This window comes from Notamacropus eugenii, chromosome 5 (genome assembly GCF_028372415.1).
Source record: "Notamacropus eugenii isolate mMacEug1 chromosome 5, mMacEug1.pri_v2, whole genome shotgun sequence".
Classification (NCBI taxonomy): Eukaryota; Metazoa; Chordata; class Mammalia; order Diprotodontia; family Macropodidae; genus Notamacropus; species Notamacropus eugenii.
In genome coordinates, this window is record NC_092876.1 from 176,511,137 (window position 1) to 176,583,225 (window position 72,089).

A 72,089-nucleotide genomic window follows, 5' to 3' on the forward strand; every position below is an offset into this window, starting at 1 on the left:
ACTACATGTCATACTCTAAATAACAAACTTTTTCATCCATTTAGTTTTTATGTATGGATTATTAGACTAATTGGAATTGTAAAATATTTGCTTACTTAGAAGAACCAGTAATCTTCTGGGTCATAATATCATCAACAAACAGGAGTACTGGGAGAATCTTGCTATCTACAGAGAATCTACCTTCTACCTTGACTCTGTATAGACCATGATCCACACCAAGGACCAAAACTTCAAGCCAATCACTCTCAATGACCCTAAGTGATTTCCTGCAACAATGAAAACACCTGTGTTCTCATAGTTAAATTGAATAATTACAGATCTTGGAACACAATAATCTCTGAAAAATGAAAGTTTCATTTATCTGAATGGATAGTGGAAAGGCATATGGTAGGAACAAAGAATCTGAACTATATGTACCACGAGTTCAATGCACAAGAAATGGTGTAAGGGATATCACTGGGGAAAAGAGTAATTAGAAAAAGAAATGAGTGGAAGGACAACAGATGGGTAGCCACCTGCTGCGATGGCACTTACGAAATGTAAAAAAAAGACCTAGAGAAGACTTCAGACATATTAGGTGAATGTCAATAGAAGATCTGTAGAAGAACAAGGAAAAGAATCACACAGAATGAAAATGTATGAGTGGTTTGCAATCTGTACAGACAGAGAATATTGTACTGATGACATCACAAATCCACCCAAATATTTCTCTATACATACTATGTACATTTCTGCCTCCAGACCTTTACTATTCCTTTCACCTGCAATACCATTCCTGATTTCTTAAGCTTATTTATATGTATGAGACAGTGTGTTAGGCATTGTAAAGAGATGAGAGAGACAGAAAGACAAAGAAAGACAGACAGAGAGACAGAGACAGGGAGAGAGAAAGAGAGAGAGAGAGAGAGAGAGATGGAGGGAAACACAGAGAGACAGGGAGAGAAACACACAGACACACAGAGAATTGGATCCTAAGTTTTGAGCTGGAAGAAACTTCAGAGGTCATCTAGTCCAATCCCCTCATTTTATAAGCCCACCATTGCTCCTCTGAACCCAGCACCCGTTATTACTTCACCTATTTGGTCCTTCTTGTACTGTGTTGGAAAAAACACTTGACAGTGTCAAGAGGTCTGAGTTCTGGTGCTAATTCCATCACTTACTAGTTGACTAAATATGGGTGAGTCATTTAACCACTTCAATTTCAGTTTGTTCCTACTTAAAACCAAGTATCTGTACTGACTACTTTACAGTATTATTCTAAGGATTAAATGAAGGTGTCTAAAGTGGAGCATCATACAGGTAGAAAACACTATGTGATGAGAGGTTTTTCCCCCTAATTGCTGTTTTTATTGTAATGAGATTCTTGTACTTTTGCTTAATCTTTTATTTATTTTCTATCTTTCCAGGTCAATTATAAATTCCTAGCAGGCATAGACTGGATGCAATGGCAAGAGTATTGTTTTTGTAGTCAAAAGACCTGAGATCACATCTTGACATTACTGTCCTTTACCAGTATGACGTTGCACAAGTAACTTAAATTTTCTATGCCCATTAGAAAATGAAGGGTTGTGATTAGATGACCTTTAAAATCCCTTAGAGCTTGAAATCTAGGATTCTATTCTCTTTTTTTTAATCTGCTCATAATCCCTAGTCTAGTGTCTTGCAACTGGAGGTACTTAGCAAAAAAAAAAATTAAATTAATGAAACAATGTTTTCACCAAATCTAGGGTCTATTATCTGAACCTCAGCTTCCCAGAGGCTGTAGGGAAGGTGAGGCTTTCTTCCAACTAATCTGTACCTGTAAAGTGTCAGGGCAGCTAGGTGGTGCTGTGGATAGAGCAGGACTCAGAAGGACCTGAGTTCAAATCTCACAGACACTTGACACTCACTAGCTGTGTGACCTTGGACAAGTCACTTAACCCTAATTGCCTCATCCTGGGTCATGTCCAATCATCCTGATGAATATCTGGTCACTGGATTCAGATGCCTCTGGAGAAGAAGTGAGGCTAGTGACCTACACAGCCCTCCCTCACTCAAAACAAAGTCAAGTTCAAGTGATGTCATCATTTCTCCGATGGTATGATCTTCTTCAGCAACGAAGGAAAAACACACACACCTGTAAAGTGTCAAAGAAACACAATCATGGCTTGAAACAAATAGTGCTAAAAGGCTCAGGTTCCTCCAAAATGGAGGGCTGATCAGTTGACCCTTTAGCAATGGGTTAAAAAATACTCACCCCTCTAATTTTGTTTGACACTTAATAAAGACCCATTCCACTTGAATATGAAAATTCTTCAGATTAGTGGTAGCTTATAGGAAGTCCCACAAAGAGTATTCAGTGTAGGCATCTTATTCCACACATTTCACTTGGAACTCAGTCCCTGAACTCAAGCAGATTTCTTTAGATTCACCATGTAAAACCCTCCTAGATAGAAAGAGTAACCCTTTGCCTTCCAGAAGCAGAGTTGCACATGAGATTTAAATTATTGCTAGCCCAGTAGATGACCACAGACACCTGAGTGAAAAATACTGCCTTTACCTCACCTAAGGACAATAAAATTTAAACAGAGTATATGAGTTGAAGGAATAATATATATTCTGTAATGCAACTTGCCCCCCTACTCCGATTTGCCATCCAGGCCAAAATAGCCATCATTCTCAATTCTTCACTTGCCCTTACCTCTCATATCACTGAATCCTGGTGTTTCTTTTTTCTGAAATGCCTTATGTGTGATAGGACACATGACTTGGTCATCTTTGTGCCTTCCCAGGGCCTAGCACAGTGCTTGACAAAGAGAAGGTCCTGAAGCACTGCCTCCTACAAAAAGGATGCTTAGCACAGATTTGCTGATTAGCACTGAATAACCCAATCAACAAACCTTTGTTGATATATCAATACAATAGAATATAATTAATATTCATCATTGATTAATATTTACACATTATGCACTCCTCATTCATTGTGGGAGAAACACTTCAGCCTGGCATTTAAGAACCAGCATTCAATTAACAACTTTAGCAAAATTGTAAGACATAAAATAAACCTATATAAATCATTGGTATTTCTATATGGTAACAGCAGGAAGAGACAAAAAGAGAAATTTTATTTAAAATAACTGCAAATAATGTAAAATAATAAGGAGTCTGCCTGCCAAGACAAAGCCAGGGACAATTTGAACACAATTACAAAACACTCTTCACACAAATAAAAACAGATCTAAACAAATGGAGAATATTCATTGTTCATGAGTAGGAAAATTTAATTTAAGTTAATTTACTTGTTCAGTGCTATGCCAAACTACCAAAAATATTTTATAGAGCTAGAAAAAAATAAAAGCAAAATTCATCTGGAAGAACAAAAGGTCAATACCACCAGGGGTAGAAAATGAAGAAAGAAAATATATATGAAGGTGGCTTAGCAGTACAAGATCTCAAATTGTATTACAAAGTAGTAATCTCCAAAACAGTCTTGTTTTGGCTAATAAATAGAGTGGCGGATCAGTGGAATAGATAAGTTATACAATATAGTAGCAAAAGAACATGGTAATCTAGTGTTGGATAAGCCCAAAGATCTAAGTTTTGGGAGTAAGAATTCACCATTTGACAAAAATTGCTGAGAAAACTGGAAAACAGTTTGGAAGAAACAGACCAATATCTCACACCATATACCAAGATGAGGTCAAAATGGATAAATTATTTAAACATAAAGTGTGATATAAATAAATTAAAGTATCATGGAAGAATTTACCTGTCCAGCCCACAGATAACAGAAGAATTTATGACCAAAAAGGAAACAGAGAAAACCATGGGAAGTAAAACGCATAATTTTGATTACCTGAAATTAAAAATTTTTGCACAAACAAAATGAAAGCAGCCAAAATCAGAAGGAAAAAAGGAAACTGGGGTAAAAATTACAGCAAGTTTATCCGATAAAGGCCTCATTTCTCAAATATCTAGAGAACTGAATCAAATTGACAAAAATGTCATTCCCCATTTAAAGTGGTCAAGAGGATACCAACAGGCAGCTTTCAGTAGAAAAAAATCTAAATTATCAAAAGCCACATTTTTAAAAGATGTTTGAACGCACTATAGACCAGATAAATGAAAATTAAAACAACTTTGAGTTGCCTCTCAAATTGGCTAACATGACAGAAAAGGAAAATGACAAATGGTAGAGGTGATGTGAAAAAGTTGAGACACTAATGAACCATTAGCGGAGTTGGAAACTAGTTTAATCAAAACTAGCCTAATCAAAACTAGGTTCTTTTTCATGTATACCATGACAAGACAATTGTTGAGAATCCTTCAAGTTCTGAAATTCTGGAAAAATCAAACAAAACCCTGTACTTTCTTGGCTTTACACATGTGTGGAATATACTTAAGGGCTGGGGATACAGAGACAAAAATAAAACAATTTCTGTCCTGAGGGATCATCAGAGGAGATGATGATGATGATGATGATGATGATGATGATGATGATGATGATGATGATGATGATGATGGTGATGATGATATTTATACAGTGTTTTAAGGTTCACATGCTCTTTTAAAATATTATCTTATTTGATTCTTACAATACTCCAGAAAAATAGGTGTTATTATAATCCTAATTGTATAAAGTAGGAAACTGAGGCAAATAAGGGTAAGATGATTTGCACATGATCACGCAGCCAATTAAGAGTCTGAGGTCACATTTGAACTCAGGTCTTCCTGACACCAGATCTGATGCTTTATCAACCATACCACCTGCCTGACTAGAAAACACACACATAGTCAAGTCAGGGCAACAAGCATTTATTAAATACCTACTATTTGTAAGGCATTGTGCTAAGTACTAGAAATATAGAAAGGTTAAAACAGTTACTGCTTTCAAGAAGCTCATAATCTAATGGGGAAGATAACATGCAAAAAACTGAGTGTAAGCAAAATATACACAAAGTGAAGGTCATCTCAGAGAGTAGGAAAAGGTTGCTTTCAGAGGCTGAATTTAAGCTAGATGTGAAAGGATCCAGGAAAGCCAGGAGGCAGAGACCAGCAGAGAGAGAGATAGGGAAAATATCCTGAGCTGGAAGATGGAGATCCTTGTGCAAGGAACAGCAAGGACTGTGCGGTTGCTCAAAGGCAGACTATGTCAAGGAGAGTAAGGTGTAAAAACACTGGAAAGGTAGAAAGGTGCCAGGTTGTGAAATGCTTTAAAAGTCAAATAAGACTTTTTTATTTGATTGATCCTAGAGCTAATAGAGTTTACTGAATAGTGTGGTGACAGTCAGAGCTTCATTTAAAGAAGCACTTTTTGTCAGTTATGTGAAGGATGAACTGGATTGGGGAGAAGTTCTTTGCGATAGGCCAGGCATGAGGTGATGAGGGCCTCAACTAGGGTCATGGTAGTGTCAGGGGAGACAAGTGCCCCTATACAAGAGATGTTGTGAAGGTAGAATCCACAAGACTTCAAAATGGGACCAGAGATATGAGGGTATGGAAACTAAATGACCAAGAGAGCAGATTCCTTCCCAGTGGTGAAACAGGAAGTTAGAAAAAGGGAAGAGTGTGAGGAAAAAAAGATAATAAGTTCAGCTTGGGACACATCCACATCAAGATATTCAGAAGTCATAGATAAGTTCATGCAAGATATATGCAATATACATACAGCGATTTGGGGGAGGATCAGGAAGGGCTGCTAAAGGGGACAGGTAAGACTGAAGGCTCTTAAATTGAGCTTTGAAGGAAACTAGGAATCCTAATACCCCCCTTTGACACCCATCTGTGTGACCAAAGGCAAGCTCAATCCAACACTTATTAATGTTTACCTACTATATGCAAGACACATTAAATCACTTAACCTTTATATGCATCAGACTACCAACTCCCTAGGATCTATCTACTAAGGCAAAGATGGGCCTAGAGTTTAGACTACATATAATCTGCAATTAATCACACATGGTCTTATGATGTCTATTACATTTTCTTGAGTAGTTTTTTCAATCTTTGCATTTCTTCACTTTTCATGTGTTTGTGTATATCTCTCCAAATGACAGTCTATGTTCCTAAAAGTTAGGACCTGTGTACTCTATGGTCCTAGTCCCAGTGACTGGCATGCAACAGACACTAGCACACAAAAGATGCTTGTTTTGACTTGATGTAAAAGTAATCAATAATAATTCAGATGAAGCTTGTTCCCTCCGCATGTGAACCACATAGCCTTGGGTCCTAGAAGACTTCATCTCTGGTGTGCCCTAGAGAACCCCTTCAGTTATTGATCCGATCTTGCCACATCAAAGTGGAACATTAGCTGCAGTGCTGGCTCAAAGGTCAGAACACTACCTACATTTTTTCACCTCAAGCTCCCCTGGTTTCTAAGGCTTTCACCACCCCCTCCTTATTTCTAAGTAAGCACATTCCATTCTGTCATTTCTCTGGAAACAGCTTTCTATTGCATGTGTCACTCTTAAGGCCAGACCTCCCAAATGCGCCTCTATCACCTCACATCTCTAGGGCTCAGCAGAGAGATCCTTGGCATGGAAGTTGGAAGACCTGGATTTTTGTGCTGGTTCTGCCACTCTTGTTTCCTCATTTGTCAAATTGGAAGGGATCATTTCTGAAGTCCCTTCTAATATGAACAGGCCATGGGTCTCTGACTTTGTATGGCATGGTACTTGTTATCTCCTGACAGTTCTAGTCCACTGATCAGAGGGAAAAAGGGCACATTTTCCTCACATATGTGAGCCAGACCCTTCTTTTCCCTGCAGCTGCCAGGATCATCACTTTTATGGAGCCTAAACCCACATAAGGCCCTTTAATGCTAAAGTGTGTATGGGTCTTTCATGCTATGCCTAAGTAGAAATGAGCTTTTAAAAAGTACTATAAAAAATAAAATTAAAAAAAATACTTCCAGATGGAGGCAGTGCGGTCTGGTCCAGAAAGCTCTGACTCTGAATAATAATTAATAATAATAACAATGATGATGATGGTGATTATGATGGTTAACATTTATATAGGTTTAAAGTTTGCAAAGCACTTTACACCTATTTACCTCATTTTATCCTCACAACAACCCTGAGAGGTAGGAGTTATTTTTACCTCCATTTTGCAGAAGGAAAAATTAAGAGCAAGTGACTTGCTAAATGTCACATAGCTAATAAATGTCTGAGACAGCATTTGAACTCAGGTCTTCCTGACTCCAAGTCCAGCACTCAAACCACTCTGTTGTTGTGGTTGTTCCATCGTTTTGGTGGTGTCCAACTCTTTGTGACCCCATTTGGGGTTTTCTTGGCAAAAATCTTGAAGTGATTTGCCATTTCCTTCTCCAGTTCATGTCAAAAATGAGGAAACTGAGGTAAATAGGGTCATGCAGTTAGTAAGTGCCTGTACTACTTAGCTATCTCAGAGGACCTTATCTCAAATTCCATTTCTGACACTTACTATCTATGTGATGCTGGGCAAGTCACTTCAATCTCTCTGAGCCTCTGTTTTCTTATCTGTAAAATGAGGCAATCATCCCAAATGGTCTCTGAGGTCTCTTCCAACTCTAAATCCATGACCATAGAACAAGTCAATGGAGGATGCATGGATGTAGAACTATTGGGCCTGTTGAAATAGAGCTATGCTAATGGATCAATGGCAACAAAATTTCATGAGTTAGCCTTGTGTTTGACGTAAGTGATAAAGTGATGATAACTCACATTTATACAGCACTGTAAGTTAGGACTCATGTTCAGTATATAGAAGCAGACATCCATCTCCCCTTCTATATGGGTGAAGAAATGGAGGAATTGGGCGATTGGTGAGTTGGTCAGTATTGTATGTAATTTGCATGGTTGCATCCCATTTAGTGTGAAGTTATCCTGTCTTCTTAGATAGCAAGATTCCTATACTTAGCAAAGGCTCTGGTTTCCTGAAGGGTAGCTGGATAGAATGAGAAGACTGTCCTGAGGCTGAATAGGTATAACAGCTTAGATAAGTGAACTCACCCAGAAAGGTGGGCATGGATAAAGAGGGAAAGATGGTCTTTGGAGGCTCAGCTGGGAGAGATTTTTGCCTACATCTTGGCACTCCTAGGTTCCCAAGTATCATATAGTACCAGACCTCCCTCTAGACACCTCAGCTTTAGTTTTCTCCTCAGGTCTCTCTTATCCAGCAGGACTCCATAAGGATATCTAGCCCTCAACTTTGAACCTCTTCAGAACTATCTTTCTGGAAGAAATCCCACAAGACAGACTTTCTGCTTTTCAGACAGTTAACTCATCCATAACTCAATCAGCACTATTACACAAATGACCCCATGGTTCAGATGTGCTAATTCTTCCAGAGTATTTAGATTCTCACAAAGTATTTCTAGATATTTATATCTTAACCCAAGTAACGAATGGTAGCATCCTGGGCACTTTTAGGAGATGTTTTGGTGCAAATAAACCTGTTCCTCATTCTTCAAATTACACCACTGTCCCTCTCAAATCTCATGACTGTGTCCTGTAGAAGACCAGTCTTTGGTGCCTTGCTACCATTATCTGGGAAACTGAGGAAAGGGTAAAAGGAGGTGAGATGCTCAGTGCATAACAATAATTTAATGAATGTCTTTTCATTGATTCATTTCATTCATGTACACAAAGGGGAGTAGTCCAAGAACCTAGGATTTCTGACTTCCAGTTCTAAAGACTTCTCTAGCAATTACTCATTGACCCCTTCACTCCCTGAACTCTCATTCAGTCTAACTTTGGCCTTAGTATATACTCCCTTCATTTCAGTCAAGCGATCTTTCATGTGTACTCTTGGCTTTAACCAAACTTCCCGCCCACAGCTGACACTTATTTTATCTGTCTGAGCAGAATGGAAAAATAGATGAGTCAAATATGCCAGAATTTAATCTGTAGTTTAAAGAGAGTGTGGGTGTTTACAGAGCTAAGGAGAGAGTTTGCTATCTTTGCTTTGGATGACTTCTGGGGTGAAGCCATGTAATGCAGTTATGTCAAACTCATATAAAAGTAAGCCACTACACCATATATAAGGAAAATCACATATTAGCATCACCTATGCTCTATTGTAGACCAGCTAGGTAGCACAGTGGATAAAGCACTGACTCTGGAGTCAGAAATACTTATATCTACCTGAGTTCAAATCTTATCTCAGATATTTACTAGCTGTGGGTACCTGGGTAAATCCCTTTCCTCTATTTGCCTCAGTTCTTCCTCTCTAAAGAAGGATATGGCAAATCACTCCAGTATCCTTGTCAAGAAAACCCTGAATGGGGTCACAAAGAGTTGGATAAGACTGAAATGATACAACAATATTCTATTGTATTTTTATTTATTCTGTTAAATATTTCCTAATTATTTTAATCTGTTCCAGCCTGCACTCAGGACCTCTGATGTAACATATGATGCTAGTTAGCCTCAGTGTTTATGCTTGAAGGAACCTTATTGATTCCAAAACTGTATTCATGAGCATCCCAGAAAAGATAAGTGACTTCTTAAGACTACAAAGTTGGGAACATCAGTGATGAAATGAATAATTCTACACATGTATACAGTACTCTTGGTTTATAGGAGAAGTCATTTGTAAGGAAGCTGGCAGCAGCTTGGTACCATGGCAAGAGCACTGGTATTTCAGAATCCTTGGCTTCATATCCCTCTTCTGCTGCTTATTACCCATGTGCCCTGAGATAAATCATTTAACTTCTTTCAGTTTCCTCTTCTGTAAAATAAAGAGGTTGGACTGAATCACTTTTAAGGTCCCTTTTAAATCTGATCCATGATTTATAAATAGACAAAAGAGGATGACCTAGCTAAAACCAGCTAAAGAAGATAGTAATAACAAGCATTAAGAGAAGTTGACAGCTTCCCTGACTGCTAGAGATCACTCTATTTCTGATTAGAAGCCTTATCTCTCTACTTGGTAGAAGGTCTCCTATCAAGACAGTTATTAAGTCTATTTCTTTCTGAGTGTCATCAGGATCTCTGGAGAGTATTTTCATTCAGGGTGTCCTTTCTTTTTTGTGAGAATTTTCATATAAATGTTCCCATTGTTGGGGCTTCAGACATAGGAAAGTGCTAAGGGAAGGAAGAAATCAGCAAATTTGACAGCCATCTGACCAGCTTCCTCAGACCCAGGTGCCCAAGCTTTCTTTTCAAGGACAAGATCCCTGACCCCATCCCACCCCAGTTCAGTGTTTAAGTGAAAAAGGTTGACATATCAGTCCAGACATATGAATGATGCTCCAGTGTAAGCCTGGGCCCTGAGCCAGAAATGGGCTTGATGTGTAGACGGCAGCTTTGTCTGAAGGGTGCTGGACTGGACTGATAACAGGACCGGAAACCCATCAGAGACACCCAACTGCATACCTCTGGGCCTCATCAAAATTACCTGCCAAGGAGGCACTGCCCCAGACCTGCACCTTGTCAGCCTCTGTTGTAATAGAAAACAGCTGCTTTGGCAAGGAAGTGAAGGAGGCAGAAGAGAAAGGGGCTGGAGGAGGGGAATCATTCATAATTTTCTCTGCCTGTGCTAAGTTGTAAGAGTTGTAGGCACGGAGGAGGGGAGGTTCTCTCCATTGAGCCTGTGGCTTTGAGATTCACCCTTTTCTAATGTGTTCCTCAGGATGTCACACCTTGTCGAATATGCCTTAGAAGTCATTTTACCTCGACTGGCTTAATCTATTTGTTTATTGAAAACTCAGGCCACCTCTGCTTGGAATGACCTCAGGCCAAAAGAATAGAATGGCAGAGGTGATGAAGAAAGAACTCCACTCTGCAGTGAAAGGGGGATGATTCAAGATCTCCTGAAGAAAGCAGGCAGAGAACTCTCACCAGGGCTATGGGATCACCAACCATGTGACTTTATTTGCTAGAACTTAAAAGCTTCTAGACAGTTTCTAAACGTTTTCTGTGTCATCTGCTGGCCTTCACAGATCATCAGTAGTTTCTGCAAAACTCCCAAAAAAATCCCATGTAATTTCTTATTCTGACCTGCAATATATTGAAACTGAGAAAGGGAAAGTCATGATGTGGAAAGAATAAATGTAGATTCTTTACAGATGCTTGTTGATTGATTGATGATAATGCTGTATCAAGGTATTCCTGTAGTGAATTGAACCCCACATGACCAATGCTTCCCTGCAAGAAGTGCCAAGAACACCTTTGTATTCATTTAAGGTAATTCTTAGTGTTTTCAACAGGCTATAGAATCACAGAATGGAAGGGCGATAAGGACCCTTTCAAGTTCAACCCCTTCATTTTTCGGATGAAGAAACAGAAGTAAAGTGCTTTATTCAAGATCTCACAGAGTCAAAGATAGAAGAATCATAGATTTTGAGCTGAAAAGAACTCAGAGGCCACTCAATCCAATCCCTACCCAAATTATATACTAGAACCCTAGCTCATCAGAATTGTGGTGCAGGGCTTTTTCTACTATATAGCATAAAGACTATGGTACTGGCATGTCTGACACAAGAAAGATATGGTGCATTGTCTGGCTTAAGCAATACAAGTTTGATTGACTCGGATAGCAAAAGGATAATGTTTTGAAGTAAACTAGATTGGAATAAAAATAAAACCAGAAATAAAAATAAAAGATACATTTTGAACTCTTGCTAATGTTGCTGAAAGAGAAATTACTGCTAAACTCAAAGTGAAATAATATGTATTTAGGGCAAAACCTATATAACTATGGCAGTGTTAATGATCTCTGTGATTATCCTCTTTTCCTTCAGTGACTGGCACTTATTAAACACCTAATAAATGCATTTTTATTCATCTATTCATTCAGCAGTCCTGCAGTATTTGTTGTATAGATAATATTGCCTTTCTTCTTTGGACAAAGAATGTACCATCTAAAAGTGATATATAGAATCATAGTTTCCTATTTGACATTCCAATATTTGGTCAAATGGACAGATGGACAGGTAGATTAACAGGCAGATGGAGGGTGCACAGATGAATGCATGGAAGAAGGGGAGGGGGGAGAGGGAGAGAGAGAGACAGAGAGAGAGAGGGAGAAAGACAGAAAGAGAGAGAGAGACAGAGAGAGAGAGAGAAAGAGAGAAAGACAGACAGAAACAGAGAGAGAGAGACAGAGACAGAGAGAGACAGAATCAGAGACAGAGAGAGAGAGAGAAAGAGAGAAAGACAGAGACACAGAGAGAGAGACAGAGAGGGAGAGAGAGACAGAGAGAGAACACTTTTAAGTGCTTAGCATGTGCTAGGAATTATGTTAATCATTGGGGATACAAAAACAAGAACTTACATTCTACTGGGATAAGACGACACATAGAGAGTTGTTGGAAAAGTAGAAGCTAAGGATAGGAGAAAGGAAATGATAGGAAGGCCTTGGCTCTAGCAATATTTGGCTTATCTGTTGGGGTGGGGGACCAGGGATAGAGTAAAAGTTTCTAGTAGGAGATGATGACGAGAATAATGGTCAAAGTCTAAACACCAGAACAAGGATTAAGTCCAGAGATATTCAGTTCATTTTTACTATTCAGCCATTTATCAGCATCTTGTCATGTGATTTTGAGAGTTCCTATCAGACTGTCCTTATTAGATGCATTAGCAAATTGGTATTAAATGTGAATCTGCTATCTGAAGATATTTCAGCTCATTGGTCTAATGGAGCTTCAGGTTTGATATGTAAGCTTTTTATTAAGGGTATTCTACAGAGACAAGAAGCTGACCCTGGGCTTTATGCATTTTCTTTATTTTTCTTCTTAATAAAATTTTCAGAACTGCATTCTTTCCCTATCACAGGTTCCTGCCTAATTAAGAAAATGAGAAAAAAATAAAATCTTTGTTACAAACATGTATAGTCAAGGAAAATGAACTACTGTATTGGCCATATTCAAAACAAAATGTGTGCCTATAGTAAGAGTACTTCATCTTTCTGTCAGGAGGCAGTGAGTATGCCTCATCTTGGGTCCTCTGGAATTGTGGTCAGTAATTATGTTGATCCATCTTCCAATGAATTTTATCTTTGTAAAATTGCAATTATTGTATAAATTTTTCTCCCAATTCTGCTTTTTATTCTCCATTAGTTCATACAAGCCTTCCTAGGTTTCTCTTAAACCATTCCTTAATCATTTCTTATAGCATAATGGTATTCCATCACAGACCTATGCCACAACTTATTCATCCATTCTTCAATTTATGGGCACCCCACCTCCTAGTTTCCAATTCTTTGCCACCACAAAAAGATCTGGTACAAATATTTTAGTCTTTTTATTCTCTCTTTGATCTCTTTGGTGGATAAACCTTGTAACAGCATTGCTAGGTCAAAGAGTTTGCATAGTTTAATAGTTTTGGGGCCATAGTTCCAAATTGCTTTTCAGAATGGCTAGAATATTCCACAGCTCTATCCATACTTCATTAATATACTTGCTTCCAGACAACCCTTCCAGCATTTTTAATTTTTTTGTCAACTTTAAAGATGAGAGTGGAGTTCAGGGAAGCTAATAATTATACAATATACCAAGAAGTTGCAAAACAAAACCAAAAAGACTAAAATAAACATAGAAGATAATGTGAAACATCTCATTGGAAAAGCAACTGACCTGGAAAATAGATCCAGGAGAGACAATTTAAAAATTATGAGACTACCTGAAAGTCATGATCAAAAAAAGAGCCTAGACATTATCTTTCATGAAATTATCAAGGAAAACTTCCCTGATATTCTAGAACCAAAGAGCAAAATAAATATTGAAAGAATCCACTCATCACATCCTGAAAGAGACCCTAAAAGAGAAACTCCTAGGAATAATGTGACCAAATTTCAGAGTTCCCAGGTAAAGGAGAAAATATTGCAAGCAACTAGAAAGAAACACTTCAAGTATTGTGAAAATACAATCAAGATAACACAGAATCTTGCAACTTCTGCATTAAGGGATCAAAGGATTTGGAATATGATGTTCCAGAAGTCAAAGGAACTAGGATTAAAATCGAATCACCTACCCAGTAAAACTGAGTACATCAAGGGAAAAAAATGGTCATTCAAAGATATAGAGGAGTTTCAAACATTCATGATGAAAAGACTAAAACTGAATAGAAAATTTGACTTTCAAACACAGGAATCAAGAGAAGCATGAAAAGGTAAACAGGAAAGAGAAATCATAAAGGACTTTCTAAAACTGAACTGTTGACACTCCTATGTAGAAAGATAATATTTGTAACTCTTGAGACTTTTCTCGGTATTTGGGTAGGTGGAGGGATTATACACGCAAACACGCACGCACACACATACACACACACACACACACACACACATAGAGAATACAGGTTGAGTTTAATCAGAAAAGAGGATATACATAAAAAATTAAATTAAATTGAAGGGTGAGAGGAAAATATTAGGAGGAGAAAGGGAGAAATGGAATGGAGCAGGCTGTCACTCATAAAAAAGATAATAAAAATCTTTAGCAAAGGAGGAGAAAAGGGAGGAGGTGAGGGCAAAAGTGAAGCTTACTCTCTTCACATATGGCTTAAGAAGGTAATAACGAACTCACTAAATTTGGTATGAAAATCTATCTTGCACTACAGGAAAGTAGGGGAGGAGGCAACAAGTGGGGTGATGGGGACGATAGAACTAAAGGCAAAAGGGAAAAGGGAGTAACTAGAAGTAAACACTTTTGGGAAGGGACAAGATCAAATGAGAGAATAGGAAAAAAGAGGGGGGACAGGGTAGGATGGAGGGCAATATAGTTAGTCTTACACATCATGACTATTATGGAAATATTTGCAAAATAACACATATATAGCCTGTACTGAATTGCTTACCTTCTCAGTGGGGAGGGGTGGGGAGGGAGGGAGAGAAGTTAGAATTCAAAGTATTAGAAACAAATGTTGAGAATTGTTATTGCATATAACTGGGAAATAAGAAATACAGGTAATGGGGCATAGAAATTTATCTTGCCCTACAAGAAAAGAGAGAAGATGGGGACAAGGGAAGGGTGGGGTGTGATAGAAGGGAGGGCACATTGAGGGAAGGGGTAATCAGAATACAAGGTGTTATGAGATGGGGGAGGGGAGAGATGGGGAGAAAAATTGGAACTCAAAATTTTGTGGAAATGAATGTCAAAATCTAAAAATAAATAAATATAACTATCAAAAAAAGGAAAAAATACTAGTTAGTTTCTAGTTTTATTTACTAATGTAATGTTTGGTTGATTGGTTTCTTTCAATTTTATTATACTTTAATATTCAAAATTTTATTGCAGGTTTTAATTGGAGATTTTAATTTATTGGTTTTCTAGTTTTGTTTAATTGTATGCTCAATTCATTGATTTGTTCTTTCTCTGTTTCACTGATAAAAGTATTTAGAGATATAAATTTTCCCAAAAGTACTGCTTTGGCTTCATAATTTGGTATATTGTCTCGTTGTTATTCTCTTTATTGAAATAATTGATGGTCTCTATTATTTGTTCTTTGACTCACTCATGCTTTAAAATTGTTATTAATTTTTAATTTTTTAATTAATTAAAATTAATTTTAATTAATTTTAATTAATAAAAATTAAATTTTAACATTTATTTCAAAGGCCCATTATTTAATATAACTTTATTGCACCAAGTCATGTAGAAGATATAGTTAACGTTTTTGTTTTTCTGCATGTTTGTGAATATTGGTACCCTAATACATCATTAATTTTGGGGAAGGTACTATACACAACTCAAAAATATGTATACTATTTTTTATTCCCATTACATTGTCTCTGGAGGTTATCTGAAATTTTCTTCAGGCCTCTAATTTTTAAAAATGAGTTAGCTTGTTTTTTTTTTAAATAGTCTGGGAAGGATAAACTTAGATCAGTTACTATAGTAAATAGTTTATAGTAAATCTATTCATCCCTATAAGTAATTTAGTTTTTCCTTTAAAAAATTAAATGCTATGTCATTATTGTATGTAAGGCTATGCATTATTGTACGTATTGTTTAGTATTGATAATATTCCATATTTTTCTTGATAATTTCCATCAAAATACAACTTTTCTATATCTTTTGACCAAGTCTGTTTTTTGTATTGCCTTTCCTGAGATCCTGATTGTTCTGTTGTTGTTTTTTTTACTTCAACAGAAGCAATAATAGATATTTGCTTCAGCCCAGTATTTTAACTCAGTGTTTATTTTTTTGTTTCAAAAGTATTCCTTACAAAAAACATAGAGCTAGATTCTGGTTTCTAGTCAATTCTGTTACCCTCTTCCACTTTATGGATGATTTCATCCCATTCAGATTAACAGTTGTGATTGTTAATCATGTATTTTCCTTCATTTTATTCTCTTGTATTTTCTTTCTTCTTGTTTGCTTACCATTCTTTAAAAATTTGGTTTGCTTCTAATTACTTTCTTTCTTTATCAGCCCTACTACTCATTTTTCACCTTTCCCTTAAACCTTTCTTTCCTGTTTTTCTATTGAGTAAAATGTATTGTCATACTCAAATGTGTGTGTATGTGTGTATGTGTGTGTATGTGAATTCGTATCTCCTCTGATCAGTTCAGATGACAGTGAAGTTTAAGTGTCTCCTATTCCCTTCTACCCCTTCCTTCTTGTTTCTATAGTTTTCACACTTGCATGTCAAAATTATATGATCGAATTCAACCCAAATTTCTACCTTTCCTTCCTCTTCTTCTCCCTTTCTTTCTCTTTCCTTCCTATCCCTCTACCCCTTTTCTATTCTTCATTTAAAATCATCAGTACATAACAGAACAATTCCAAGACCTTCTGTTTAGACTCTCCTCTATGACTTGTAATAACGATAAGAGTTCTAAGCAGATGCATCTATCATCTACCCATATTAAAGGGTAAATAGTTTTCCTTGTTTAGTCCCTCATAAATGTTTACATTTTTATGATTCTCTTGATTCCTATGTTTATATTTAAAATTTTCTACTTAGCTCTCTTTTTTAATCAATCCTCTATTTCATCCTCCATGTGTCCTCTATTAAAGACACATTTTCTCCCTCTAGGATTATATTTAGCTCTGCTGGGTAACTTATTTTAGATTGTAAGCCTAGAACTTTTACCTTTATAAATATCCTGTCTCAATGATATTTCTTAATTGTAGGATGATCCTGACAGTGGTTCATCAGCACTTGAATTATTTCTGTCCAAATTCTTTAGATACTTTTTAAAACTCATATAATCTGGATTTTGGCTATAATATTTCTAGGAGTTTTCATTTTGTGGTTTGTTTTAGGAGGTGACTGGTGGATTCTTTCTATGTTTAATTTCTGGTTCTAAGTTGCCTGGGCAGTTTTCTTGAATGTTCTTGAATTATGATGCCTAGGCTTACTTTTCGTTTATAGATTCCATTAAGTCCAATTATTCCTAAATTTTATTTCCTTGATCTGTTTTCCAGATGAGTTATTTTTATGACACATCTGATATTTTTCTTCTATTTTTTTCAATTTTTTAAACATTTCTTATTGTTTCATTCATTCATTCAATAACCTTCATTTGGTCAACCATAATTTTCAGATAAATTTTCATCCTTGAGTAATGTTTTGTAGCTCTTGTTCCAAGCTTTAAATCCTTTTTTCAAATTTTTTTCCACAATGATCTCTTTTCCCTATTTTTTCTCTAGGGCTCTCATTTGGTTTTTTAAATCATTTCAGCTTTCAAAAAAAGAAAACTCTTGCTTCAGTTCTTCTAGAAATTCTCTTTGGATTTGTGCATTGACTGTGTTTTTCTTTGTGGCTTTGCCTGTAGATGTTTTAGAATCATCTGCTTTCTTCCGAGTTTGTGTCTTGGACTTTCTACTCACCAAAATAACTCTTTTTGGTGGTATTCTTTGTTTGCTCATTCTTTCATCCTACTTTTTTACTTTGGACTTTATCTTAGGGCTGGGTTCCCTATACTTCTTAGAACTTGTCCTTGTGTCCCCCAACAGCTTTCTTGGGATATTAAGTATTACATACTATTTCAAGATCTCAGAGACAAGTCAAGATCTGGACCCTTAAGGTTTCAGTGCTTCCAAAATGGTTCTTTCTGAGGCAAAGTTTAATGACTACTTCCCTGTTCTAAGCTCAGCAAGTTCCAGATCTGGGTTTCAGTCTGGGAAACATTCCTGTTTCTGTCTGGAAGTCTTAGCAGATTGCTGCTGGACACAACAATTATCAATCCACTGTGAAACTCTTCAGGTTCAACATGGCAGAATGGATTATTCCTATTAAGTCTGGGGGTCTTGTTTTAGTTATTCTAAAATTTTCAGATGAGGTTTCTGAACTACACTAGTACATTTTGCTTCTGAACTTTTTTCCCTTGTTTAGCACACAACCTAGGTCCCTTCACTGTTGTTTACTCTGGAACAACACCCCTGTGTGTAAGTCATTTTTTTAGTTTGCCAGAGATCTATGATCTGAACTGGATATTATGTGATACAGCTGCCAGTAGACACCTATTCATGCATCCCACATGAGACTGAGGTGATCTGAGCAGATTCTGGTAACTCTTCTTTACCATGGGAATAGCTTAAATTCTCTTTCAGTTCCTGGACTTTGGAATGCTTCATGCAGGATGCTCCTGGACAGACTCTGTTCTCAATTTCCACAGACCTATTTTTCTTTCTCCCTATGTTGACCAAGCCTGGAAAAATGACCTAATGTGATTTTTTTCATGGATTCCCCAATTAGAACTTGACAGATTTCTGAAGAGTTGTGTTGGAGGAGCCAGGCAATATTTCTTTCTGCTACTCTGCCATCTTTATTTCCGAAACAGCCTTTCCACTATGAATAGGGAATATCAACAGAACTTAAATAAAACTTCTGGGAATATAATGACTTTGCCACAAGAAGGTGTGGCCATCTCTTCCTTTCAGAACTAAAAGAACATGGATGTGAAATACTATAAATAATTCCATTTTCAAAAAAAAAATGTATTAAATAGTTTTAATGAACTTTTCATTTTCCTTTGTTAAAGACATGATTCTCTGGGAGGGAGAGAGAAAGGATACTTGGGAAATACAAATAATAAAAAATGAAAAATATCAAAGATGAATGTTTAGAAAGACTTCAAATATCAGATACTGACCTTTGTGATCTGTATTTGTCAAAGATAATAGGCTATTGACACACATCATTACTTTAGCTCCATTCTATGCATAACCAGTTTTCCACAGTGAAAATCTATTTTTTTTTTAAATTAATCTCCTCCTAATGAAATACTGGACTCTGAATCATGTCACCTGGAGTTAGAGTGATGTTATGATAGCCGTTTCCCTTCTCTGGGCTCCAGTATTCTTATCTATAAAACAAGGATATTTGAACTAGATAATCTTACATATCATTCCTAATTCTGCAAATCTATTATTCAATGAATGTCACTGTGCAGTTTCCTGAGATAGTCTCTATAAAGTTCTTTGGAGGCTGGCACAAAGGAGGAAAGGAAATAAGCATTTATTAAGTGCCTACTATATGCCAGGCACTGTGCTGTGCTTTATAAATATTATCTCATCTAATTTTCAAAACAACCCTGAGAGGTAGGTGTTGTTATCCCCATTTTATAGTTGAGGAAACTGAGGACAAAGGTTAAGTAATCTGCCCAAAATCCCATGGGTAGTAAGTATCTGAGGCAAGATTTGAACTCAAATCTTTCTGACTCCAGACCCAGCAGTCTATCCACAGAGATACCTAATTGCCTCTAAACCAAGGGAATAGAGAATGCTAAGTACGCTGAATCCATATAATTAGTAATACAAAGAAGGTGTCATTCTGTTGGCACAGCATGCTAGGTGGTCCTGTGCCAGTGTTTCCCATGTCTCAAAATCGATTCCAAAATTCTTCAGACAGACCTTGTGTTTATGTATCACTTCTTCTGACCTCCATAACGGCACTTTCCTTGTGTGAGTTCTCTGCAAAATAGACTCATGGGGAAACATCTTTGTCATTTGACCAATGTGACCAGCACGCAGGAGGCATGCTTTCTCTGCAGTAGAATTTGACTGCTTGGTAGTTCAGGTAGAGAAAGGAACCCAGTGTCCAATACCTTGTCTTATTGGGTGATATTCAGAATGTTCCTAAGACAGTTCAAATGAAAGCAATTCAGTTTTGGAGCATGGCATGATATAATGTCCAGGTTTCATAAGAATGCAACAAAGAACTCAATACAACAACTGTAGATCTTCGGTTTGGTAGGCAGCCTAATACGTCTTCTTTCCTACACTTTCCTTTGGGGCCTCCCAAACACTGAATTAGCTCTGGCAATGCATGTGTCAGCCTGATCATCTATGTCCATATTCCTCGATAGGATACTGTCAAAGTATGTCAATTCATCAACAGCATTCAAAATTTCTCCATTTTCATAACCAGTGGTTCCATATATGGTGGTATTGGACTGGTTGGTGGAGAACTTATTTTTTTATTGATGTTAATAGTCAGGCCAAAATTAGTACAAGTGACAGATAATTGATCCACATTCTATTGCATCTCAGCCTCAGAGGCTGCGTTGAATGTACAATCATTTTTAAACAAAAATGTGTGTACAATTCTCCCTCCACTTTAGTTTTGGCTTGTAGCCTTTTCAAAGTTAAATAATTTGCCATAGGTGTGATAGCTGACCTTGATACCATTTTTATCCTATTTGAAGGCATCTGACAACATCACTGAAAGCATCATGCTAAAATCACAGGAGCAAACACACAGCCCTACTGCACTCCACTGGTTACTATGAAAGCAAGAGAGCGCTATCTATTATCCAGAATCCATGTAAGCATGCCATCATGGAACTGGTATATGATACTGATGAAGTTCTCTGGGCTACCAAATTTATAAACCCTCATGACTGACAGTATCAATGGCTTTGGTCAGATCAACAAACATTATGTACAGACCTCTATTTCACTCCTGGCATTTCTCCTAGAGTTGTCAAATAGCAAATACCATATTGACTATTCCTCAGCCTTTTCTGAAGCCATACTGGTTCTCAGATAGATGACCTGATTGGATGGATTCTTCCAGGTGAAGAATCAGCCTATTAAGGAATCGTGCAAGAATCTTGTCAGCAATGACTAAAACAGAGACCACCCTGTGATTGTCACAGGACTACTTGTTTCCTTTTCCTTTATAGAGATGGGTAATGGAGGCATCCTTGAACTCCTGAAGGATAACATTCTCTTGTCATATAATCCAGAAGATTTTATTCAACTTTTGTGTGAGCTGTGGATCTCCTGCCTTATAAATTTCAGGTAGAATAGAATCTGTACCAAGTGCTTGGCCACATAAGAGAAGCTTAATAGAATTCAAAACCTTTTCTTCAGTTAGAAGTTTGGATAGAGAGAGACTGATTTCAACCTGAGTTATACAGTCATTGGCTTCAGCATTGGTTGATGATGGTCTGTTGAGAACACTATGGAAGTGTTCAACTCGTCTCTTCAGGATCATGTCCTTATCACTCATCAATGTGGCTCCTTCAGCCCTGAGTAGGTGAAACGCATTATAGGTGTTTCATCCACAAATAGCCTTCAAGTAATCATGAAAGTACTTTGGGTTGTTACTATCAGTTTAAAGCTGAATTTCGTCTTCCTTCTTACTGAGCCAAAAATTCTACATCTTTATAAGTTTCACATGTGCTTTATTTTTGATGGAGTTAAACGCTGCCTTCTTAGAGACAGATGAACTATACTGCTGGCAAACCCTGTGGAGTTCTCATTTTTCCTTTAGTAACTTCTGAATTTCTCCATCATTTTCATCAAACCAATCCTGATTTTTGTGAGTGTTCTGGTCCAGATGAGTAAATGTGGTGCTGAACACCAAATACCTGAAAGCTGCCTGTTCCTTTTCTGCTCCAAACTATTGCCAATCATGTGTTGGCTTAGCTTTCTCTCCAAGTTACCAATGAACTCTTCATGCACAGAGAAGTTCTCTAATCTGTTAACTTTTAGTCTTCTGGTAGTTGTCCTACTTTGGGGCTGCTGCTTTTGTTGAACACAAATGTTTAGCTTGGAGAGAAGTCTATGATCTGTCTCTCCTCCTTACAATGACATAGTCTGTTAAATACAAATGTTTGCTTTGAGGGCACATTCATGAAGTTATGTAGCATTTAGGTAAAAAGAAGATAGTGTTGGTGATGTGTAGGTCATGAGACACATAAGTCTTCAGTAGCAAATGACCATTATTGTTGCTGTTTCCAATTCTATTCCTCCCAAGGACCCCCTGCCATGTCTACTGTGGTATTAAACTCATCCAGAATTACAAGCTTGTCCTCTTTTGGCACATTGATGATGAGGGTCTTCAAGTCTTCACAGATTTTTCTCTGACCTCATCAGGATTCTTCATGGTGGAAGCATACACCATGATAATGGTGATGTAATGCTTTCCTGTGAATAACAATTGCATTGTCATGAGCCTGTTGTTTACTCCTTTGGGTAGACAAACAAGCTTATTGACTAGACAAGTTTTGATTAAAAAACCTATGCCAGCTTCGTGGTGTTCCTCTTCACTGTAGCCACTCTAGAAAAAAAAAAAATGTGTATCCAGTTCCAGTTTTGGTAAGCTGGCCTTAATTTACCAGCCTTGTTTCACTCCAGACTGATTTTTGGATGTGGTGCTCTCACATTAAGAGCTGTTTGTTTTTCTGATCTTCTGATTTTTGTTTTCCATAAATGTGTGCACATTCTATGTACCATTGGTGAGTGGAATCATCTTTGCAAAAGTTTTTGTACATTTTTTCATGGCTTGACTGCAGAGTAGGATCTTTGCCTATTGTACTAAGCAGGCTAGGGTTATTAGATGAAACACACAATTTTAGGGCACCTTTTCTTTCCCCTTTCTCATGCCAGGAGGTGAGCAGGGCAGTCCTTAAAAAAGAATGCTCAGGTACCCAAGAGGGTGATCAATCCCACTGCAGCTTCAATGCAATGAGAAGTTGATCCTATCACTTGGGTTATCAGTGGCAGGGTGGTGACTACAGCTTCCAATGTGTCTGCACTTGCAGCATCATCACTTACCCTTCACCACAGGGTTTTGAGGTAAGTAAAAATGGTAATATGCCATTGATGACTTCTTTTCACTCATACAGAAATTGGATTTAAGTGAGGCAGGGTTGTGCAAAGTCATCAACCTTACTCTTTATTCCAGAGTCATCCAACTGCAGTAGCAAGGCAAAAGTCAAAATGACTAGTGATAGCTTGGCATGCAGTGGATGACCTTGGTATTTCTGATGTCTAACCAAGTTCTAAGTGCTCTACAACACCTGCTGTCACTGACTTCATGACCTGTTGGAACAAAGTGTTCACATCTGCCCAGTATCCCAGTTAAAGTCTTCACATGCTTGGGGTACACATAACCCTAACTCACCAATGGGTTTGAGGCCTATAAGTTACCCTCACCCTGGTTTAGCCCATTTGCCAAAATGGTTTTACCGTGGTATGACCTCTGCACATACTATAGATTCTTAAAGCCACAAGTAAGAGTTGGGTGGTTGGTGAACCTGATAAGGTGCTTGGTTGCTTGCGCTTGGACCCCAGTTTCAAGATCACATTTCTCCCTAACTTCAAAACACTATGTCTGACAGTTTTCTACCCAGCCCAAGGTCACTATGCTCAACAATTACTCATGAGTGGGCACCAGTAAGACAAACTATCTTTTCCCATTACTAGAACAAGCTGACCTCTGAAGAAATTCCCTTGTAAAAACAGGACTATGGTGTAACCTCACAATTATCATGAATTGAATCCCACAGTTACTGCATACAATCCAGAGGTCAAGCTATAGACATCAACTCTCAAAGCTATTTTGCTACAGACATAGTAGCCCAAAAACACGTCCCTTAGAAACTCCTGCCCCTGGTTTCTAGTAGTGAATAAGGCCTGTGACTAAGGTTGTATGTTATCACGTAATTAGCATATCAGCCAAATAATCTGCTACTTTTCCTATCTAAGCTTTAGCATCACTCCTGTTAAGTTACTAAAGTTCCTTAAGGAGTTCTGCCTGCCACATTAGTGTTACAATAATTCTTTGCCAACTTGACTTAAAGTTTGCTTGAATGCGAATTTATTCTAGATGACCTTCTCCTATATGTCAAATCCTTAAGGGGTCATTGAACCTCTCAAATCACATGAGATCTCCAAGGTAGATCCTGAAAGCCTACTGAATGTTGCGAACTATTGATAACTGAAACCTTTCAAGATATCTTGGGATTAATGGGCTGAATTGTTTTCTTAAGGACCATGCCTTAAACCAAAACCCTCTGGCTCTCACTGATTGGCCAAGATTAAGTCCCAGGTCAAACCTCACTTGGTCATTGTTTGCACTCTGATTGGCTCAGAGTGAATATAAATAGCAATTATACCTGTTTTGGCCAGAAATCCTGAGGGTCTTACCCTCTCAGACAGATTTTTTTTCCTCTTGAACTAGCAGAAAGAGGCCTTTCTCTGCTGAATTTCTTGCCTAGCCTTAATCACTAAATAGGTATTGCCTCAGTGAAACTGAGAACTGTTAAAGACCTTAGCTTAAAAAGGCCAAGATCTCCCATAGCATCCAGGGCCATGCCTAGTTGTCCTGATCTATATCTTGCCACTGGATCCAAATGCCTCCAGAGCAAAAGTAAGGTTAGTGACTCTGCACAGTACTCCATCACTTAGATCATCTGCATATCATGCCTCACCTCCCTGATGTCACAGTTCTCTTTGAGAATGAAGGACAAGCAACAACAATAACAACTGAATGTTGATTGCTCCAGATATACCAGGTTTTGAGACAGGCCCTGTCCCTGAAGAACTTACAGTTTAGATTGGAGTCAGGACAAGCAACATCAATTTGAAAAAACCAAACATTTATTAAACGCTTACTCCAGTGGGCTGCAAAGTGGCAGAACCAAGAACTTCTAATTGGCTGCCACCTTGGCCCCCGCAGACATGTTGTTGACTGAAAGAAAATTAAATTCGAAGTCAGAAGACCCAGGGCCAAATTGTGGCTCTGCCACTCACTACTTGACTTGTGATAAGACTCTCTTGACTTTAGTTGCCTTATCTAGAACAATCAATCAACAAGCATTTAAGCCAGAAGTTTAGACAAACACTAAAGATACCAGGAATGGAGCCAAAATATAAGAATATTGGAATAGTAGTGAGGGCCTAGGTTAAAAAGAGCTTTAAGTGCCAAATGGGGGATTGCATTTGATTCTAGAGGTAATGGAAAGGGAGACACTAGAGTTCACTGAATATGGGGATGACAAGATCAGATCTTCACTTTAGAAAAAGTCCCTTTGTCAAGAGGATGGATTGGAGTGGGGAGGGACTTGATCTATAGGGTCCTTTACAGACCAAAGGCTTATATTGTAGTTATATCATCCTTTGATCCTCCATTGCTTGGACTTTATATCTCACAGGCATCCTCCAAGATGAACGGTAGCCATCTCGATGCTTCTGAATGATTATAGCACTAGGCCAGGCTCAACAAAGTTGAGTAACAACACTAAATGGCAAATGAACTTTATTAATAATAATGCTCAGCCTTGGCACCATAGAACAGGTGATGAAACAGTATAGATACAAAGTGTAAGTACATATACCGAAGGTTTCATACCCTCTCAGATATAATCACTATTGCTTGTTTTTTTCTTAATTCTCCCATTCCTACTCCCCACTCTTTCTTATAAGGAAAGATTCAAAAGCAGAATATTTCAAGAAATGACTAAAAAATGTGGAGGGAGAAATTAATAAAACTTCAAAATTATGAGAGTGGCATTACAAGTACCATTATCTCTACTTTCCAAATGAAAAAACCAAGAAATAATAAAGTTTAGTAGCTTCCTCAAGGTCACATAATTAGTTAAGCAGAAGGGGACCAGATATTGAACTCTACTGGTCCCCAAATTCATTCACCTTGACTATACCAAATTTGCCTTAGATCTTTCCACCCCACTATCTCACAAAAGCTTTAGATTCCCCTCCCAAGGTCTTGATTGTTAATCTTGTGGCAGTTAGACTCTGACCAAATGATGTACCAATCTTCCCTTTCCAAAGGAAAGTATGAGTCCAGGAAAGTTTATTTTTTTGTCATCTTGGCTTCTGGTTTCATCAGTATCAGAAATAGCACCAATCATCTGATATGCAGCTGACAAGAGCATAGATCCATGCATGTGACTTGGAAGCATCCTCTTGCTACGCTGAATAAGCAAATTTTATGTGGCTGTGGAGAGATGTGTCTAGGGAAAAGGGGGACTATATGTATGCTGGAGAAAGATTATCTGTCTGTGGATTTAAGATAGCAAAATTGGAGCCCAGTTTTGAAGGGACATTTTATGCCAGGCTACATTCAGCAGACATGTAGTACTATCAACCTTGGGGAAATTAACAGGATCTCTAGGGCTTGGAAGCTAGTAATGGATACTGATTAGTCTCATGTTATGTGAAGAAATACAGATTCAAGGAAATAACAGCCCTGAAGAGAACAGTTCCAATTCATCAAACTAAACTGAGTAACTTCTCTTTTTCTTTGTGTCCTCTAAGAACCTAGTTTTGTATGATCAAGGGACACTGCCCTTGGTCCTTTTACTTTCAGCTATTTTGAGACAGCCTCAGCCCATTTTCTTACCTTTAAACTCCCTGAAGTGAAACAGTTTTGTTTTCACAAACAGGAGAGAAGATTGTTCATCCTACTCTTTGCCTCAGGGAAAGATGAAATGTGCAAGGTTTTGATAGGGGAGGCTGAGTTGATTGTTGATTTTCCCTTGGCAGTTTTCCTGAAGACACTTGTGACAGGCAAAAAAGAGGGGGATGGGGTAGGGGAAGGGAGGGTCCTTCACCAATGATCAATTTCTCTCACAGTTAATGGGATCTGGGGATGTTTCAGTTGGCATATATATACTACAGGTAGTCTATAAGCTGGAAAGCAGTGACTCTCTTACCTATCTTTAGATCTCCTCAACAAACATGGTGTTTTGTACATAGTCAATGCTTAATCAACATTTGCTGAATAAAAATAAATGAGAAAAAAAATCACTGAAATTTGCTAAATTCATTTCCTTTGAGAGTACACCCTCATGGGGTTTTTTTGGTTTGGAGGCATTTTATATGCTATTGTTATCATCATTCTTTTTCATATTCTAGAAAAAAATCACAGTGAAAGGGGAGGAAAAAACCCACAAAGTCAATACTGGTTATTAAAATATAGCATCATGTGTTTGCATTCTTAACTCATGATTGTTAAATCTGTTTGGGCAAGACTGACATTAGCAATAGCTTACATAACTTCTTTCAAAAGGCATAATTTATGTTGCTATGTCAATTTCACATTTCCTTAAACTGTGGTTGGAAATACTGAAATATATGCATTGGGAATTCATAAAACACTGTACTATTCACTAACATGTACTTGAAAATTTTAACTTCTCTATAGGAATCACTAGTTTCCCTAACTATTTGAAAACATGAAAACCTGGAGTCAGCAAGATTTGAATTTAAATCTCATCACTATAGCATGCGATATGGGTAGAGAATAATGGGTAAGTAGCAACTGATCTCAAGATAAAGATCTCAAGTTTCTTCATCTATAGGTTAGAGATGCTATTAATTACCTCACAAGATTGATGGAGATGGAAATGTGATAATGTATTAGAAGTACTATGTAAATGTCAGATGTATTTATCATTTTTAAAAGGAGAAATCCAAGTAATCTGTGGGTTCTCACCATTTATCTGGCTTCATTCATTTGACAAATGTTTATTGAGTCTCTATGATGAGCAAGGGAATGTACCAAGTTATATAGGGAGAAGAAAAAAGAATGACCAAAAGTAGCTAATAAGACAGAGGATACATCATGAATACTGCGCTGTCCTTGGAGTTAGGAAAACCTGTGTTCTAATCTAGCCTCAGACACTAATTATACCATATGAGGCAAGTCATTTAACCTCTCTGGGCCTCAGTTTCCTCACTCCCATCAGAATTGGTTCAAAGAGGTAAGAATACACACACACAATACGTGCATGTCTGTATATATGTGTGTGTATGTAATCACACACTTGGTCATAGAAATATATCCTACCCAATAGGGAAATAGGAAGAGAAGGAGATTAGAGATATAGGGTGAGATAATTACGAAGAAGGCAAATTTGGTCAGGAACAAGACAGACTTTTGAGGAGAGACAGGATAAAATGAAAGAGAGAAAGATAAACAGGAAAATGGATGAAGGAAAATGTGCAGCTAGTAATCATAAATGTGAACGTAAATGGGATGAGTGAACCCGTAAAATAGAAGCATATAGCAGAATGGATTGGAATCAGAATCCAACATGTTGTTTACAAGAGGCACACTTGAAATATAAAGACACATACAGAGTTGAAATGAAGGGCTGAAATAGAGTATATTATGCTTCAGCTGAAATTTTGAAAGGCAGGGCTAACAATATGATCTCAGACAAAGCAAAAGCAAAGTAGATCTTGTTTAAAAAGAAAATCAGGGAAATTACATTTTGCTAAAATGTATCAAAGACAATGAAGTAATATCAAAAGATTTTACAACAAATTTCTCTAATAGAGGTTTTGTTTCTCAAATCTTTAGGAAAGTGAGTCAAATTTATGAAAATAAGAGCCATTGCCCAGTTAATAAATAATCATAGGATATGAACAGGCACTTTTCAGAAAAAGCTGTCTATAGTCACATAAAAAATACTCTAAACTGCTACTGGTTAGAGAAAGGTGAATTAAAACAGCTCTGAGGTACAATCCCATACTGATCAGAAATGACAAATGCTGGAGGGGATGCGGGAAAATGGGTATATTAATGAATTTTTGGTAGAGTAGCACACTAGTCCAAACACTCTAGAAAACAATCCAAAACCATGTCCAAATTTCTATAATACTGTGCATACCCTTTGACTCTGCAATACCACTTCTAGGTCTGTATGCCAAAGATATCGAAGAAAAAATGCAAAGTACCTATATGTGCAAAAATATTTATAGCAGCTCTTTTTGTGGTGGCAAAGAACTGGAAATTTAGGGGATGTTCATCAATGAGGGAAATGGACAAAGAAGTTGTGGTATATGATTATGATGGAGTATAATTGTGCTATAAGAAATAAAGAGGGAATAGTGTCAAAAGTATAGCAAAATCTATATGAACTGATGCAAAGTGAAGAAAAAAGAACCAGATCATTGTGCAGAGTAATAACAATATTGTAATGATGATCAATTGTGAAAGGCTTGGTTGCTCTTATCAATACAATGATCCAAGGCAATTCCAAAATACTCATAATGAAAAAAATGCTATCCACCTCCAGAGAGAGAACTGATAAACTCTGAGTGCAAACTGAAGTATAATTTTCTTGCTTTATGCTTCTTGCTTTTTGGAAATATGGCTAGTGTGAAAATATGTTTTGCATGATTTCACATGTATAATTCATAACACACGGTTCATCTTCTCAGTAGTTGGGGGAGGAATGGGAGTGAGTGAGAGAATCTGCAACTCAAACTTTAAAAAAGAAAGGAATGCTAAGTAAATAATGAAGAAAAATAAAAAGGGATTGTTAGACTGAGGTCCTTGATGACCTTTCCATGACTAAATCTATGATCCAATATGTGCTTTTCTCTAAAAATGTCAAAGGATGTAAAAATACAATCTTAGATAAAGTTTGTATGTGCTTAGGCTTCCCGGACTAATTCCCTAACTCGCCAACCCAGTGTAGATATGTTTAAAATATTGGTTAAACACAGGCCTGATGTTTTACAGAGCAAGCAAAATGAAAGCTTAAACAATCCCATGGAAACCACAAATTTACAGGCGGAATGGACCCATTCAGCAGTGTTACAAACTCATCAAAATGTCTCAAACAATTTCCCACATGATGAAGGCTCAGGAAACCCTCAAATGGACTTTTCTGTAATGGTCTTTTACCTTTAAGTCTCAATCCTCATGTGTCTCAGGGGAAACTGTTTCTGATTAATTTACATTTATTTCAACAAAATGATGTTTGGTCAGAACAATTTACTCCCCCAGATGCTTTGATGAGTTTTGGGTTTGAGCCGTGTTTTCATAGATCAAGAAGTCCTGTTTAACCAAAATTCAATTGACTTGAACTCCAAAGGTGTCAGTCATGATGGAAATATTGAAATCAAAATGTCGGAAAGGCTTTTTCACTTGGCAAAATGAGTACAGCATAAAACAAGAAGGGGAAGGGCAGGCTGAGCAGAAGAAAAATAGGCTAATCGATCTGAAATCCCTGACACATGTGTACAGATTTGTCTGGAATCGTGACACACTTAGATTTTCACATCATGACACATCTGTGCCATGGACTTATTGCGCCTGTGCTTGTGGCATATACATATACTATGGCTCCATAACATGTGTGTACATGTACCATGCACTCATGACATGCGTGTACATGCAAATCTGGCCTCATGACCATATACCTGGACTCATAATGTATACATGCATGTATACATACATTGTAGCTTATTACACACTGCATTACACATAGTATGGATTTGCATGTCTGGATTTGTTCCTAGACTAAGGACCGATGTACACATATATATCTGAACTAATTCAGTCTGAACTTGTGACATGTATGTATTTACATGTTAGATCTATGTGTGACCTTGTGATACACATGTGTGTGTGCACTTGGACTCACATGTATATACACTTATGCCTAGATGTATTCTGTACTCATTACATGCATATATGTATAGATCTAGACATTTGTTTAGATGAGTTTACACACATAAACCTAGACTCATGACAGGTTCTATCTGTGCATCTAGATATATGTTTGGACACTACACACACACAGCTATACTAATGACTCACATGTTCATGTACTCCTGGACTCATGTGCATATATGTCTGGATTTATGATACATAAGAACATATTTGTCTAAATGTATGTTTGTATGCAAATATACAACCCTGAATTTATGACACCTGTGAACACATACATTTAGACTTATGACATGCATGTACATGTATGTTTTAACTTTATCTCCATGATTTCTGGCAAACCAGGGTTTTGGATCTCCTTCAAACGAGGGTTCCCCTATCTTCTTCATGACTTGCTCTAAAGTAGTTGCCAAAGAGTGTTCTTGAAGGGTAATTGGCATCACTGAAGGACCTAAGATCTACAATCTCTCCAACTCACAAAGCCATCTCCAGACTCAGGCATGTACATCTCAGAATCCATATTCCAGCACCCCAGATCAAGCAAAGAAATTCAAAGTAAAAGATACCTCCAGAATCTCAGGCTTCCGCTTGCATTATCTGAGCCCACTTTGTGTAGTCAGGTTGGGAACAACCAATATGCCGCCTAGGTAAAAAAGGGTCACTCCTCTGCCAGGGGAATTCCAGAAATTTTCCATCAAATTCATAGAATTACAAACAAGGGGTGAAAGAAGAGGAAACATATCTAGAGCTGGGGAGTGAGAAGGGAACAGCTCCACTGATTTTCTTCTGACTCAGTGGACAACAAGGAGTCATTTCCTCGTTCCCCATTTACCTGATTGCTGGGCTAACACACATAGTTGGCTAGAAGCAGGTGCGGATTCTGCCAATTCCCCGTTACACTTGCCAATAAGAATACTCTTTAGACTAAGAAATGACATATTTCAAATGATGAATAGGTAGCTGAAACTTCAGATTAGTGGGGAGCTAATAAAGAAAGCATCTAGCTGCCCTCAGGGAGGTCACTAAACATGACAAATATCTTCAACATGTGAATGGTTGCCCTGTAGGAGAGGATGGAGACTTAGTTTGTTTGGCAGTGAGTTCATATTACAGAGGCGTAATTTAAAGGAAGGTTTCTTTTATATAATGATTTATTTTACTATTTTTATTTATTTATATTTTATGTGTATTTATATTTGCTTTATATACAATATAATATAAAATATCCATAAGCCACAAATCTATTATGTACAACTCACTATTATTTTTAAATATATAAGGTTATCATGTAAATTTTCTTTTGTCTTTTCTTTTTTCCCTTTCTTCTTCCCTCCTCCCTGCCCTAGAGATGGCTACCAGTAGATACAAATATATGTATGTGTGTGTGTGTATATATGCACATATATATGTGCGTATGTAAAGATATATATACATATTTGTATGTGTATATATTTATTATATATATGTACACAATCATTCTTTACTTATTTCTATTGATCAGTTCTTTCTCAGGAGGCAGAGAGCATCTTCCTTCATATGCCCTTTGGAGTTAATTTAGAAATTTACGACAGTCACTGAAAGTCGCTCATAGAACAATGCTGCTATTGCTGTGAACAGTGTTCTCTTGGTTCTGCTCATTTTGCTCTACATTATTTCACACAAGTCTCTCCATGTATGTTAAGCTCACCAAGCTCATTTCTTACAGCACAATTGTATTCCACCAAGATCATACACCACAACTTGTTCAGCCATTCCTCAATTAACAGGCATCCCCACAACTTCCAGTTCTCTGCCAGCACAAAAAGAGCTGCTACGAGTATTTTAAAAGATATAGGTCCTTTTCCTTTTCCCTTAATCATCTTTGGAAATACACCTAGTAGTAGTATTGCTGGGTCAAAGGAAGGCTTCTTCACAATTAGACCTGTCCTAAAGTGGAATGGGCTACTTCATAAGGCTGTAAGTTCCTCATTTGCAAGACAGATACAAGAAAAGGCAAAGTGACAACTTGTCCATGTGACTGAAGAAGGGATTCTTGTATGGACAGAAATCAGGGATAAATGATTTCAGAAGGCCCTTCAAGCCCTGGGATTTCTGTGAACGGATGGGACAAGACGGGGACAAAGGGAAGACTTTGCATTGTGTATCAACAAAGATTTTGGAAACATGCTTATAGAATATGGTGGTAACAGGTGTGCATGGCAGTTCAAAGCTTTGGGAGGACTGGTGCCAGCTATATATGCATAATAAAGGCAGAATTTTAGAAGAAAGAGTTAAGGTAGAGACTGATTCTATAAAATAACATCCTGTCGGATTTATTTTTTTCTTTGCCTTAACCCTTCCCATAATTGACATGTGATACCAAAAAGAAAATAGAAAACTCAGTCTGGGATACAGACTTGGGGCAGACACATTTCCTCTGGTAAGCAGGAAGAAGAGTTGAAAAAATAGATTTAATCTTAGCCTGAGGATGCTCTTTTGGAGTTTCTTAGTATGCTGGCTTTTATGTTAGCTTCCCCAGACCCAAAGTGCAGAATGAAATATTGATGTGATGATGTGCTGGCATAACCTCCCATAATCACCTCATCATGTCCCCTATCCCCAACTCCTAGGGTGCCAGATTCTCTGAATGCTTGCCTGGGTGTGGGTCTTGGGCTGTTGGCAGTGGTAGCAGCATCTGAAGGAGGGAGTCAGGGGGAAAATGATCAGACCTTACAAATTTGCTTCTCCAGGTGCTGAGATGGAATTATGGAAAGCAACAACTCTTTGCCTTGCTTGCCATGCTCCTAAAGGGGTAGTTTTCTCAGAATTTTAAGTTATGTTGTGCCCCAACCCTCAGATTGTAGGCAGGTGAAATTTGGAATCATTGGAAGTGCAGGCCCAGCTTAGAGTGAGCTAGGGAGAATTCAGTCTGCTCTTAGATTTATTCCCCAAAAACTGCCCTAGATCTATTTTATGACCCTTGGAAATGACTGGGGTTTGTTTGTTTGTTTGTTTGTTTTTAGGGATTTTTTTTTTTTTTTTGCTGTTTTATGTAGAACTTTGTCTGTGGAAATGATTTAAAGATGTGGACTTGAGGGCCTCTTGACAGAGAAGTAATGTGGTATAGTGAAAACAGGACCAGATGTGGCTTTAGAATCTGGCCTCTGCTCTTAGTTACATGACCTTGGGCCTGTGACGTTTTTTCTCATGGCCTCAGTTTCCTTATCTGCAAAATAAGTGAGTTGATTTCTAGGTTCCATTCCAACTCTAGAACCCAGGATTTTCTTTCTTCATGCAGCCATATAATCAATCATGGGATCAGAGACCTAGAACTGGAAAGGACCTAAGAGGCCTTCTAGTTCAAACCCATTTTATAAACAAGAACAGTGAGGCTCAGAGGAGTTAAGAGACTGGCTAAAGATCGGGAGCAAGAGACAGAAATAAGTTTTGAGTCCAGGTCCTCTGATTCCTAAGCCAGTGGTCTTTACATGAAACCACAGTACTTCACACCCATGACAAGGGGAAATCAAATTGAACCCTTTCACACAGTTTTATCCAGATCTGGGTATTGTCAAATCTCTGATGAATCGGTCCAGGAAAATAAAAGTAGATTATCTCTGGTTCCCAGGGTGGAAAAGGTCCATGAGTTATTATTATCCAGACTATAGACTATACCAACCGCCGCCTCCTCCTCCACAGCAGACTCCATTTGGCATGCTCTGGCTGAGACAAAGCCCTTCTGAGAAGTAGCATGAAGGCTGTGCTGACTCTAGTGAGTTTGATTTATCAAGACTACTGGCATTTGCAAATGTATCTGGGCTGTTCCAGGAGAGGGATAGGGCAGCTCTATGTTCCTCTGCCTTTAATAATTTCCTAACTTGCCATTGGCTCTTAGAGGACATTATTTTCATGACACATACACTCCCTTCCAAATAATGGGAAATCTAGCTACAGGAGGGCCTAGGTGTGTTTAGGTCTCACACCCTGCTCTCCCCCACATTTTTCCCCCACTCCTCACCTCCTCAAGGACTTTTATTCTCTTACACAGACAATATATTGTAACAGACTCATGTTCTGTCTTCTTCCCTTGCTTGCTTCCTAACCTTGTCTGCCACCCCTCCTCCCCCACAAGCTTCTCCTCCAAACCTCCCTCTCCTTACTCCTCCCCCTCCTCCTGGTCCACTCCCATCTGTTTTCTGTTAGGACTTCATTTTCAGAATGCAGGCTGGTGGAATTTGGAGTTCAGACCCCCTCGAGTGATGAGAGTCCTGGGGCTGCTGAGGGTCCCTTCATGCAACCCCCGCCACCTCCCCCCTCCACACTCTCCCCATGCCCTATTCGCCCTTGTGCAATAACATGCTGGCTTTCACATCTGCTTTCAATTCCACGTTCATTTGACCAGCTCTGGGAAAATGGAAGCTTTCACTAGAGCTTGAGGTCTTAAAGAAACAGCATGAACACAAACAGCTACATTCGGTGGGCAAAAGAAGTTTTAAATATATCAGCTAAAGGCCTGGATCCTTCAGTCACCAAGCTGGGGCTCAAGCACTCAACGCCTTTCCTTCCATTGGGTTCGCATCTGGGGCGGCTGCCAGGGCAGAATCTCTTTCCTTCTGCTGGCTATGCCTTGCCCAGTTTTCATTCTTGGAAAATGCCTGAGCTCCCAGTCCTGAATCAACAGAGAGGAGGTTCCCAGACTTCTTTCTTGGTTTTCATCTCACTGTGTAACCATATCTGTGGGGGTTCTTTTGTCCAGTGTAACAAAAAAGACTTAGAAAGATTATTTGGCTGCTATTGTTTTACATGGCGGTTTATTACCAAAATACACAAAGTAGTTGAGAGTAGAGGGAGGGCCTTGTGTGTCATTCACCCAAAGCTGACTGCTGTTCTTGGGAAAAATAAAGGATGCTTTGCCTTTTGCCAGACCTGCTCTTTCTTGAGCAAAATGTGCTAAACAGATATTTGGGATATAGCTTCCATATCAATAGCTTTTAAGAGGAGGGCTGATTTCAAACAGCTTTGAAAATTATGGTGTTGGGCAGAATTTTCAGCTTCATCATAAACTCATGAACCCTCTTCTAAGCCCCTTCCAGTTCCTTTTTAGTAGTAAGTAAGGTATTTAGGGAAATATATTTGTTCTTTCAAGTCACTAGGGGACTATATTCTGCTCTGTGGTAGCATGAGAGTCAGAGTGTGGATGGCTCCAAGCCAGTCATCAATAGTACCAGAAAAATACTAATAATATCTTATTTAGCATTTTAAGTGCACAAAATTCTTTTCATGTATTATCTCGTTTGATCTTCACAAGAAATAATGAGAGGCAGTTGATGCAAGTATTGTCATCCCTGTTTTACAGCTAAGGAAACTGAGTCACATACAGATTAAGCAACTTACTCAAGGTATATAACTAGTTGGTGGCAAAATAAAGAGATCAGCCGGCTGCAAGCAAGTCCAGTATTGTTTCCTTCGCAAACACTAAAGAGTTGTGTCATAACATTAGTTTTTAGGACAGCAGCCATAGCCCAAGCAAAGGAGGCACTAGAAACTAGAAGGAAGACTCTGGGGCCTAGCTACCAAACTCATAACTAACACTGGGTAAATGGGACTTTGTTTCAGGGTGCAGACATCCAGAGAAGGCCGGTTCCTACTGAGAGGTAGAGGAAAATGGTGACTGCTTACCCTAAATTTCAGCTTAAAGTTTTCCATCACCCCAAGCATCCATTTACCATAATGGCTCTCAGCCATTCCCCCAAGGTCCCATCTCCTTGGTACCCCCTCTCAAGATTCAGTGCCCCACCTATAGGACTACTTCCTCTTCTGGGACAATTGAACCCTCTATTGGATTATCTTCTGGCCAGTTGCCACCTTCCCCTCTCACCCATCCCCATGCATACAAATACATGCACAAAATAAAACACTATTGCCTTAGTGGAAAATATTCCTAATTACCACCAAGGAGGATGAGACATCCAAAGGGGAGGAGAAGAAACAATTCTGCCATTTCAGCCTTAGGGCTTTCTCTTCTCCCCTGGCCTCTTTACAAAATATAGACTCAACTGAGATTTCTATTACTAAAATCTATGACTGCCACTGACTAGAAACAGAGTTTACACTGCCATCTTTTCCTTCTGCTCCCCCACTTTCTCCCCCATTTTATATTAATTTCAGAATACACTAAGCCTCTTTCTAGTCCTGAGATTTCTAGCACATCAAAGCTGAAAGGGATTTGGATTTTATAAGGTTAACCTAGAGATGTGTTCCTTCCCTAACAATCTCAATGTAAAAAGTTTGGCCTTCTGCAGGACTCAATTATATACCTATAGTTTAATTTGCAATCAGTTCTTCAAGTCTTCCACCTAAGCATAGGTCTCAGCACCAGATGAAAACCATAAATATCAGTGGGCACACTTGCAAATCCTTTGTCGAGCCTTGGGTGGGAGTTAGGGTTTGAATTATTAGCTCTTGCTTTTTTCTCTTTTAGGAAGTCACATATGGGTTCCTTGTTAGATGTTTCCTTATAATAACAGCTCATGTTTCCATATAGGTTTACATGAATTATCTCAGTTGAGCCCTGTGACATCCCTATGAGTAAGTATAAGTATTATTATTTTCATTTTTCATGTGAGGAAACTGAGGCTCACAGTTTGGCCACATGGTGAGTAGCCCATGTAAGATTTAAATCTAGGTGCTCTGATTTCCAGTCTAGTGCTCTTTTTACTTCCGAACTCCTTCCACATGAAAACACACATACACACACCCTTTTGTAAGTAGTTGTCATTCCTTCTTTTCAATCACTTTCTTGTGTCATATTTTCACTTTAGCTGTTTATGTATTGGTGGTAACAGAGTCCATCTTTTCACCTCACCACACCCTTAAATTTTATTGAAATGCTCCAAGGATTGATAACTTTAACAAGATGGGTGTTAACTGCTTCCATAGACACTGATCAAAGTCATTCTGTACTTTAGTGGACTGTCTTTTTGAACTGTTTTGGTGTGGCCAAAAAAGCTTTTCATCTGGTGAGCAAATTTCCATTGATAAGTCTCAGAAAATTCCTTGGACAAGCCTGATCCATCACCATACTCAAACTCAAAGCTGGGCAAATTCCACTTTTTCTAAACCATTGGGTATAATTTATAAGAGGTAGTACTTTGGTCAGTAAGTTTTTAGTAAACTTGTGCTAAATGCTAAATCCAGTACTAGATATTTGAAGAATTGAGGACCAAGGATTAGTATTATCTCAACTAATTTGCATAAAGGTGTAAAAAGAGTTCCAATTCCCAATATCTTTCATTCCTATAATCTACAGGTTGGTATCTTTGTATCATGGACTCCTTTGGCAGTATGGTTAAGCCTATGGACCTCTTCTCAGAAAAAAAAAAATATTTTGCAAATACATACAATAAAATCCAGGATTACAAAAGTCACAAAATACTTTTCAGATTACAAAGGAAAACGATTACATTGAAATATAGATTTTTTTTAAAGAGCTCACAGATTTAAGATTAAGGACCCTTGTGCTACGCTCCTTCCTTTAGCTATCTCATGGACCACCGGGAGAATATCTGAATATCCCCCACCCTGGTGTCTCAGGACTTCCCAGGAGGATGTATAAAGGACACATTAATCTTGCATAATGAAAAACTTAGGTTTGGAAGGGTGAAGTTCAAGATCACTAAACCAGGGAATGGTGAATATATATCCTATTTCCCAATATATCTCCTAGACCCTGAGGCCCCAGAGAGTGGAATGCTTATCTCCCACCATTATAGGTCAGGGCAGACAGATGGTTGCCATAGACATAGAATGAAGGAAAATGTATCTGTCTACCAGGGAATGCTTATAAAATAATTGGTATGGGTATTCTAGGGTTACTGTGAATTTATAAACTGTTTATTTTTGCAGTACTAATCACCAAAGCATGGGGAAGAGCTAATGCACTTGGGTTTGAGTGTTTATTCCTTCCAAAAGACTGAACCCGGAGGGCAGATCTCTATGGTCATCATCTCCTCTAAGATAACTTGCATTCCCTAGTATATCCCCAGTGACACAAGGCCATACTGTTATACCCCATTCCCTCTCAGTAATTCACTAAATGCAAGTAGAAAAGGCAATCCTAGCACAGAAGGCTTGGATAGGCCCTAGAGAAACACTTATAAGGAACCATCCAAAATGACTTCCATGAAATTGTTTGTAGGCATGTGGGGAAGCGAAATAACAGCTATTATACTATTACAAGCTATTGCTGTATGAAAGCTTAGTAAGACAGGTTTTATTTCCTTTTTTAAGGAGCATCCAAACTAAATTAATTCAATGGATTTTTTCATGCAATATAAACAATAGCTATTAATTTTTTCTTATTCTTTGTCCATGAAAGATGGAAAGAATAAAATTACATTTGGCAGAATTCCACATCATATTATTAAAAGGCTGGTTAGTGAGCATTTAGAAGGGGAAGTGGTGATCTCTTATGAGCTGGAATGTGTTCATTAAGAACAGACTGTGCTAATCTAATATAATTTCTTTTTTGAACAGTATTACTAGACAAGTAGAAAAGAAGAATGCCATTACCATAGGATCATAGATTGAGAACTGAAAGAGACAACTTGGAAGAGACATCTTCATTTCCTTCATTCCTTCATTTGTAGATGAGGCCCAGAGAATTAAAATAACCTGCCAAAATTCATAGAGGCAGTAAGTGACAAATTCTGGGATTGGAACTCAGATCATCTAACTCTAAATTCATTCTTTTCTTACTTAGTCATGCTGCTTCTATGGGAATATCTTAGATGGGGTGTGTGTGTGCTCGTCCTTCATTGCCAAAGAAGACCATGTCATCAGAGAAATAATGACATGACTTGTACTTGACTTTGTTTTGAGTAAGGGATGGCTGTGCAGGTCACCAGCCTCACTTTTCCTCCAGAGCCATCTGAATCTAGTGACCAAATATTCATCAGAATGACTGGAGATGACCAGGATGAGGCAATTGGGGTTAAGTGACTTGCCCAAGGTCACACATTTAGTGAGTTTCAAGTGTCTGAGGTGAGATGAACTCAGGTCCTCTTGACTACCTGCACCGGTGCTCTATCCACTGCATCACCTAGCTGCCCCATCTCAGGTGATATCTTTGTAGACACGAAGGGGAGCTATGAGTTAGACATAAAGTAGTTAGGTATATTAGAAGCAAGTTAAAAGACCAGAATTATAGTACCTCTTACATACCACAATTCTCAGTGGGAGGCACTGACAAGAGTAGAAAGTACACTCCCTTATTTCTGGAGGAAGTAGGAGGTAGACCAGAAGGATATAGATAACAACCCAACTGAACTCTTTCAACATTATCCAACTTTACAATAACTCCAAAATCAAAAAAATCTGCTTTGGAAGAACAGAGCCAAAAAGAGTCCAGAGTGAGACACTTTTCCAGTTTTAGATACTCAGCAGATGGGCATTAAAGGTCTGTGACAGTGGGGTGGAAGTCAGCCCTGAAGAGTGGTAGAAATAATGGTCTTGCCTTGAAGGTGGCCATGATAGCACTACCAGAAGCATCAGCAGCTCTGGAAGCTCTCAGCTCAAAGACAGTAAGGGGGTCAGATAACTGCTCAGAAAAAGATTATAGGAGATGCTTTGATGGCACTGGATGAAGTTGGTGCTGGTTGGTAACTCTCTTGTCCATAAGTAGTCCTGGGTCCCAGTTCCAGGGAAGAGATGAACAATTGTGACTGGTGAAAAGGGAGTAGTGGTCCTGGTAGCAGTTCCAAGGCAAAAAGGAGCACAAAAGCTTTTAGGTGCAGGAGAGCAGGGGGCCTGGTCAAAGTTCCAGGGTCAAAGGAGCAGGGACTCTTGTTGGACAAAAACCAGAGTACAAACCAAGAAAACTGTGACCATGTCTTTCTGCACATTATACCACCTTATTAGCACCAAAAAATTGCAAACCCACAGAAGCAGCACAAAAGAACCCAAAGTTTGAAACACTGCTTTCCCACCTTGAGGTGAGTAAAGTCTAATTTAACATAGAGTTCAAAGTCAAGAGATAGACTAGGAAAATGAGCAAACAAAACAAAAAGAACTTGATCATAAAAAAACTACTACAACATCAGGGAAGACCAAGACACAAACTCAGAAAAAGACAACAACGTGAAAATAGCTACAACTAAAGAAAAAAAATGATTAAACCAAAGCCTAACAAGAATTCCTGGAAGAGTTAAAGAAAGAGATAAGAGTGGCAATGGAGAATTTGGAAAAGAAATGAGTGACACCAAAAAAAAATATGAAAAGGAAATTAACAGTTTGAGAAAAGAGGCACAAAAATACTGAAAAAATTAACACCTTCAAAAGCAGAATTGGTTTAATAGTAAAAGAGACACAAAAATTCACTGAAGAAAAAACCTCTTTAAAAAGCAGAATTAAAAAACACATGGAAAAAAGAGGTACAAAGATCACTAATGAAAACGATACCTTAGAAATTGGAATTGGACAAGTGTAACCTAACGACTGTGTGAGATATCAAGAAACAATAACATAATGTCAAAAGAATGAACAATATAGAAAAAAATGTGAAATATGTCATCAGAAAAACAACTGACCTGGAAAAAAAAAGATTGAGGAGAGATAATTTAAGAATTATTGGACTACCTGAAAGCTAAATTTTAAAAAAAAAAAGAGTTTAGACATTATATATATATATATATATATATATATATATATATATATATATATAACAAGAAATTATCAAGGAAGACTCCTGATATCTTAGATCCCAAGAGCAAAATAGAAATTGAAAGAATCCACCAATCATCTCTCAAAAGAAATCACAAAATGAAAGCTCTCAGGAATATTACAGCCAAATTCCAGAGCTCCCAAGTCAAGGAGAAAATATTGTATACATCAAACAAGAAACAATTCAGATACTGATCACACAAGATTTAACAGCTTCCATATTAATGGAGCAAAAGGCTTGGAATTCCAGAAGTCAAGGGAGGCTCAGATTACAATCAAGAATAACCTGGGCACAGTCCTTCTGGGGGAAAATGGTATATTTAATGAAACAGAAAACTTCCAAGTATTCCTGTTGAAAAAGCCAGAGCTGCATAGAAGATTTGACTTTCAAGCACAGCATTCAAGAGAAGCATCACAAGATAAACATGAAAGAACACTCATCAGAGACTCAATAAAGTTAAACAGTTTATACTTTTATATGGGAAGATTAAACTAAAAACCTTAGTACTATTAAAGCACTTAGGAGTATACATAGACAGAGAGTGTGAGTGTAAACCAATTATCTTGGGATAATTTTCAGAAAAAAAATGACAGGATGAAGAAGAAGGATTTACCGTGAGAAGGGGGAAGGGAGAAGTAAAATGAGGAATTTCTTTTACATAAAAGAGGCTTGCAAGAAAGAGCTTTCATAGTGGAGGACAAAAGGAGGGGGTGGCAGACAATGTTTGGGCCTCATTCTAATCAAAATTGCCTCAAAGGGGGAAGAAGACATAGAAATCTTAGAAATAGGCAAAGGGGATATAACGTGGGTAAGGAGATGATAAAAGAAAGACAGTAGTGAGAAACAAAAACGACTTGAGGAAGAATAGGAAAAAAGAGACAGAGACGAATAAACAGATCCTTCTATCCTAAAAAAAAAAAATAGAATAAAATATGATGGAGGGAAATACAAATTAATCATAACTACAAGTATGAATGGGATAAGCGCACCCATAAAATGAAAACAGATAGCAAAAATGATTAGAAATCAGAATCCAACAATATGTTGTGTACAGGAAATATACCTGAAATTAAAAGACTCAGTTAAAGAGTTGGAGAAGAATCTATTGTGCTTCAGCCAAAGTAAAAAAGGCAGGAGGTAGCAATCATGAGCTCAGATAAAGTAAAAGCAAAAATAGACCGAATAAAAAAGATAAGCAGGGAAACTACATTTTGCTAAAAGGTACCATAGACAGTGGAGTAATGCAAAAACAAATTTACAGAAAAAAGCCTCGTTTCTCATATATATAGAGAACTGAATCAAATCTATAGAAATGAGAGCTATTCCATCAATAATAAATGGTCAAAGGATATAAACAAGCAGTTTTCAGAAAAAAGTCAAAGCTATTTAAAGTCATATGGGAAAAAATGCTCTAAATAAGTGAAAGGTAAATTAAAAAAAAACACTGAGATACCAGCTTATACCTGTCAGAGATGACAAATGCTGAATAGGATGAGGGGGAAATAGGTAGACTAATGAACTGCTGAGGGAGTATGAACTTCTCCAACCATTCTGGAGAACAATGTGCAACTATGCTCAAAGAGCTATAAAAATGATCCAATAACACCACTATTAAGTCTGTATCCCAAAGAAATCCAATTAAAAGGACCTATATGTACAACAATTTGTAAAGCAGTTCTTTTTGTGGTAGCAAAGAACTGGAAATCAAGAGGATGCTCATTAACGGGGGAACACCTGAATAAGTAGTCATATGACTATGATAAATAATGTGCTACAAGAAATGTTGAGAGGGGGATGGTTCAGGGGAAAAATATGGTAAGACCCATATGAACTGATGCAAAGAAAAGTGAGAACCTGGAATGACAAACAACTGTAAAAGACTTAGCTATATGATCAAAAAAGTGATTCGAGACAAATCAAAATGATTCATGATGAAAAAAATGCTATTCACCTCCAGAGAGAGAACTGATGAACTCTGAGTGTAAACTGAAGTGTAATTTTCTCTATTTTTTTGCCTTTTTCTGAGACACTGCTAAAATTGAAATGTTTTGCATTATTTCACATCTATAATTAATTGTATAATTTTGCTTGTCTTCTCAGTAGGTAGGGGAGTGGGAGAAGAAAGGGAGAGAATTTGGAACTCAAAATTTTAACAGCAAAAAACATTCAAAAATAAATAAAAATGCATTTTAAGTAAAAATAGGCCAGATGTGCCACAAATAGATTCAGATAAGAAAAAAGACATTTGTTTAAACAGTCCAAGAAGGTGGTCCTATAGCCATAGGAAGAAACATATTTTATTGTAATTGGGGTTATGGAACTCAGGTCTAAAATGCCTCAATACATTAATTAGAGAAATACAAATTAAAGCAGCTCTGAAGTACCACCACACATCTGTCAGATGATAAAAAAAGGAAAAATGATAAATGTTGAAAATGATGTGGTAAAAGTCTAACATTAATGCATTGTTGGTGGAGTTATGAACTAATCCAACCATTCTGGAGAGTAATTTGGAACTATGCACAAAAGGCTATGAAACTGCTGCATAATCTTGGATACAGCAGTAAACTACTAGGTCTGTATCCCAAAGAGATCATAAAAAGGGGGAAAGGACCCACATGCACAAAAATATTTATAACAGCTCTTTTTGTAGTAGAAAAGAATTGAACATTGAGGAGATGGCCAACAATTGGGGAATGGCTGAAGTTGTGATAGTTGAATGTAATGGAATATTATTGTGTGATAAGAAATGATAAACAGGAGGATTCCAGAAAAAAACTGGAAAGACATATATGAACTGATATGGAGTGAAGTAAGCAGAACCAAGAGAACATTGTACACAGCAACAGTAACACTGCATGATGATCAACTAACACAGACTTAGCTCTTTTCAGCATACGACAATCCAAGACAATTTCAAGGGAGTCATGATGGAAAATGCTATCCATATCCAGAGAAAGAACTATGGAGTCTGAATGTAGATCAAAGCATCCTCTTTTCATTTTTTTATGGTTTTTATTTTTTTTCTTTCTCATGGTTTTTTTCTATTTTGTTCTGGTTCTTCTTTTACAACATGACTAATATAGAAATATGTTTAATATGAATGTACATGTTTAACCTCTTTCAGACTGCTTGAGTAGGGAAGAAAGGGGGAAAACTTTGGAACTCAAAATCTTATAAAATTGAATGTTGAAAACTATTTTTACTTGTAATTGAAAAACAATACTATTAAGTGTAGAAGTAAATGAAAAGTTCCAGTACAAGCTGGCATAGAGACTTAGAAGATGTATGTGACAGTGAGATTCTCACCAAAGTCATGTTCATCAATGTCCTCTCACAAAGAGAAGATAATGGACCATGCAAGCAAACACTGGAGAAGAGCAGCTGGAGTGGCAAGGGGACCCATGTATGCCCTCAGCCAACATCAAAGGACAACAAAAGCAGCGAGAAGGCTCACAACACCAGCTGACTTTAAAAAGAGAAATTTTTGTTGTGGTGGTTCAGTCATTTTTCAGTTGTTTCCAAGTCTTTGTGAGATTTTCTTGACAAAGATACTATTCTCTTCTCCATCTTATTTTGCAGATGAGGAAGGTAAGGTCAATAGGGTTAAGTAACTTAACCAGGGTCACAGAGCTAGTAAGTATCTGAGACTAGATTTGAATTCCAGAAGAACTTTGATGACTTTAGGACCAGCAATCTATCCACTGTACCACCAAGCTGCTCCAAAAAAGATTAATTAGTGAAAGAATAATGTAGTATAGGCAAAGGGTTTTACAGAGAAGCACCATAATGTTTAAATGAACTTGTACGTTCTCTACCTATTTGGAGCCCTATTCATAGCAATACTCTAAGGCATATTTTTAAAGTTTTATTGATGTATCTAATTTTACATCACAAACATTTCCAAATTACCCCCACCCCCGAGAGAGAGTTCTCATAACAAAATTATCTGATTAAGCAAATCTAACAATATAGTGACTTTATCTGAAAATACAGCAGTCTATACTTTAGCTCTCCCACCTCTTTATTTTTTGATGTTTTATTTTTTAATTAAGCAAAATACATTTTCTCTGATTTCCATTCTTCAACCCTTTTGAGAAATACAAGAGAGAGACAGAGAGAGAGGGAGATGGAGAGAGAGAGAGAGAGAGAGAGAGAGAGAGAGAGAGAGAGAGAGAGAGAGAGAGAGAGAGAGAGAGAGAGAAACAAATTCTTTGTGATAATATGCATAGCAAAAGGAAAGAAGTTCCCTTGTTGGCTATGGTAATATGTTTTATTCTGCACCCTAAATCCTTCTCCTCTCTGTCATGAGTTGGATAGTATGTTTCATCATGGGTCCTCTGGAATAATGGATCATCATTGCATTGATCATAATTCTTACAAGTTTCAAAGTTCTTCAGGCATAAAAATTGTGCAGGTCTCAGGAGACAAGAAATTTCCAGTGGGAGACCAAGCATGTAAGTTCTTTTTGGGTACGTGACTGAATATATAAAACTTTTTGATGTTTTGAAGACTTGTGAATATAAATGCTTATAAGAAAAGCTGAGAATCCTTGGGAAGTGTCACATACTGAAGTTCTCATATTCCCCCTAACTGGGGACAACGAATCAAAGAAAAGAGAGCTTTTCCAAAGTATATTCAGGTCCTTTGTATTAGAAGGAATTTCTCTCTCTCTCTTAACATAGATAGATAGATAGATGTAGATATAGATATAAACACACATATACACACATACATGCATATGTATGCATGTATGTGTATATATAGTTATATGGATATAGTCTTAAAATTCAGTTTTTTTTAAAGAACTGCACAAATACAAAATTGAAAAGATAATATAGACTACAAACTGTAAAATGGTCTAGATGCTTTAGTTGATTTCAAGGTATGTATGAATCAATGGTGTAAAATGGTCAAAACATAGCTATAAGTTGTATTAGTAGAGTGTGAGTCCAAGTGTCCAGAAGGATGCATACAATAACGCCACTCTTACTTTGCCTTGGTCAAAACACATATTTAGCAATTGTCATCTCACATTTTAGGAATAACAAAGACAAGCTAGGGTGACTCTACAGATGATCAAGATGGAGACTGAAAACCAGCCTTATGATACCCAGTTGATAGAAGACTTAGAGGCTGTCTTAGAAAATTTAAATAGCTATATTCATGTATTTGAAGAGCTGCCACCTGGAAGAGAGATTACATTTGTTTTTCTTGGCACAAAGCACAGTGAGTGGAAGTTTCGGAGAGACTGAATTTTGCTGGATATAAAGAAAAACATCCTAACAATTAAAGTTGCCATAAAATGGAATTAGCTGACTCTGGGAGTAGAGAATTATCAATCCCTAGGGGTCTTCCCTTGGAAGTAATTGACCACTTTTCGGGGATGTTTTATGGGAGATCCTTTTTCCAAGAACAGCTTGGACTAAATGACCTCTAAGGTCCCTCACAATTCTGAGACTCTGATTCCAGAAGTTTTATAATATTATAGAATTGAATTTCTACCCCTTGCACCATGATACTTATGAAGGGGCAGTTCAGTACCTTATTCAGGGAGCAAAGATGCTCCAGAATAAATAAATATAAACATTTCTATACTACATGTCTACCACAGTGCTGGTATATGTCCATTCCTACATCTAAATTGAGAAACAATTTATGAGAAGGGAACATTGTCAAGTCTACACAATTTAACTTTTGGTTCTATTTCCTCAAGTAAAACTTCTCCCTACAAAGGAATTCCCAGGAATATACATGGAAGAAGGAGCACTGGGGCTTAAAGGCAGCAGATCTGCTTAATGACCAGAGATGACAAGAGCATTATCTGTCACTATTTGTGCCTCTGACACCTATGGTTTTGAACAAAGGCTAGTATCCTAATATAGGCAGCAACCTTAAAATAAGATCTTGGATTCTTTAGATGATAGCTACATAAATACATAGGATATGTAGATAGTTACATAGCTAAATAGATGCATGTATGTTATACATATGTGTGTGATACAGCTCTCTATCACTTACCTATCTGTCTATATTTCATTTATACACACACAAACATTTGTGAAACAGCATTGGATTTGACCTGTGTTAAGTCACTTAAATTCTCTAAGCCTACTTTTTTTCTTATTTTGTTGTTGTTTAGTCATTTTTCAGTCCTGTTCAACTTTATGATCCGATTTGGGTTATTTTCTTGGCAATAATACTGCAGTGGTTTGCTATTTCCTTCTCCAATTCACTTTACAGATAAGGAAAGTCAGGTAAACAGGGTTAAGTGACTTGTTTGGAATCACACAGTAAGTGTTAGAAGCCAGATTTGAACTCAGAAAGATGAGTCTTCCTGACTCCAAGTTAGGCACTCTATCTACTGTGCTGTGTAGCTGGCACTTTTTTTACACAATGAAGTAATACCCAGCCTAATTCACAAGACTGTTGAGATACGTGCATGACGTGTTTTGCAAATCATAAAGTGTGATACAAACGTCAGATCTTGTTATGGATTATAATGATACTCTATATCCACTATAAACAGTAACAAGAACTACCAACTACTACTACTACCTCTACTCTGCCCAGGCAATATGTTTTCCCAGCACTACTTTCAAAAGCAAGTGTATTGATGGCTGAAATGGTACCTGAATTTATCCTTATGGTGTTTCTCCTGCTCATCCTACTCTCACTCCTACATCCCCTATCTCACTTCTAAGGCAAGGCAGAGATATATGAAACAGTTCCACTGTTATGCAACTGATTTTTAATTAATTGTAATGTAATGTAATGGAAATGTAAAGGATAAATCAAAAGAAACCTTCCTCAGTAGAGTTCTTCTTCTTACTCCTCATGAGTAACTTTCCATTGCCATGACTTGCACATTGAATAAAAGATTTTTCTTCCAAAGCCCTAGAATTTACCATCTCCTTCTCCTCCCCACCTTCTTCTCTAGTCATCACCATCCTCACAGTGCCTAGTTTAACAGTATAAACTGTTCAAGCATGTGATCAATTTCGCTATAATGGGAGTGAATCTCAAAAAGAAATTACCATAGTGCTCTCAATGTCTCCCCTCCCCCAACATAGAGCACATCCATAAATTGAGATAACTCTGAAAACAGAAAAAAAAGGTGTATGTCAGCAAGTAGCAATTTAAGATTGTTTTAAGTATATATTTCTATATATGCATGTATGCATGCATGTATATGTGTGTATGCATACATGTATTTATATTTGTGTATATGTTTATGCACATATATGTATGTATGTGTGTTTTTAAGCAAGAAAAAAAGGAGAAAGGTTTATCAACACATTGAAGAACATTGTGGAAGAGCTTAAATAGAGCAGCCAAATCATATAACCATGAGGAAAAGGATGAGAGTACACAGCAAATAAAGATGCTATTTCCCATATATAATCTTTTTAAATGGCACCTGTAGCTTCAAGCAAGAAATAAAAAAAGATTGGATTTTTGCCTTTGAAGTTGGCTTTGTGATAATATCTGTAAGTCTTAATTGGACTTCACCTCTTACTAAAGTCCTTTCCTAGTCTTCCAAATCCTTACTTTCCATCACTGCTCTGCCAAAAAAGAAATTACTTTGTATACGTTTTGTACACGCTGTGTGTGTTTTGTATAAACTTACCTGTTTACATGTTGTTTCCCTCCAATGGAATCTATGTTGAGGTCAGACATAGTTTCATTTTTTAATTTGTATGTTCAATGTGTAGCTCTGTAACTGTTACATAATAGATGCACAATGAATGGTTGTTGCATGAAGTGGATTTAATGGAACGCAATTACAAAAGTATTTGCTTCTTCCACTGCCCTGTTGTGGTCAGTAGGATATGCATTATTATTCCCATTTACTGATGAGAAAACTGATATACAGAGTATACAGCTATACAGAGTAAATTTATAGAGAAAAAACCTTTTTACACCACTTTTCTTCTCTTAGTCCACTCATCTCTATAAATAGATTCTATGTCTTCCCTGTTACCATGACATATAATCATCATATAATATCAGCTAGGTGGTGCAATGAATGGATAGAGTGCTGGACTTGGAATTAGGAAGACCTAAGTTCAAATATGGCTTCAGTCAGTTACCACATGGGCAAATCATTTAAGCAGCCTCCCTCAGTTTCCTCATTTGTAAAATAAGGATTATAATAGCACCTGCCTCAAAGGTTGTAAAGATCGAATGGGACAATATTTGTAATGTATTTTGCAAACCTTAAAGCACCATATAAATGCTGATATTGTTATCACTGTTATGCCCTGATTTATACAATTAAACTTTGTTATTTGTTTCCCCAGAGAAAGTATTTCCTGTTCCCTTCAGGTTCTCATGAACCCACAATTCCCATTTTCCTTATGACCCAGGGCTTAAACTTCTTCTATTTCCCTATTTGCCCTTGATTTCCCTTCCTTTGAGTTTAAAAAGGCCCCACATGCAACCAAATTATTTATAGCAGCACATTCTTAGAGGCAAAGAACTGGAAACTGGAGCCAACCAATTGGAAAATGGCTAAACAAAATTATACCTGGATAAAATAAAATACTACAACTCTATTATATACAAATATATTTGTATAGATAGATAGATAGATAGATAGATAGATAGATAGATAGATAGATAGATAGATAGATAGATGACAGATAGATAGATTTGTATGAAGTGATCAGGGATAAAAGAAAGTAGACCCAGGAAATCAGCAACATAAATAATGATAATAATGTGAACAGAAAGAACAGCAAAAAAAGAAACTGAATTCTGTATAATTATAACAATCAAGCTTGGCCCTAGAGAAGAATTAAGAAAATATCCAATAGTTCTATCTAGAAATAGAGCACTTTTATGATATTAGACATGGTTGATGTGATAACTGGTTTTGCTAAATTGCCTCTTTCTCTTCTTCTTCTCTCCTTTTCTCTTTCTGTCATTCTCTTTTTCCCTTCTTTTTTAGTTTTTATTACAAGTATTGGGAAGGATCTCAGAGGTCATCTAGTGTCCCTTCTTAGAAGGTAAGGAGAGATGAGAGATAAATATATTTAGAAATGATGATGACACAAAACAATATGTTTTTTTTAATTGCATGTCTAGAGTTGGGACAAGCCCGTGACTGCCTAAAACACAGTTTTCCAACCTCTATGGAGATAATTCTGACTCTGAAAGAATTCACACTAAAAAATTAGCTAAGTGAAATGAAGCAAAAATCCAAGGTCCCTGAAGTATAATAAGGCAGTGTCATCAAAAGTTACCCACAAACACAAACACTTTCTTACTAGCTTGCTACATGTGGGTCCCAGAGTTGATCCCACAGTATCCTGTTCTCATGCATCAAGGTTACAGAATAAATTCAGAAGCAGGTGAGTAAGGAGTATGAAATGAGAGACAGCAATTTTCTCCCAGTTTTCCCAAGACTAAATTGGTCAGAACTCTTGGATAGATTGTCTGCCTCCTAGACTTGAGCACTGAGACTAAACAGGATGGCAGGTGATAACAGAGAGCAGTGAAACTCATGCTTCTTCATGAACTTCCTTGGTTAGTTGCTATAGTTTCTGGTTATTTTTGTCCCTAAAGCCATACTTTTTTTAAAAAAGTATTTAATGACACTTGACACTTCCTCTTATCTAAGGCTCTACTCTTTTCCTCATACATTTTGGAAGTAGATTTGAAAAAACCTGGAATGTACAAATACCCTATATAAAGTCCCTTGTTACCAATACTACCCTACCCAATCCTACTGAGGCCTCCAATATAATAACCCCTGTAAAAAATTAAATTGAATTAAAATATTAAAATTTCATGAGAAACCAAAGCTTTGAATAGTCACATAAAAATACTGTGTCATTATTGACTAGAGAAATGCAAAATAAAACAACTCTAAGTTACCTTCTCACACCAATAAATTAGCTAACATGATAGAAAAGGAAAATGATAAATGTTAACAGGCATGTGGAAAAACAGGGACACTGATGCACTGTTGGAGTTTTGAACAGGTCCAACCTTCTGGAGAACAATTTGGAACTATGCCCAAATTGTGATAAAATTGTGCATACTCTTTGATCCAGAAATGTCACTACTAGATCTGTATCCCAAAAATAACAAAACAAAGGGAAAAGGGCCTACTATATGTACAAAAATAATTACATAGTTTTTTTATGTGGTGGCAAAGGATTGGAAATTGATGGGATGCTTATCAACTTGGAAATAGCTGAACAAATTTTAATATATGATTGTAATGAAAAAATATTGTGCTACCAAAAAAATAAAATGGTGAGCAGGAGGGTTTCAGAGAAATCTGAAAAGATTAATATGAACTGGAGGAGTTAGAGCCAGGATGTTGGAATAGGAGAAGAACTCAGAGGAGGTCTCCCAAATTCCTTTCCAAACAACTTTAAAATAGTGCCTCAAAATTAATTCTGGAGTATTAGAACTGACAAAAGTATGGGGCAGAGCAATTTTCCAGCCCAAAACAATTTAGAAGGTTCACAGGAAAGGTCTGTCTTACTCAAATGAGAGTAGAGCACAGTCCAGTAAATGCAGCCCAGAAGGCCCTGCCCCAACAAGACAGTGCAGGCCTTGGAGGCAACTGAATCAGCAGCAGTGACTCCCCGAGCTTCTAGTTCACAGATGGCAAGGGGGCCCAATCAGACTGACCAGAAGGAGATTACAGGGGACATTTTGCTGGCATTGGGTGAAGGACTCCGTTGCATTACACAAATGAGATCCAGGTCACAGATGCAGGTAACAGTCCCAGGATAAAGAGCAACTAGCATACTAAGTTGGGCAGCAACAGGACAGTAGGACCCTGATCACAAATCAAGGGCAGAGAAGAGTGCTTGTGACCACTCAGAGACTGGAGCATGGGCCAGGAAAGCAGTGATCACACCTCTCCTTAGATCTCACTCTCTCGGAAGAATTAAAAGTTCACAAGTCCCCACAATTAGCACTGAAAAGAACAACATAAAGAATCTGGGATGGTGCCCCCTCCACCACAGGAGGAGATCCCAACTTTGACATTAAGTTAAAAGTCAATAAATAGGATAGAAAAAAAGAGCAAAAAGCAAACAAACAAAGAACAATTACCACAGAAAGTCATCATGATGACAGGAAAGATCAAAACAAATTCAGAACAGGATAACAACATCAAAACAGCTATATGTGAAAGTGCAAAGAGAACTGAATTAGTGTCAGGCCCAAAAAGAACTCTTGGAAAAGCTCAGAAAGGCTTTTAAAAATTAAAGAAGAGGGTTATATCAACACAAATAACAAGGAAACTTATGAATAAAATTCTCACTTTTGGAAGGTACAGATAAAATACAACAAAAAGGTGAAAAGTTGTATCACATCACCACTTCCAGCAGCCTCTCACAGAGACAGCCTCATTTCTTCCTAGGATTTGTTTTCATACCCAGAATGGTAAGCAAGGAAAGTCACCGTCTCATCAGACTCCATTTTAAATCCTAAGTATAAATGTTCTCTATCACAGTGCTGCCACTCTCTCTATGTAGGCCCCTTACTTCTCCTCCAACTCTGGTTTTGGATACTGAATTTGTTCCATTGATATATCTCTCTATTTTATAGTTAGTACCAGCTAGTATAGCTAGTACCAACCCTCCCTCACTCAAATCAAAGACAACTGCAAGTCATGTCATCCTCTTGAAGCCATGATCCTCTTCGAGAACGAAAGACAGACACAACAACACAGCTAGTACCAAATTATTTTGATAACTCCTGTTTTGTAGAATGATTTGAGAACTAGGACTTCCAGGCCCCGTTCTTTCTTTATTCTTCCTCATTACTTCCCTTCATATTTCTGACATTTTTTTCCTCCTATGGATTTCATTATCATTTTCTCTATCTCTAAAAGATAATACTTTGGTAGTCTAATTGCTATAATACTGAATAAGTGAGTTAATCAAAGTAATATTGTTGATTTTTTAATTGGCTCATTCTACACCTGATCAACTTATTTTTTTTTTTTCCATTTAGGGGTAGGGGTGAGTTATTTACATAAAAATAGCATCGTATCTGAAGTCATATAGTTCCTGAGTGTGTCTTGATAGATAGACTCCAAAATATTTATACATTCTGCAGTTATTGTGAATAGCATTTCTCCTTCTATCTCCTCCTTCTGGATTTACTGGTAACACATAGGAATGTTGATGTTTTATATAGACTTATTTTATATGCTTTAACTCTGCAGAATTCATCAATTATTTCTATTAACTTTTAGCTAACTCTTTAGAGTTTTCTATCATCATATCATCTTCAAAAAACTGTAATTTTGTTTTTTTCTTTGCCTATGCCTTAAATTTCTCCTTCTTGCCTTATTATTATACAGCTAGCATTCCTGGCATTTTGTTAAATAATGGGAATCTTTAACTTACTCTGATCTTAGTGGAAAACTCTGTACTTCTCTACTATATGTAATATCTGCTCTTGGTTTTAGAAAAATATTATTTACTATACTATGGAAAATAATCCATTTTTGTTTTTTCTAGTGTTTTTAATAGAAATAGGTATTGTATTGGTAGAATCATATTTTTTTTAATTTTACTTACATAGTTTGTTTATTGTTTTCCTTATGTTGAACCAACTCTTCATTCCTTGTGTAAATTCAACTTAGTCATAGTATATAATGTTGTTAATATGTTTTTGTAGCTGATTTGCTAATATTTACTTTTAAAAGTCACATTTTTATTAGAGATATTGACCTATAGTTTAACTTCTCTCTTTTTCTTTCCTTGGTTTAGGTATTGAGCTGATATTTGTAACATAGAAAGAGATGGGAAGGTCCTCTCTTTTCCCATTTTTTGCAGTTTGTGTAATATGATTTTCTTTGAATGCTTGAAAAATTCATTCATATATCCATTTGGTCCTGACATTTTTATTTTGCCTTTGGGATTTCACTCATATTTTGTTCAATTTCTTTTTCTGATTCTTGATATTTAGACAATTTATTTCTTTTTTTGTTAATTTGAGTTTTTTACCTTTTTGCAAGCATTCCTCCATTTCCTTTATTGTTTCTGTCAGTATTATTGGGTAAAATACTTTCTGACAATTTTTTTTTTACTTCCTCTTCAACTTCTATGAATTCTCCCTCCATTTTTCATATGACTATTTGGGCAATAATTTTTAATAGATTAGTGGTCAATCTATTGTATTTTTTTAAGTTTAATTTATTATACAAATCCAAGTAGAATCTCAAGGGGAAAAAAATGACCTTGCTATGAGAATTAATCTCTTCTAGGTATTGACATGCCTTACCTGCAATTTTTGTACCAAGCTGTCAATTCCTCTTCCAAGTCTTTTGCCTTCTCTAATTCTTTCTTTTAGAATTTGCATTTCATTTATATGGTCTTAAAAAAAAAAACAACTGTTGTTTCATTTCACTCCAGAACGTTAGTGGACTTTTTAATCAAGCCATGTTTTTGTTTGACACCTTTATTTTAGATGTTTTAGAATTATCCTTTTCTTCTGGGTTTGTGTCTTGGGTATCACTGGCTCCAAAATATCCTTTTCTTATGAATGTCTTTTTGTTTGTTTTGTTTACTATTTTTTTTTCCATTTTTACTTCCAACATTGGGACTACTATGTTAGGACCATTCTCCACAATTCATGAGAAAATGTTGCGCCTTTTTTTGGTCCTGATCTGTGTTCTCTGGGATCCCACTGCTACTTTTCTCTAGATACTGAGTGCTGTGTTCTTCAAGGATCTCAGTTTTATCTCAGACTAGAGCACCTTCATGCTCCAGGGCAAAGTGTTATCACTACCCTCCTAATTTAAACTTTCTAGGCTTGGGACCTCAGCTTGGGTTTAGGTTATGTAACCACAAGGCTTTGATTGGATCTCCAGCAGATAAGACCTAAGCTAAGACCTATTAGCTAAAAGCCTTTGTAGAATCAGTGGCAAGAGTTCAGGTTCACTCTTGGTCAAAACTCTATTCCCTAATTACTCATTTGAAAGCCATAGGAGAGCTCTGTCGGCTGAGAATCTATTGGGGGTCAGAGAAAGCAAGCTGCAATCTGGCTTCTGTTTCTGCTCCCAGTCTACTACATAGCCTCAAATTCACTATGTCTACAACCTGGCTCCTTGCCTTGACATACAGTTAAAGGTCCTGGACCATTCTCATGCTAGAAGACACTGGTGTGAACCTTCCTGGCTGAGCCTCCGCCATACTGCCTGAAAACGTCTGGCTTTCCCCTTATGCCGACCTGGATGAGAAGAGTGACTCACTATGATTTTCCCTCGGAATTCTCTATCACTATATGGTCCTTTGATCTTTGTCCTTGATCCTTATCAGAATAGTTGTGAGAGAGAGCTAATAATATATACTATTTCCTCCTCCTTCATTGTTCCAGTATCACTGTCTACATTTCTAATGTCTCTACAAGACTTTAAGCTCAGTGTGGGTAGAAATTGTCTTATTTTTATCATCTTAAGATGGTCTCCAGCACCTACCACAGTGTCCTTCCTCTAATCAGCATTAAAGAGTTCTCCAAAGGGACAAGATTACCAGGGAAAGAGGATAGTATAAAGTAGATTACTATTCAAGTACTGGTTGTACAGAATGTTTTCTGAAGTTGCTCCCAATTTAGAGGTGATTCTATGAAATGTTCATTGAATTTATGTCATGTTGAATTAAAAATAGGATTTTGGAGGCAACAAAGTCAAAACTTACCTACTTCACTGGACTGTTAGCTTCCAAATATTTGTAATCAACAACAATAACCTAACAGAAATGGAAGTACTTCAACTCAATAAATTCAATTCTACAAACATTTATTAAATGTTTACTGTGCTCAAATCATTATTTGGGTTACTCAGGGAAAATACAAGAACATATTGTTATTAACCTTTTGACTCTTCCCTTAGGCATGATCTAATGAATCCTGAGCTGTCTTGGAACCAAGAAGCCCAGGCAAGTCTCTGAACTTTAGCACTTAGCACAGTGCCTGGCACATAGTAAATAATTAATAAATGTTTACTGATTGATCCATTGATCCAACCTCTCAGTGCTCTGGATCTAGCAACTCCTTAGGTCTAAAAGTTTCAGAGAAAGTAGCTACTTGCCTTAGTAGAGGGAGTTCCCCTATCTGGAAGTTCCCTATCCTAGTGAAATAACAGGTCTAGTTCCTAACCCTGTCCTTCCCTAACCTCACCTATCTAATAAGTCACTAAATACTGTTGAATCTGCCTCTCACAACTGCCCCTTCTTCTCTATTTCTATTGTCATTTTTTTCATAGATACTTATTACCAGTCCCTTCATCCTATCAAGTACCATCTACACCCTCTATACCTTCCAATCAATCCATCCTTCCCTGCACTGCCAGACTAATTTTCCCTATGGATAGGTCTAGTCACAGGGCTTCTCTACTCATACATCCTCAGAGGTTCATTTTTGTCCACTTTATAAAGTTGAGACCTATTATAATTAATACAATATAAAAATCCATCTTATCAGGTTTATTTGAGATAGCATTTGAGAATATTATCTCTGTTCAGACACACCATGCTCCAGTTAGGCTGCACCATTCTCTACCCTTCAAAAATTCCCTTTACTTTACCTGCCTTACAATTGCATTCATACTATTCTATTTGCAGTTAAGGCAGCCAGGTGGTACAGTGAACAGAGTACTACCTGGAGTCAGGAAGATCTGTGTTCAAATCCAGCCTCAAACATATCCTAGCTGTGTAACCTTTGGCAAGTCACTTGACCTCTATTTGCTTGAGTTTTCTCACTTGCAGAATAGAAATAATAATAGCGGCTAACCCCCAGGGTTGCTGTGAGGATGAAATGAGATAACATGCATAGAGTGCTTAGCACAGTGTCTGGCACAGAGTAGACACTATATAAATGCTCAATATTATTAGAATATTCTCCCTCCCTATCTTTACCTACTGAATTCCAACCCATCTTCAAAGCCCAACTCAAATACCCTATGATAGCTTATCCTTTAGGAATGAAATGAGATGATCAAGGGAGGGAGAGAAGAGAAAGACAAGAAGAGGACCAAGGGCAGAACCTTGTCTTCCTTCAGACTTTCCTTTTTCAAATCCACAGGGCCACAGATATTTAGGCGCCTCATCTTTTCCTCAGCAGCCTGAGTTCAGGATGGTGAAGCAAAAAGATTAGTCTTGTAGTCAGAAGAAAAGCTGTGAGATATAGAAATAATTTAACCTTTTCCTCTTCTATAAATTGGTAAAATACTTTGGAATGGTATATCACTGGATTGCTGTAAGAATCAAATAAGATAACATATGTAAAGTGCTTCTGAACCTTTTAGAGTGCTTTCTAAATGTCAGATACTGTTATGACTGAACTCTCAGCGGAGCTCACCACACTCTCCCAAACTGCCATCCATTGTTTCTGGTTGATTAAAGCCCCACCTGGGCAAACCATATATTAGCACTAAACAATAGCACATCTGCAACTCAATTATACTCCAGTGCCTTTGTCCCCAGACAAGCTGCACTAATCACCGCATCTACAGTGATTTTGGTAGTGTTCCTTTTTCTATTCTGATCAAATAACAGAAAGCCATAAAATAATCATTTTTAAGACCTGCTCTAAAAGTAATTAAGTTTACTGTTTTAAACGCTTAGTTTTGGTAGGAAACTAAGATCTTTTAGAAATTAGTTCTGAGGACCTGTAACTAATGCTACTTGAATCAAAGTAGTTTGCAGTTTGTTCACAGTGATAGCCACCAAAGACGTATTTTATGTAGGTTTCACATCATCAATGTGGAACTGAACATTCAATCAATCAAAAAACAGTAACTATAAAAGGCAAATGAAGAAAGAATATATATATATGTATATATGTATATATACATATATATATATATATATAATATCTATTCGTATCTAATGGTAGGCATCCCTAGAGAGGAGGGATAGGGAAGGTATAAAAAAAAAGAAATTTATTTGATATTTTTGTTGTATGTTTGAAAGGAATAGCAAGTTGTGCTTAGTAGATTTGCAGTTTCGTAAACAATCATCTTTTTTATTGTAGTACAGTTTGGAAATGTTTGTTTTATTCCATAAATTTGTATTAATGTAAAAAAAGAAAGATAACACTTACGGCATGTACTACGTGCCAGGCACTATGGGAAGCACCAGAGATACAAAGAAAGGCAAAAGTCTCTGCTTTCAAAGAACTCAATGTGATAAGTGAGAGAATATGCAGACAGCTATGTACAAAGATGCTATATACAGGATAAATAGGGGTCATGCTCATTCTCTGAAATTTTGCACCATTCCATTTAGATTGTTTTGTGAATTTTCTTTTCATTTCCATTGTTTCAGTCATGTATAATGTTTTCCTGGCTCTGCTTACTTTACAATTCATATCACCCTTTCATGATTATCTGTATTTCTCATTGTCATCATTTCTTACAGTACAGTAATATTCAATGACAATAAGTTATCATAATTTATTTAACTATTTCCCAATTGATGGATTTTTCCTTTGTCTTTGGTACCACAACAAGAGTTTCCGTAAATATACCTAGAGCTTTTTATTTCTTTTTTTCTTTTGTTTTTTTTTTCTTTTTTGTGGTCAATGATCTCCTTGGAATATACGCCAAGCAGTGAAACCTCTGAATCAAAGGGTATGGGCATTTTAAGCACTTTCATAACACAACTCTGTATTGTTTCCAGAATGACTGTGTTAATTCATAGCTCAACAAAAAATGAATTAATGAGCTTATCTTTCCCCAAACTCTCCAATACCGATTATTTCCATCTTTCATCTTTGCAAATTTGTTTTCTGTGAGGTAAACCCCCAGAATTGTTTTAATTTGCATTTCTCCTTATTAGCAATTTTAAATACAGAACACTTCTGGAGTTTATGTGTTATCCTTGCACAAGAGATTATGTACATGATTTCCACTGCACATATTAATCTTCTCTATGCAGGCCCAGCCAAAATGAGCACAAGTTCAAATGTTTTAAGAAATAGTTCGTAGGTAGTATACCTGGAGCTATATATATATATATATATATATATATATATATATATATATATATATACGTGTGTATATATATACATATATGTATATATACATATATTAACTTTCCTAATCACATTACAGTTATTTGTATACATTTCTCAAACTACTATTAGATTATAAGCTCCTTCAGGGCAGAAACTGGGTCTTTTTTGTTTTGTTTTGTTTTATCTCTGTATCCTCAGAACTCTTTGACAACAAAGCAGAGGGCTAGACAATTATTGTCTCAGAGACACAGCTGGGGCATATTTGAATTGCCTTACTACCACAAAATGTCTCTTCCAAGAAATTGAACATCTACTGTCTACTCAGTGGAAGTACCACACAAAACCTAGCATACAAGATGTCCAATGCAGTAAAACACAGATATATTATAAATCTTCCCTGAAGATGCCTTCCAGACAGTCAGCATACAGTATAGGGGACAAAAACACAGAAAAAACTAGTGCGCTCTCTCTCTCTCTCTCTCTCTCTCTCTCTCTCTCTCTCTCTCTCTCTCTCTCTCTGTCTCTCTCTCTACACACACACACACACACACACACACACACACACACACGCACACACACGCACACACACACATATCCTTCCTAGAGAAACAGTACTTTCCACATTACTAGTAATGGATTACTTCTTTGTACTTTACTGGATTTTCTAGCTATTGCATAACCATACTCGTCTTTTACATAGCTCCTCACTCTCTCCCCAGGATAGCTGGTAAGGGATTCCCTATATAGCTCTGCCAGAATCCTTCAACCAAGAAGAAAGCATAGACATTTTCAACTAATTCCTATATATAATGCCCTTCTGCCCCTGATCTTGCAAACAATGCCAAATCTCATGCACTTCATGCTTTTTTAGATTTCCCTAATATACAGTCTGATCACATCACTGCCCTCCCCTTCCCCAACTCAATGAACTCTAGTGGCTACCTATTGCCTCCAGGAACAATTATGACATGCTTTGTTTGGCATTCCAAGCCCTTCATATCTTAGCCCCCTCCTACATTTCCAGGCTTCTTATACCTTCCTCCCCAACATGTATTCTTCCAAGTACAAGACACGCTATTTGTAGGATCTGGGCATTTTCTCTGGCTGTCCTCCATGCCCTTTCAGCTTTGTCTACTGGCTTCTCTAACTACCTTTAAGGCTGAACTAAAATCCCATCTTTTACAGCAATCTCTCTTAATTTTAGTGCCTTCCCTCTGTTAATTATTCCCTATATAATTTGTTTGTATATATGCTTTTGTACGTTGTGTCCCCCATTAGATTTATGAACTCCTTGAAAGCAAGGACTGCACATAGTAGGTACTTAATATATGTTTACTGTCTGATAGCTCTCACCCCCACAGGAGTAGATTGTTCCCATTATTGCCAGGGAAATACTGGACAATTTCCAGAATGACACAGAAGGAAGGGTTTCAATGGGGGAAAGGTCTGGAGCATCCAAACCAACTAAAATCACACCCCACAGACCTTGAGTGCACAAAAAATAAATGGACGCATTAGAGAAACTTTCCAGGAGACCTCCAAAATGTCATGGGTTCCTCTTGAGTCCCAGGGTCACACTTTGGTGTGACTATTTCTCTGAAGATGCTCAAATCTGGCAGAAGGAATTGAGAATCCATATATATTAAAATCTGCCACCAATAGTAACAACCTGTCCTCCTCCTTACCCATCCAAGCAAAAGAGTGCCTCTACACTTTGGTGATGGCGCTACTCTGTTCACCTCCTTCAGGCTTTCATGGTTCTCCTATACATTGATTAATTAGGAATAATTGTGGGGGGGGGCGTGGTTTATAGGGAGTGTATGCTAATTTATCTTGGCTAACTAATTATACATTATAATTCAAATCTTACAATCTACATGGCTACCACCGCCTGGTGGCAGCATATCCAAAGTTCATATCCCTTGCTCTGGAAGAAAAACAAAGTCGAATCTTCAAATACATATATGAAGTAATAACAATAACATCTCATATTTTTGGCATCTTAAAATTATCTTCACAACAACTCTGTGTATCAAGTAATACAAGCATTAGGATCCTTTTATATGAAGAAACAGGTACAGAGAAGTTATGTAAATTAAATGACCACATTGTTAAGCAAATAACCGAGTGGGCAGTTGAACCCAGCATATTTTTATTCGGTTCTGGGGATTTCCATTACATCATATGGGGTGCTTACATGGAGAGAAAGAGACTGGATCTAAATACATCTTCCCCCCAAAAAATCCATAAAGAGGGGAAAATGAATCCACATGTGGTCTTTATAGGCCACTTGCTCAGACTGCCAGGTCATTGGGCTCTCTCCCAATTATAATTCTAATAGAATCTGTCACTTGGCTAAGTCTCATTTTTAGGAACTCCAGTGTAGCTTGATGGCATTTAGCTGTCAGGCATTCCTGGGAATGGATACCTGGCTTACATCAATGAAGTGACAATAAATGAAAGAAAGAATATCTGAACAGTAAGAGATATAAAATATATTTATCAAACGTGAAATACCTTTATTTTTTTTTCAAGTATAAATCAGCTGCAAGATGATGGCACAGTCTCAGATTTGAAAAGGAGGAGTCATTACTAAAAGTTCAGTCGAAAGTTCAGAGCCCAGAAAAAAATTACAAATCTCTCTACAATCTGGGCCATTTTTTTTTTTTTGGTTGTTTATTGTTGTAGTTAATCCTGTTCTGAGGTCTCTGCTAACTGGCCTTGAAAGATAAATGAGGTGTCAGAAGCACACCTGATTAGGTTGACTAATCCAATGATATCTATTTTTCCGAGGCCAGTTAGGAAGCAACCTCATGGAATTTATGAATAAAGGCAGGGGAGCTAATACGAGAGAGTGGGAAAGAAACAGGAGGGAGACATTGCTGCTGTGAGAGAGAATGGAAGAGCATATATCATAGGATTGTGAAATCCTGGTCCTGGAGCAGGCAATAAGAGGTCATAAAGTCCATTCCCCACACTCCAGGATAGAGCTACAATCACACCACTCCCAAAAAAGCATCTTTTACATTTATGCCCATATAACTGGGAAATCTCCAGGAAACTAGATTCCATAATGTCCACTGCCAATCCATTCAAATTTCAACAAGCTTTAAACCTTGGAACTTCTCTTCTACATCTAGCCTCCATCCTTCATGCTGTCCTATATGGTCTTATCATGTTCTTTTGAATATTTAGATTCTTGAGAGTCCTTCCTTTCCTTTGCATGTTAGTGGGTAGTTATGAAAGCATGGAACAACCATGGGGCCCAATGTAGAATATGCTACCTTGTGGTGTTATACGGGTTAATTCCTTTAGAACTATAATATAGATGACTGGGTAAGAGTCACATTGTTTAACTTTTATAAAAAGATCTTTCCTATAGAATTTGACAATGCTCTAAGGGGAACCCAGTAGCTCAAAGAGTGGAGATATCTAGGAAAAACAATAAGCCCTCATTTCAATCCTCTTTCCATATCCCTTTTCCCTGAATCCTCTAGGACACCCCTTCCCTTTATTCTCACCCTATTAGCAAGACCAGGAAACAAATTATAGGGCAATAGACCTTTTGTCCAAGACAGAGGGATCCTACAGGGAGGAAAAATGACTCCCTCCTTCGAAGATTTGGAAGATTCTGCCCAGAAACGGAGAAGAAAATAACATTATAAGCCAAAGAAGAACAGGTGCTGTACTTGAACAGAGGCCTTCCGTACAGACGGCAGAAACTGACACCAAAGTTTTCTCTGTTTAATAACAGCACTCTCCTCACAACCACCTTATGAGGTGGAGAGTTAGATGCCCTATTGTCACCACAAGTCTAGATGAGGAAACCCAGGCTGAGAGATCAAACATCCATTCTCTCTTGAACGCAGAACTCTCTGACTCCAAATACAACTCCTTCTATTACAGAATGCTGCCTCTGTTGGCACATTCTGATTACTCTGATCACAGTATGACATAGCAAAAAGGTGATTGGTTGTGGAGTCAGAGGTCTGATTTCAAATCTCAGCTTCTACTACCTATGTCATCTTGGGTAAGCCCCTTTGCCTCTTGGGCTGCACTTTCCTCATGTTTAAAAAAAACTGGGGGAGGCGGAAAGAAATCGAAGATTTCTGAAATACTTTTCATCCTAAAATATCTATGTGTGGCTAGGTTTTCTCCCCATACTATTCACTCATATGTTCCCAGTGTATTTGGCACTGGGCTAAACTGAATGAGACAAAAATAAATAAGGACCAGGTCCTCAAGCAGTTTACAATCTAATTAAAGACCCAGTCTCTAAAGACCACAATGCAAATTCAAATATGAAAAATGAATCATAAGAAGTCTGAAGTATTATGAGAGAGATCATTTCCAGATGAGAGCAGAATATCAATGGTTTCAAACAAGAGGTTCCAAGGATAGGGTCTTTGGACTCTGGATTCCACCCAGTCCTTTCCCCAAAGTATGTAGCCCCTAAGTTAAATATTTCAGAAGAAATTGCTAAGAAAGGTTGACTCCCCAAGGAATAATGCAGAGATGTTGGATGATCTCAGAAACTGTCCAAATGCTGGCCCACAGTATTTCAAGGTTAAGTGTCAGAGAAAAATAGAGATATGCATAAACTATAGTTTGTGGTTGATTGGTAACATGGGACAATAGACGTGCAATACTAAGAACACCTTGCTCAGAAATTTGAGTGTTTCAGATTTATAGGAGAACATATGGTCTCAATGGATTTGAAGGGAAAATCTGTCCAAGTCTTCTGGCATAGGTGACTCAGTATGTACTCTCAGTTCTCTAGATGAGAGGGAGAGGCTGGAAATAGCAAGGAAAAAGAAAAAGTTTTTGGACTAAGGGATTCTCAGGGAAACACCCAACTAAAAGTCATCACAAAAAATACTATTCCTTCCCCAATCCCTTTGATATTGATAAGCCCCATTACCTGGAGGTTCCTAAGGTTTAGGGCAGCTAGGCAATACAGTGGATACAGCACTGGACCTGGAGTCAGAAAGACCTGAATTCAAATATTGCCTTAGATGCTCACTGGGTGTGTGACACTGGGCAAGTCGCTTCATCTCTATTTGCCTCAATTTCCTGTTCTGTAAAATGAGGATAACAGCACCTGCCTCCCAGGGTTGATGTGAGGATCAAACGAGATAATAATTGTAAAGTGTCTGACACAAAGTAAGCACTAAATAAATGTTAGTTATCATCATCGTCATTATTATGACTTCTGAGAGTTACAAGTTTTGAGGCATCAGAACTTCTAAGACTTAGTGCAGATGTTGGGAGAATTGATACAGCTCCGCATCTAGGAGGAGCGTCCTGCTTCTGGCAGTTCTTGTTTAATGGGAGGCCTCCAACTTGTGTTTTATGCCCTGTTCCTCATGGCTAATGCTCCCAATCCAGCCCAGTCACACAGAGACCCTAGGTTAGCCATGTGCTAGGGCTCTTTGGGGGCCACTACAAACTTAGGCTAGGGTCTCTGGAACTACTCATCCCACACTTTTCACAAGTAGAGACTGAATTAAGGAATTTTAAATCCCCTGTGCAGTAAGATGGTTGTTCCCCCTTCTCCCCCCATGCCAATGCCTTTTTTTCTTCCTGAAATGAAGCTGATACAGAAGTTTCCAAATGCCCAGTTTTAGTTCTCAGATATACTGCTCCTATTGGACTGAAACCTCACCTGATCATACAGAAAGCTGCCAAATTGCCAGGAAACAGAAGGTAGTCCAGCTTGAGGGAGGGTGGGCAATGAGGACTGCTGACTCAGACAGCCCTTCCCCCAGGTGGGACTATATTAAAGCCATATTTCACTTTAATGGGGAAGGGCCAGGAGGCAAAACAGGGGGAGGGAGGTGGTCTCTCCTGACACATGGGACTCCAGTTGGGCTAATAAAAGACCACTTAGTCATGAGGGCTCATTACAATTAAATTGTCTCTGAATCGTTTCTTTCTTAGTGATCTTCTAAACCAGACCAGTCTAGGGATATAAGTCCCAGGAAGCTGAGGTCACTTTTACTTCTGGAGTTTGTAGTGAATGTCGAGGGGAGTGGGAGTAGGGAGGGAATCTTAAAAAATCTAACCCCTTAAACGACAGTGCCTACTCCCTCCACATTGAGCCTACCGGTTCAAATAATGGACCAGCCGTGAAGGGTAAAGGAGGCAAAATGGGGTTTGGGGTGGAGGCTGGGGATGCTTAACCCAAGAATCCAAGATGGCAATTATTTCCTTTAAATGGTACAGTAGAAATGTAGGGAGATTTTTCTGGTTTCCAAAAGTCTAGGTTCTTTGTTGAGGTGCCCAAATATGCCCAATATTCCCATTCCTTGCTAATAACAAATTCTAAACTCTTTGTCATGGACCCCTTTGGTAGTCTAGGGAAGACATTAGACAACTTTTCAGAGTAATTCATTTAAATGCATAAAATAAAATTCGTAGGATTACAAAGGATACCGATTATGTATATGCATAGGTATAGGGTTTTTTTTAAGTTCACAGGCCCCAGATCAAGAACCTCTGATCTAAGATAACTATCTTATTTTCCTAAGGTTCCTATCACTTCTGTCCACCCATCTCCACTAGGAATCCACAGTTTCTCATTCTACTATCCAATATTAATCAATATATTTATGCAATTTATGCAATCCTCCCTCCTCTTCTTATTCTGGAAACAATAATTAAGCTTCTACTATCATAGCTGCTAGAAAAAAAATGACAATCCACTGCCCAATGGCTCCACTTAAAATTCCTGTGACTTTTAAGATCAAAACTCCCTTCTCTACTCATTATTTTCCTAATGTTTTGTGCATCTCTATTAGACTGTAACTTCTTGAGGGCAAGTACTGCCATTTTGGTTATGTTAAGATTTAATGAATTCTTGTTCATTTATTAATTGATTGACTAGCTTCCTCCAAGTTTCAACCCAAGGATCACTTTTTGTTTTCTGGATTCCCCTAGCTTTGGTATTCACTTCTCTGCTCAATTGATATACACTTACTTTTTAATGTAACTGTTGTATATCCCAATAGAATAGAAACTCCATGAGGGCAGCAACTATTTTTCATTTTATCTTTGTATCCCCAGTACTTGGCATATATTTATGCATTTAAAGTGTTGCTGATAGGACGATCACTAGCTTCTATATGGATAAATTTAATACTGTGGTATCTAAAATACACCTGAAATATCTTCTCCAGAAAGTCGTCTTGAACAAAGCAAATGATAAATTTTTTTTGCACTATTAGTCCTATAAAAACAGGTGCATTTTTCTCAGAAGGATAGGATTTTAAAGTTGGAAGGGACTTCAATAGCCATTTAGGCCAATCCATATTCAAATAGGAAATCTATGCACATATGCATGCGTATATGAAAACCTAATCATATAGTTGGTGAACAATGTGATAATGTGCTCTTTCTTATCACATAATTAATCTGAGAGTTAGAAGAACCTCACAATCCATTGAATTCAAACCCTACCAAGCAAACAGTCATGAAACATTTGCTTGAATACCTTTACTGATTAGGAACTCAATACCGCTGTCAAAACGGTACATTCCTTATAGGGTAATGAAACTTGCTTCCTTATAACTTCTCATTGCTACAGATTCTACTCTAAAAGTTGAGTAGAATGAATTTAGTCCCTTTCCCACTTCTGAGAATTCTCTTGAGAGACACTTTTGTTTCTTTAAATGTTTTCCATGTTCTTTTTCATTGGAATAATTTGTAATTATTTTGTCAGAATATCATTTCTTTAGAGCTATCCCCCTGCCTATTAAATCATCTTCCCTTTGAGAGTTTCAGAATCTAGCCATTATTTTTTCTGAACATTTTGAAATCTTTTTAAAGGATGAGGTACTTGTCTGTCCCTATCGAACATTCCCACCTTTTACTAATATAAATCTACCTTCTCTTCCTCCCAATGTTTCTATTACTTCCACTTCATCAATTCTCCCCCTTTGGTTGAAATGAAGTCCAAAGTAAAAGTTCTCTTTGGTCTCTATTGAGGCCATTATTTTCAGAACTCCCAAGAATACAGAATAATTCTAGAGGAAAACATATCAATTAACAACTGTATCAAAGGAAATCACTCCTGACCATCCAATAACAAGTGAACACCATGGAGGAAAACCAAAAACCCAAAGATTAAACCCAGGAATTGGTCACCTGACAGTGTGGAAAGCAGAAAAACCTGTGAATCTAGAGTAAGAAGACACGGATTTGAGAACCAGCTTTGACATTCAATCACAGAATTCAGTGTTGGAAGAGCAGCTATTTAGTCCAATCTATACCTAAAAAGGAATCTCTACTATACAATACAGTATACATATTGGATAGAATAACATAGAAAACACTTAGAAAACATAGAAACACTTAATCATATCCAATAAGTGGTCCTTGAGCTTCTGCTTGAAGTGTTCTAATTGGAAGAAGTTATTGCTGCTGCTGATGATGATGATAGTAATAGCTAGTATTTATGTAGCACTTTAAGGTCTGTACAGAACTTGGCATGGTATCCCATTTGATTATCGCAACAACACTGTGAGTAGTTGCTATTATTATCTTCATTTTATAGATGAGGAAACTGAGGCTCAATGAAGTTAAGTGGCTTGCCCAAAGTCATACAGCTAGTGTCTGAGATGGTAATCAAATGCAAGTCCTCCTGATTCCAAATCCAACACCATAACCAGAGTCCCCTAGCTCTTGAGCTGATACTTTCCACTTTTAGACTGCTTTGAGGATTACATTTTTGTTTGTTTTTCCCCTGATATTAAGCCCAAATTTGCCTTTATGCAACTGTAACTCATTGCTCCTGTTTTTAGCATCTGGAGTCAAACAGAAGAAATCTAAATGACTTCTATGATAACCCTTCACATACTTGAAGGCAACTATCATGTCCCTCTTCATCTTCTCTTCCCTAAGCTAAACATCTCCAATTTCTTCAGCTGTTTCTCATATGATATGGACCTCAACACCCTTCCCCATCCTGTTTTCTCTCCTCTGGATATTCTACAGTTTATCAGTGTCCTTCCTAAACTTTAATGCCAAGAAATGAAGTATTGAAATACTCCACATATGTTTGGATTTCAACAGAGTACTAAAGGATTCTCACATGCTTATTCCTGGAAATGATGCCTCTCTTAATTCAGATCAAAATTGCATTATTTTTTTTATTTGACATGTCATATTGCCATCTCACATTAATCTTAAAGACCTCTAAAAGCCCTACATTCTTATCAGACAAATTTCTGCCTCACAATGTCTTGTCCATGGGAAGTTTATATCTTGACTTCAAACGTTAGACTTCACCAATATACAACATATTAAGGGGTGCTGGAAAGCAGGCGAGGGGGCAGGGATGCAAGGATACTGCAGGATATTGTGTAGAGCCCTGAGCCCTAGTAAAAATAAGACAAAAGTGCACCTATCATGTGTATGGAAAACAGAAATATAGTTCAATTTTATGATGAGAGATAGCTGAAGAATAAAGCCATTTTGAGGAGACTGTAAGAAATATTCCTTAAGAGTCTAGGAATTTGTATATTGAAAAGAATTCTTTTCTTCAACACCTACAAATTCATCATCATGGTGACAATGCTAGAAGACATATTAATAGGACAGACCAGGACACATTTTCTTCAGCTCACTTTAATGTTTGTCTTTGAAGAGAATTCTGTCTTTATACAAGCAACTTTTTATCCTTATAATATTATTATAATGAGATTGAAAGTGTTATACCCTATGAGGGTCCTTTTCTCATGTATATCTTCTGTATAAATGTTTCATATTCAAAAGCACACCCTGGTCCACAGGTTATGTGGAGAGTTACAGCATTTATAACTTTCTCCAGAGTCACCAATGATCTCTTAATTTCCAAATCTATTGTGAACTTTTCGGTCTTTTTCATAACCTTAATCCTTTCTGGATCTCTCTGTAGCATTTGATACTATATACCAACATTTCCTTCTAGATAATCCCTAGTCTCTGGGATTTTGTGACACTGCTGTCTTGTGACATTTCCCCCACATTTACGAACACTCTTTATCAGTCTATTTTGCTAGCTTATCATCCATACCATACGGCAAATCTGAGTGTGCTCTGGGGCTAAGACATAAGTCTTAATATCTTTTCTCTCTACATTTTGTGATGTCATCAATTCCTATAGGTTTGATTATCCTCTTTATATGACAGAAATATTTGAAAAATAGATACATATAAATATATATCTGTGTATATATGACATAATATGTCTGTGTATGTATATATGTGTATACATATACATACACATACATATGCACATACACATCTACACATATATCTACCTATACATACATTAATACATATATATGTATGTGTGTATGTATATATATGTACACACACATATACAATCACGCTAGTGTTGCTGCTGAGATCCAGTGATAGCCTTTCACTTGGCTATTGGCTATTAAAATCTAAGCTCCTTAAGGGCAGAGACTTTCTCTCTTTTTAAACATGTAACCCTAACATTTAGCACAGTGCCTGGAACATAGAAATTACTTAATAAATGCTTGTTGTCTCAACTATTTCAAACTGGATAGGCATTTATCTTTCCTCCAAAATCAACCTCTTGTCTAAACTTTATATTTTGCTATAGGGCATCACCATCTTTTCAATTACTCACAACTTGGGTTCACAATTTGGGTGTTATCCTTGACTACTCACTGTCAATCACCTCACATATTCATTCAGTTACCAAATTACATTGTTTTTGTCTCTACAACATCCCTCCCATCCACACCCTTCTCTAGTCATGTGACTTACATCCAGGGTCTGGCCCTTGTCACTTTTCACCTGGAGTATTGCAAGAGATTCCTAATTGCTCTCCCTCCCCACAGACTACCCCTCTCAAACCCATCCTTCACATTGTTTCCAAAATGATTTTTCTTCCTAAAGTGCAGGTCTAACTATATCAATCCTCTGCTCAATAAACTCATCACCTCACACCTGGACTATTACGATAGCCTTCTGGTTGGCCTCTGTGCCTCAAGTTTCTCCCTACTACAATCCATCCTCCCTCCACTCAGTTGTCAAATTGATCTTCCTGAAGGTCTGACTGTTTTATCTTCTTCTCCTCCCCTCTTCCATTCAATAAACTTCAGTGGCTGTCTATCACTTCCAGGATCAAATATAAAATCCTCTATTTGTCTTTTAATGTCCTTAATAACCTGACCTCCCCACACCTTTCTAGTCTTCTGACATCTTACTCCTCTTCATACGTTCTAGGATCCAGTGACTCCAACTTCCTTGTGGTTCTTTGAATAGACACTATCTCCTGACTCCAGACGTTTTCACTATTGTCCCCCATGCCTGGAATTCTCTCCCTCCTCATCTCTGTCTCTTGGTTTTTCTAACTTCTTTAAGCTTCCAATTAAAATCCAAATTTCTTCAAGAAGCCTTCCTCAGTCTGCTTTAATTCTAGTGCCTTCTCTCTGTAATTATAGCCAATGTATCTCTTGTATGAATTGTATTTGTATATTGTTTTCTGTATATTGTTTTCCCCTAGTAGATACGGAGCTTTTGAGTATTTTGAGAAGGGGTCATTTTTCCCCTTTCTTTGTACCCCGAGTGTTTAACACAGTGTCTAGCAGATAGCAAGTGCTTACTAAATGCTTCTTCATTTGATGACTCTAGTCTTTATTTGCCCTCATTTAGAAAACGTAGAACCTAGAATGACTTACCCCAAGGATTCTGGATAGCTTCAATTTTATGGTACACATATGTGTGTGTGTGTGTGTGTGTGTGTGGTATACATGCATATATGCTATATTTGCACACATCTATTATCCAGAAATAGCTTCCCAAAAACCTCAGTGGCAATCATTACAACTTGGATGCTCAGATGAGTGCTCTCTTTCTTCTCCTCCCTCCCCCCACCTTCTACCATCCCAAATCATTTATAGAGCATTTGTGCTTTCATTCAGCATTTTCATTATCTCTAAAGTAATTTCTGAAAACCCTCTGAGAACAAGAGTAGAAGTGATTTGGCAGTGAATCGTAGCAAGGTACCATGGCTAAGTCGTTCACAATGCCTCAAAAGACAGAAGTGTAGACAACTCTAGATTTGCTCCTGCCTCCACCCAACCCTCCAGGCTGGCCACAATAATGCACAAAATCAGGGGAGCAGGTAATCTAAACACCTTCCTCAAAGAGGGGAAAGAAGTAGACAGAAAATTAGCTCTTGTTAGATAAATCAACGAGAATGTATTAAACATTTACTTGCCAGGTACTATAAGAATGAAAGAATGAATGAATGAATGAATGAATGAATGAATGAATGAATGAATGAATGAACAAATGATGATGAATGGATGTGGGTAACAAGCTGTGTCTTCTGTGTTTAGGGGGTTATGAAGGCTGTAAAACTCAGGCAGAGCCAGCAACAGGGCAGAATCTAAATTATGCATCACCAAGAGATCAGCTTCCCCCCTTTCCTTCAACTCACCTTGCACCTTATCTCTGCCTTACTGCAGTGCTACAAAGCCCCTTTTAAAAGTAAATTCATCTGCTAACAAGTGTGGTTTCCCTATTAACTCTGGATGTTCCTACCACACAACCAAAAATCCTCAAAGTTCCGCAAATGTTCCTTAATTGATTTAGGGCCCCAAACATTGTGAAGAGAAGGTCTTAAAGTAGGCAGAGAAAACTGAGATTAGAGGAGATTTGAGGCTGTAGAAGTTCTCTTTGTCCCCAAGTATCTTCCCTGTCCACTTGCCCTAGCTCCTGAAATTCCACCATACTAGTTCTAAGCTTTCCTATGGGTGAGCTCTGTCTCTTTAAGCACATACTCAGAGATCCTAGAGCTGGAAGTGTCT